The sequence below is a fragment of the Erythrolamprus reginae genome, chromosome 6 (genome assembly GCF_031021105.1).
Source record: "Erythrolamprus reginae isolate rEryReg1 chromosome 6, rEryReg1.hap1, whole genome shotgun sequence".
Lineage (NCBI taxonomy): Eukaryota > Metazoa > Chordata > Lepidosauria > Squamata > Dipsadidae > Erythrolamprus > Erythrolamprus reginae.
The window spans coordinates 87677918-87750006 of NC_091955.1; the positions used below are offsets into that span (position 1 = coordinate 87677918).

Here is a 72089-nt window from a genome sequence, read left to right on the forward strand (position 1 = left end):
AATGCGTGCAAGCCCATTAGGAAAATCCAAAATATTAAGGCTTAAAAAAACAAACAAACGGTGGGCAGACGAAGCTGAGGCAAACGGAGTGGGGGGAGGGACAGTGAGAGGTGGCAAGAGGTGGCAGTCCCAATGAAGGAAAGAGAAAAGAGCCTCTCTTGAGCTCCATGGGTCTTTCCCTCCTGTTTTTGCCCAGCCCATTCTGCTCATTTTCCCCACACCTTTCTCCTCTCTTGAGCTCCATGAGTCCCTCCCGTTTTTGCCCACCCCGTTCTGCTCATTATCCCCACACCTTTCCCCTCTCTTGAGCTCCATGAGTCCCTCCCGTTTTTTCCCACCCCGTTCTGTTCATTTTCCCCACACCTTTCTCCTCTCTTGAGCTCCATGAGTCCCTCCCGTTTTTTCCCACCCCGTTCTGTTCATTTTCCCCACACCTTTCTCCTCTCTTGAGCTCCATGAGTCCCTCCCGTTTTTTCCCACCCCATTCTGCTCATTTCCCCCACACCTTTCCCCTCTCTTGAGCTCCATGAGTCCCTCCCATTTTTTCCCACCCCATTCTGCTCATTTCCCCCACACCTTTCTCCTCTCTTGAGCTCCATGAGTCCCTCCCATTTTTTCCCACCCCGTTCTGTTCATTTTCCCCACACCTTTCTCCTCTCTTGAGCTCCATGAGTCCCTCCCGTTTTTTCCCACCCCGTTCTGTTCATTTTCCCCACACCTTTCTCCTCTCTTGAGCTCCATGAGTCCCTCCCGTTTTTTCCCACCCCATTCTGCTCCTTTCCCCCACACCTTTCCCCTCTCTTGAGCTCCATGAGTCCCTCCCATTTTTTCCCACCCCATTCTGCTCATTTCCCCCACACCTTTCTCCTCTCTTGAGCTCCATGAGTCCCTCCCATTTTTTCCCACCCCATTCTGCTCATTTCCCCCACACCTTTCCCCTCTCTTGAGCTCCATGAGTCCCTCCCATTTTTTCCCACCCCATTCTGCTCATTTCCCCCACACCTTTCCCCTCTCTTGAGCTCCATGAGTCCCTCCCATTTTTTCCCACCCCATTCTGCTCATTTCCCCCACACCTTTCTCCTCTCTTGAGCTCCATGAGTCCCTCCCATTTTTTCCCACCCCATTCTGCTCATTTCCCCCACACCTTTCTCCTCTCTTGAGCTCCATGAGTCCCTCCCATTTTTTCCCACCCCGTTCTGTTCATTTTCCCCACACCTTTCCCCTCTCTTGAGCTCCATGAGTCCCTCCCATTTTTTCCCACCCCATTCTGCTCATTTCCCCCACACCTTTCTCCTCTCTTGAGCTCCATGAGTCCCTCCTGTTTTTGCCCACCCCATTCTGCTCATTTCCCCCACACCTTTCCCCTCTCTTGAGCTCCATGAGTCCCTCCCGTTTTTGCCCACCCCATTCTGCTCATTTTCCCCACACCTTTCTCCTCTCTTGAGCTCCATGAGTCCCTCCCGTTTTTGCCCACCCCGTTCTGCTCATTTTCCCCACACCTTTCTCCTCTCTTGAGCTCCATGAGTCCCTCCTGTTTTTGCCCACCCCATTCTGCTCATTTTCCCCACACCTTTCTCCTCTATTAAGCTCCATGAGTCCCTCCCGTTTTTGCCCACCCCATTCTGCTCATTTCCCCCACAGCTTTCTCCTCTCTTGAGCTCCATGAGTCCCTCCTGTTTTTGCCCACCCCATTCTGCTCATTTCCCCCACACCTTTCTCCTCTCTTGAGCTCCATGAGTCTTTCCCTCCTGTTCTTGCCCACCCCATTCTGCTCATTTCCCCCACACCTTTCTCCTCTCTTGAGCTCCATGAGTCTTTCCATCCCATATTTGCCCACCCCATTCTGCTCATTTCTCCCACACCTTTCTCCCCTCTTGAGCTCCATGAGTCTTTTCCCCATGCAGTTTGGAAGGGGGGAGTTTGTCGCTGGGATTCAAAGCAGCCTCAGGGAAATCCCAGCACTTCGGGGCATCCCAGCAGCGGCTGCTCGGGTTCGTAAGGTGAAAATAGTTCGGAATAAGAGGCAAAAAAATCTTATACACTGGGTTCGTATCATGAAAAGTTCGTATGTGTTGTGATTCCGTCTGAGGCTCCTCAGGGAACGGCTGAACCTCTGCCGGCTCCCTGCTCAGAGGGGGAGGATGAGGAACAGGAGGAGGAGGAGGAGGCCCAGGCAGAAGGGGAGGAGGAATATCAGGCCGAGGGAGAGGGAGAACAGCCAGAATCCCCTGGGGTGGAGCTCTCCCCAGCAAGCAGCCTGGAGTCCTTAGATGAAAATGCTCAAGCCATCATCGATCACAGGCAGAGAAGAGCAGCACAACGAAGGGGACAATTAGCCAGGTACTTCCAGTCCTAAATAGGTAACATCTGGGTTTGGGTGTGGTTCTCCCCAGAAAGGCTGAAAAGGCAGACCCACCCTTCCTGTATTGTGGAGTATTATCTTTGGGAGTCCTGGGACCTGGCTGTGATCTTTGGCGTCTCTGATTCTGGCTTGTGGCCTTGAAGGCTGAAACCTTGGGGGAAAAGGCGTGGGGGCTTATTTTCTACAGTGGTGTGTGTGCCAGCAAGAAGTCTGCTGTATTGTCTGGCCGTCAGGACTTTGCTGTGAAGCCTCATAGCCTGCCTGTTGGGAAGAACAGGTTTTTCTCTGTGTTTATTTTTCAAACTATAAAGTGCTTTTGTTTTTACCAGCGTGTCTGGCTGCTTTTTCCAGTTGGTGTTGAAGTCTGGGGGCACCCAGACAGAACAGTATGAAGAGGGGTCCGTAAGACGAGGTATCACTGTATATAAAAAGGCTTCCATCCTATCCCGACAGAGCAATACTTCTTATCAGCTTGATGGCAGCGGTTAATGCTAAGTAAGTTCTCCTCATTTGTTCATTCGATTTTTACGGTCACTCATTTGCAGAATGACTGACTTTGGCGAAGTCTATTTCTGAAGAACACATTGAATTTTATAGCCCAACTAAAGTGGATGCATGAAAATGCTTTGGAATATAAACTAGCTGAGACAGAGCAACCGCCTTGTAGAAAGGATACTTCCATGTCTTTTAGCTTCCAGACGGAGTTTAGCTTGGAATAAATTTGCCCTTATAAATTCAAATTCAGATTGCATGTTGACAGTTCAGTGAATTTGTAAAGTCCAAGTCATCAGTTAACACGTTTTACGTTTTACTCAATGGATGATAGGAAGGATGAAAGAAATTTTTGTTGCCATGAAATATATTATTTTAATTTTTTTATTTTGTCCAATACACAATGAGGGTTTTAGTGGGTATATATCTATATACACATAGTAAAATACATGATGAAGGTTATAGAGGAGATACTCATAGTAAAATATATCTAAGAAATAATAGAAAAGAAGATATAGTAGTAGAACATATCAATGAAAGAATAGAAGAAGAGATATAAGAATAGAAGAAAGGTATAGGAGATATAGGAGAGCAATAGGACAGGGGACGGAAGGCACTCTAGTGCACTTGTACTCGCCCCTTACTGACCTCTTACGAAACTGGATAGGTCAACTGTGGATAATCTAAGGGTAAAGTGTTGGGGGTTTGGGGATGACACTACGGAGTCCGGTAATGAGTTCCACGCTTCGACCACTCGGTTCCTGAAGTCATATTTTTTACAGTCAAGTTTGGAGCGGTTAATATTAAGTTTAAATCTGTTGTGTGCTCTTGTGTTGTTGTGGTTGAAGTTGAAGTAGTCAACAAGAAATTGGTCGTTCCTAATATTGTGACCTGTGCTTTAAAAGAATCTTTTCTGGAATGCTCTAAATCATTCTAAATATTGATACATAGTAAAACACACCACAGTAATGTTGGCATCTGCATCAGTATTATTTTGTTCGTGATGGCAAATCAGACTTTGTGGTCCATAAAGATAGTTCTGCGCTTTGGTTCACACAACAGTTTGCATTTCCTGTGCTTCACAACGGTGATGAAATGTTGGCGTCTTAACTTTCCATGAACAGTATGATGATTATTATTTTCTTTCCACGTGGATTGCAATTATCTCCAGGACCGCCTTCTGCCGCACGAATCCCAGCGACCAATTAGGTCCCACAGAGTGGGCCTTCTCCGGGTCCCGTCAACTAAACAATGTCGTTTGGCGGGACCCAGGGGAAGAGCCTTCTCTGTGGCGGCCCTGGCCCTCTGGACCCAACTCCCCCCAGAGATTAGAATAGCCCCCACCCTTCTTGCCTTTCATAAGCTTCTTAAAACCCACCTCTGTCATCAGGCATGGGGGAATTGAAATATTCTTTCCCCCTAGGCTTCTACAATTTATGTATGGTACGTTTGTATGTATGATTGGTTTTAAAATAAGGGTTTTTAGCTTCTTTAGCATTGGATTGTCGCATGTTGTTTTTACCACTGTTGTTAGCCGCCCCGAGTCTACGGAGAGGGGCGGCATACAAATCCAATAAAATGAAATGAAATGAAAAAATTCCAGTTTAGTAGCTACCTGTATATATGCTGCAGTCCATAATTGCAAAGATCTTGTCTGCCTCTGACTATGAAAACCAGCAGGCCATTTTGCACAGAGTTGCGATAATGCCGATTGTTCAACAAAAACAACGTCCAGCTGAATGCAGGGAAGTGCTCTTCCACTGGAGAAGGAGGCAATTTGAACGTTGTCAGAGGCGGTTGAATTATTTGTTCATTAGCATGAGGTGCTGTCCTCCTTATTTCCCAGAGTGAGCTCTTTTGCCACATTAACTGAAGACTTTGCCTTGGAGAAGAGGCGCAGACGGGAGGCTGCTAACTGCACATAACAAGTTGCTAATCGTGGGGAAATCATAATGGCTTTTTCATGGTCCGTTGTCATTTAGTTATCTACATGCTAGGAGTACCCTCTATGTGCAAATGTCCCCATTAGCACCGGGGGTATAAAAGGCCAATCTGTTTATTTTGCAGCACGCAATTGCTGCAGAGGTAAAAGGGCTAAGTACACATTACAGGCTAATGTGCTTTGCGCTGTTCCAGTTCTGGTTTTTTAATCACCGAAACATCTTCAGCAGCAGGCAATTTAGGGTGGACATGTAGCAGAGGTGTGCTTAATGGCTTCCCGGTTTTGTCAATTTTGCCATTGCCGCTTGAATTTGTTTTTGTCCCCTAATACAGTGTTTCCCAACCTTGGCAACTTGAAGCTATTTGGACTTCAACTCCCAGAATTCCCCAGCCAGCGAATTCTGGGAGTTGAAGTCCAGATAGCTTCAAATTGCCAAGGTTGGGAAACACTGCCCTAATAGGATGGCAGAGGACATTTGAAATTCAGTTCATGAAATCCGATTGGGCTAATCAGATTCTAGCAAAATTTAAAGGGAAACATCCTGAAATTAAGTACCCTTTGCTAGTGGAATCAGTGGGAGGGAGAAATGATGGATTTCCTCTTTGCTGGAAATTTTTAGAAACCAGAGGAATTCTTTCAGGGCTAAATTTCAGAGATGAAATCCAACAGGTTCTGAAGAACCGATTGTGGAAATTTTGAGTAGTTCAGAGAACCGGCAAATACCACCTCTGGCTGGCCCCAGAGTAGAGTAGGAATGGAACTTGTGCAGTATCCTCCCCCACAGAGTGGGGAGGGAATAGAGATTGTGCAGTATCCTCCCCCCAGGAGTGGGAAGGGAATGGAACTTGTGCAGTATCCTCCCCCTGGAGTGGAGAGGGAATAGAGATTGTGCAGTATCCTCCCTCTAGGAATGGGGAGGGAATAGAGATTGTGCAGGATCCTTCCCCCAGGAGTGAGGTAGGAATTGAGATTGTGCAGTATCCTCCCCCCAAGAGTGGGGAGGGAATGGAGATGGTGCAGTATCCTCCCCCCAGGAATGGGGAGGGAATGGAGATTGTGCAGGGTCCTCCCCCATGGAGTGGGGTGGGAATGGAGTTTGTGCAGTATCCTCCCCCCAGGAATGGGGAGGGAATGGAGACTGTGCAGTATCCTTCCCCCTGGAGTGGGGTAGGAATGGAGTATGTGAAGTATCGTCCTCCCAGGATTGGGGAGGGAAGGGAGATTGTGCAGTGTCCTCCCCCTGGAGTGGGGAGGGAATGGAGATTGTGCAGTGTCCTTCCCCTGGAGTGGGGAAAGAATGGTTAGTCTGTAGTATCCTTCCCCTGCTAAGCCTACCAAGTCACACCCACCAAGCCACAACATGCCCACCAAGCCATGCCCACAGAACTGATGGTAAAAAAAATGATTTCACTACTGGCTAAATTCATTTAGATTCTTGATGTAAGCAACGTGGGCTAAGCACCCAATTCTAAGTAATTCTATGACCCTGTACAGGTACGGTAGTCTTCAACTTAGGACCTCAAGTTAGCCCGAAATTTTTGTTGCTTCAGCCATTTGGTAAACAGCCTTCCTGAAGAATGTACCTATTTATCTACTCGCATTTTCATGTTTTCGAACTGCTAGGTTGCCAATAGCTGGGGCAAGATTGGGAGTTCACCTGTCACTTGGCGCTCAGGTCTGGAATCTTTCTAGCATCTTAATCACTCCAACGTGTTAAGCACTGAGCCACCAAGATTCCTCAATTTATAATGGAGGGAGATACTATAAAGTTTTTACAAAGATACTATAAAGCAATTAAACACACACACACACCAGTAATGGGTTGCTGCCCTCACAGGGGTGGAGGAATGCAGTGGGGGTAGTAATTTTATGCACTATTTATTGAATACTTAATAGGTTTTTTTATTGTCCTTCCTTCTCTAGTACCTTAGTAGGATCCTTAATTACTTTTAAAATAGGAAATAATTAAATAGTATGTTTTTACCCATAAATGCTTTAATCATTATCTAGAACTGAACTTTTATAGCAATGAAAGAAAATTGAGCTACTTGCCTAATCTGTTATCCTACTGAACCTTGTGGGTTCAGTACAAAACCATAAAATGTTATCGTGCTCCTCAACAAATAATGCTGTCTATCATTTGATAACAGAAACTGTTATCAAAGGTAACCAAATGTAACCATTGTCAAGATAAGTTTTCAAATACCCTGTTTCCCCGAAAATAAGTCAACTGCGAAAGTAAGACATGGGAGAGGTTTTGAAGAATTGCCTAATATAAGGCATCCCTTGAAAGTAAGATGTAGCAGATGTTTCATTTCGCAGTATTCCCGAACAGAACATATATAACACTGCTGTCCATAAATTGCATTGCAAACGCTGCATCAATCAGACTTAAAATACATCCAATATGCATCCAACATGCAGTTGCGTGTTTGGATGCGTTTTTGCTGCAGCAGGATACAGGATACAATTCACTGGGAAAAAAATAAGACATCCCATGAAAATAAGACGTAGCACATCTTTGGGAACAAAAATTAATATAAGACGCTGTCTTATTTTTGGAGAAACACAGGTGCTTGGACTCTTTTTCAGTTAAGAGTCCAAGCACCTATTTGAAAACGTATCTTGACAATGGTTACATTTGGTTTGGTAACAGTTTCTTTATTCCTCCATTGTCTTATAACAAACCGATAATCCATAGAATAAGTACAACTGAAGGAAAAGAAATATAGAGATATAGAAATAAGACAATTTAAGAAGACTAACATACATTGCAATTAGAAAATGAAATGGGTGTAAATGAATAATCTGTAAATAACAAGTCCCAGCTGAATAGCTGGCATTGATGTTTCTTTCTGATACCAATGCAAACTATTGTATAAAGCATAATGCTTTATTTAGTAATGTTTTTCTTTCGCTTGTTTTGTTTGTATGTTTGTTTTTCCCCATTGTTTTGCTTTCAATGTAAATAACTAATAAAGATATTTTAAAAAGAAAAAAGAAAATTTATCTTGGTCGGCAAGCCATTCCCACTCAGTCACATGACCTTTAAACCACCCCCGGTCACATGATTGTCAAGCCACTCCTGCCTGGTCACATGACCATCAAGCCACTCCTACCCGGTCACATGACCATCAAGCCACAGCGCAAAGTAAGCCAAACCCACAGTGCAGCAGTAAAAATGTTGGCAGCCCATCACTGACACACACACACACAAACACCAGTTACAAGACAGAATGCCTATTCCACAGACCTAACCCTTCAAGGACTATAAACACTTAGTTCCTCTATTAGAAAATAGAAGGGATCACCTGCATGGACCATGGTTGCTTTATTAAAACACACAGATGGAAGAGTGGGCGATGACTTTACTGTTGAAAGTACCATATGTAGACAAACAGGGAGGCAGGCTTGAGGGTAACTCCAAGTTTGGAGACCAATGGAACATGGCGATAACCTGAAAGAAAACCAAGATGACAACAATTCAATTCAATTCAATTTATTAGATTTGTATGCCGCCCCTCTCCAAAGACTCCAGTATGTCAAGCAAGAAACAACAGTGGGAAATAAACTTACCCTCCACGTTGACTTAGTGAATAAGATGGATCAACAGTGACCCTAGCAACTAACTTTATTTTATTTATTTACATATTTGTCACACGAGTATAGAATTATAGTTTGTTATTTCATTATCCAACTAGGTAGCATCATCAGTCAGTGATGGACTGCACCCCGTACGATTGGGATTGGTAATCCATTAGGATTTTTTAATGGGTTCCGGAGGCTGGGCCGGCTGTGTGTACACCCGACATGATGGGTCGCGTGCATACCTCACTACTGGGGGAAAGGCCCATGTGCAGAAGTGAAATCTTGTGCATGGGCACAGGCTTAGGTGTAAGTGGAGCCTTCGCTGTTATCAGTGCTAGAAGGGAGTTGGCCAAGTAAAGTGTTCTGTTCTGTTCGGTTCGGTTCGGTTCGGTTCTATTCCCTTTCCCTTTCCCATTCTATTCTATCCCATTTCCATTTCCCATTTAATTTTTTTCATTTTTCATTTTATTATTATTATTATTATTATTATTATTATTATTATTATTATTATTATTAATTAGACTTGTATGCCGCCCTTCTACGAGGACATGATTCCCCTTCCCCTTCCCTATCCTATCCTATCCTATCCTATTCCATTCCCATTCAATTCCCAATTCTCTCTTCTCTTCTCTTCTCTTCTCTTCTATTCTATTCTATTCTATTCTATTGCATTCCCTTCTTTTCCCTTCTCTTCTATTGTATTGCATTCCCTTCCCTTCTCTTCTCTTCTCTTCTATTGTATTGCATTCCCTTCCCTTCTCTTCTCTTCTAGTCTATTCTATTCATTTCCTATTCTATTCTATTCTATTCTATTCTATTCTATTGCATTCCCTTCTCTTCTCTTCTCTTCCCTTCCATTCCATTCTATTCTATTCTATTCTATTCTATTCATTTCCTATTCTATTCTATTCTATTGCATTCCCTTCTCTTCTCTTCTCTTCTCTTCCCTTCCCTTCCCTTCCATTCCATTCTATCCATTTTCTATTCTATTCTAGTATATTCTAGTATATTCTATTCTAGTATATTCTAACCTATCGTATCCTATCCTATCCTATATGTTATCTTTAAATGCACACTGTGGCACATGCAAAAAGACACTTCCTCAGAAAGAACCACATATGTTTATAAAACTTTAACCAATTGTTCCTTTTTGTGTGGATTCAACAAGAACAGAGATCAATTTGATATAGATTTCCAGAAAATCCTCCTCTTTCTATTTTCTCTGACAAACTTCACGCAGACATACCCAAATATATATTTATCATTTATTTTAGGTGCTCTGTTATTGAGAAATAGATGTTTTCTCCTTCCGTAATAACACTTATAGATATTTTCTGACAGCTCACCAAGTTTGTCATCTCATTAGAGTCTGTCTAAATATTTCATGATGCTTCCATGCAGTGTGAAATATAGCTTAATATTTCTTTTGGATATTTTATGACGATGTGCATGCAATATTACACCCAGGAAAATATTTTGCAAATGGAATGTATACTTTTTGGCAAGTTTGTAATGACAGGAGAAATGAACTAGAGAACATGACTGATTTCCATCACCCAAACTTAAATTCATTTAAAACACTACCTTCCCTTATCTAAATCCGATTTAATTTAAATCCTCCAAGCAGGTCAGGGTATTTGTAAAGCAATCAGGATTCAGTCTAATTCAGAATTAGGCAGAGGCTTAAATGTGCAAATTAACAAGTGTGCACTGTGATTTGTATAGACATAAAGGCATTTGTTTATTTAGAAACATAGAAACATAGAAGACTGACGGCAGAAAAAGACCCCATGGTCCATCTAGTCTGCCCTTATACTATTTCCTGTATTTTTATCTTAGGATGGATATATGTTTATCCCAGGCATGTTTAAATTCAGTTACTGTGGATTTACCAACCACGTCTGCTGGGAGTTTGTTTCAAGCATCTACTACTATTTCAGTAAAATAATATTTTCTCACGTTGCTTCTGATCTTTACCCCAACTAACCTCAGATTTTGCCCCCTTTGCTCTTGTGTTCACTTTCCTATTACAAACACTTCCCTCCTGAACCTTATTTAACCCTTTAACATATTTAAAATATTTATTTATTTATTTATTGGATTTGTATGCCGCCCCTCTCCGCAGACTCGGGGCGGCTAACAACAATGATAAAAAAACAACATGTAACAATTCAATTTAATAAAACAACTAAAAACCCTTATTATAAAAATCAAACATACACACATAAATGTTTCGGTCATGTCTCCCTTTTGTCCTCCAGACTATAGAGATTGAGTTCATTAAGTCTTTCCTGATATGTTTTATGCTTAAAGACCTTCCACCATTCTTGTAGCCCATCATTGGACCCGTTCAATTTTATCAATATAGTTTTGTAGGTGAGGTCTCCAGAACTGAACACAGTATTCCAAATGTGGTCTCACCAGCGCTCTATATAGCGGGATCTCAATCTCCCTCTTCCTGCTTGTTATACCTCTAGCCATGCAGCCAAGCATTGTACTTGCTTTCCCTAATGCCTGGCCGCACTGTTCACCCATTATGTTTACAGATAAGTCCATTTGGTAAAACTGTCCAACACAGTTATTTCTCGTTTGCCCACAACAACCCTACGAGGTAGATTGGTCTGAGAGAGAGTGATTGGTCCAAGGTCACCCAGCTTCATGGCTGACTCAAGGCCTACGACTTTCTAGTCCAGTGTTGGCAAACGTTTTTGGCACCGAGTGCTGAAATGGGATCAAGTACGCACATGTGGGGTAGCACCGGAAACCGGAAGAGCAGTTCCCCAGCACACATTCATGCGCTGGGAAGCTGAGCTTCCTGCTTCTGACCTGAGCATGCATGCCTATCTCCTGGACTTCCAATTTCTGGTGCATCAGTGGCTGGCGGGCATGCATGTGCCAGAAACTGGAAGCTCAGTTGCCCTGCACAGCCATTATTATTATTATTATTATTATTATTATTATTATTATTATTATTATTATTTGTATGCTGCCGTATGTTTGCTGTTGAATGGGAATGAGTGATTTTCAAATGTTATTAGGGTTTTTAAATTTAATTAGCTAAATTAATTCGATTTTAGATGCTTACACTGTATATTGTATATCTCCGAGACCACCTTCTGCCGCACGAATCCCAGTGACCGATTAGGTCCCACAGAGTGGGCCTTCTCCGGGTCCCGTCAACTAAACAATGTCGGTTGGCAGGCCCCAGGGGAAGAGCCTTCTCTGTGGCAGCCCCGGCCCTCTGGAACCAACTCCCCCCGGAGATTAGAACTGCCCCTACTCTCCCTGCCTTCTGTAAAGCTCTTAAAACCCACCTTTGTCGTCAGGCATGGGGGAACTGAAACACCTCCCCCGGCCACATACAATTTATGTATGGTATGTTTGTGTGTGTGCTTGTTAATATAGTGGGGTTCTTTTTAAAACTATTTTAAATACTTAAATTTATTGAATTTATTTGGATTTGTACGATTGTTTATATTTTTTGTTGTAAGCCGCCCCGGGTTCGCGGAGAGGGGCGGCATACAAATCTAAATAATAAATAAATAAATAAATAAATAAATAAATAAATAAATAAATAAATAAATAAATAAATAAATAAATAATTGTATTTCTTGATAGGTTGTAAGCCACCCCGAGTCCTCTGAGGTGGGGGTGGCGGCATATAAATCCAATTAATAAATAAAAATAAAAATCAAGAAAGGCAGCCAAGGATAAGAAAAGGGAATCTGAGTTTAATCCCCTCCTTTTGTAAATTTAAAAATATTCAAATCGTGCTCAGTCCTTTTTACCGGTGACTTATCTTTGTTCTATAAGCTGTCAACTTTTCTCTTTTTTTATTATTATTATAGTTAAGGGCCTCAAAAGCTAGCGTGAAATATAGCTGAGCATTTCAATGGCTATTTCATCGAGCTGTGTATATAATGTTAAATTCAAAGTAATATTTTATAACCTGCATTTGAAAAAGGGAGATGTATTGCTTCTCTGCAGCTCCTGGAGGGATTCTTTCTAGATGAGTTGATGGCTGGGAACTGAAAACTAGTTCGACTTCAGAAGGCTCCACATTAGAACAATGTCTCTGTGTTAAATAGGGTTTGACATTTCCCTGTTCTCTAAATTCAGGGTATAGTTTCTTCCCTTGTGTTGTGTGGTTAGCTCTGGCCCAGCTCCTGTCCCAAGGAATGTGGAGGTGGATGTGGGAGAGACATCCACATGCCGCAGGCCTGTTTTGCTCCCAGTAGAATCTGCCGACAAAGTCTCCTCTGACCAAAGAAGCGTGAGTGACAGGGAAGAGGGGAGTTTGGCAGACAGCCCAGGAGGAGATCAGTCATCTGTATCATCCCTGGATTCTGAACAAGAATTAATGACACATCCACGCATGCGTTGAGTGATGCATAGGAGACAACAACTGAAGGATTATTACAAGAGAAAATGAGGCCACCTGTGGTTGGGTGAGGCTGCTGTAATTAGTGCTACAGATAAAAGTGCAGCCTGGTGTTTTAGCCTCATGGCAATTTATCTGATTCATTGTTTTGTCAAGATCGTGGCTTTTGCTCTTTGGGATTGTGTGTGTGGACTCTCTGGACTTTAGAATTGGACTCAATTTCCCAGTTATTGGGTGAGCAATTGGACTGCATTTAACCTGTGCCTTATGTGTACCAGAAAATCCTTTTGACATTTAAAAAGGGAGCTGTTTCTGTTTTTCTGTTTATAAAAACTTTTGGGGTTTCCTTTTATCGTGTGGTGTGTGTCTTCCTGAACTAATTACCTTGTAATTATGGGCAGTTGAGACATGACGGCAGAACACCTTGGTTATGATATGTATTATATCTCACCTACTGATGACGTAAAGACAGGAATAAGGTTTCTGCAAATATTATAACAGATGTCTGTAGAAATTCTCAGCCATTCAGGTCATGTTTGTCCCAAAGATGATTTTTCAGGAGGCAACTAGACTTTCTGGTTTTTTTCTTTGAAGATGTTTCGCTTCTCATCCAAGAAGCTTCTTCAGCCTCTTGAAAAAGCACCTTTGGGATTACAACAGATAATAATTAGGTATCAATACACGATCACTTAAGTGATCATTAGCTACAATAATCCATTATACTACAGTGTGGGTGATCATACCTCTGGGACTGTCTTCTTTTCTTTTTCATGTTTTGTTTTGTAAGATAGTGAAGACTACTCCATAGTGTAAAGCAATTGTTTTCTTTTGCTAGTTTGCAATATGCCTTGTTCTAATGTTTGTCCCATTTTTCCCTACTTGAGCTGATCTACAATCTCTGACTAATGAAATACAGTTTAGCCAACAAATGGCAAAAAAAGGACAAAACTCATTATAAAAAACTAAGAAAACACATTACCCAAACGATTTACTGAACCTTTATAGAACATAATTTATGAAGAGTATAAATATTAATTTGTTGGATGTACGTATATATGGATGCATATAGAAATGGAAAAGGCAATAGGTAGTAAAGAGATCCATAAAAATACATATACAAAAAAAATTGACCAGGAAGTTGATATACATAAAAGAAATAAGTATAAAATTTAAATGACAAATATATCTGAAAATATTTATAGTATATACAAACATTTGTGAATTGAGCTATAATCAAGATGGGATCAAGAATTCCTACCATTGTGTGTTTGTGTGTTATGTAATGCTTTTTGTGTACATAAAATAAAATAAAGAAAAAGAATAAACACCTTCGGGACAACCATGACCTGGATGACTGAGAATCTACCATAGGAAGTATAATGGTAGGACTTATTGTGCTGCCACGTTTTCTGCTACAGACAATAATTCTTCTCTGTTACATTGCCCCCTGTATTTTTTAAAAAAATATTTATTTATTTATTCATTTGGATTTGTATGCCTCCCCTCTCTGAGGACTCGGGGCAGCTCACAGCATATACAAAGACAATAATTATTTATTATATTTTAATAATCCAATTAATCCAATTAATAAGCATCCTAAATAATCCTAACATTAAAAACTTTCATTAACAATCATTCAATAAATCACACTAAAAACATTTGTTGGTCAGGGGGAAGATCTGATGTCCCCAGGCCTGGTGACAAAGATGAGTTTTTAAGCTCTTTCGGAAGACAAGGAGGGGGGGCAGTGCGAATCTCCAGAGGGAGCTAATTCCAGAGGGCTGGGGCCACTACAGAGAAGGCTCTTCCCCTAGGTCAGGCCAGCTGACATTGTTTGGTCGATGGGACCCTAAGGAGACCAACTCTGTGGGACCTCACTGGTCGCTGGGATTCATGAAGCAGAAGGCGGTCTCGGAGGTAGTCTAGTCCTATGGGCAAGCAACTGTTTGTTATCTCTCGTTAACCATAAAACAATGGTCTTACCTTTATTCATGCTCAAAAGTGGCAAAGTAAATTGGCCAAGGAAGTCATTGGCAATAACCGCCATCTGATCTTCTACTACAAAGCGTATTAAGGCAAGATCTGGAACTTGGACAGTAAAGGTGAAAGTCTCATTCCATCTAGGGTTCAAAGCTGAAATAAGCAAGGAAGGAAAATCTTGTTAATGATGTTAAATATGATGTATTACGATACAAAATAATTATAATTGGGTTAAAATCAATCCTGTTGCTGAAAGTTGCATACAAAAATGAGTATTAATAATAGCCATGCATTATACATACATAGAATTCATTAGAAATTTAATGAATAAATAATAATTATAAATATATTTGTAACAACCGTGTATTGTTGTTTGTATGTAAATTTATGTATTGTAAATAGCATGTATTAAATGCATGTGAATCATTTACCAAACAATTATGCCTCTATTAATAAAAAAAAATCTGAAGAACATTTGATATAATAGAAAAATAAGGTAATATACACAATATTGTAACCAACAGAATTTAGACAGTTCCATGCATTCTTAACTCTGATAGGCTTTACAGATCATTGAATTAACTCTTCAAATTTTCTATTTCATTCAACTTACCATTATTCTTTATGGCAGAAGTCTGCCGTTTTGTCATATCCACTGGAACACCATGAATTTCTATTTTGACTAAAGGATCAGCCTTGTTACTTTTGGAGAGGTTACTTGGAGGCAGCTGATAGCCACTAATAATCTGGAGAAAAGACATGTACGTTGGCATGCATCCTTATAGTAACGCTGGATCATAGCAGCGCACAACTAATTATCCAAGTGTTGCCAGACACAAGAAATCAGGAGACAGGATATAGTTCAAAAGAACTACAAGTTTATTCCATGCTACCTATATACAAGAATCTGATCTACTAAGGGTCCAGGCAAATTAGCATCAGAAAAGAAGGGGATGGATTTAGGTCTCTTATGGGGGCATAATTATCATCCCCAACTTTAATCACTAAATGAGGATGACCTATATAACACCTATGCTCGGTACACCCATATAATACCTATGCTCCACTGCTTCACTAGCTACCTATTAGTCTTGGACCTTGGCTTCGTCTCAGATTGGTCTAACACATGGCAACTTCAAATATCAACTAGCAAATGCTCTGTCCTCCACATCGGCAAAAAGAATCCGAACCTCGTATACAAACTGAATAAACAAAATCTCACAGTCAACCCCCACTCAGTAAAAGACCTTGGAATACTAATATCAAACGACTTAAGTGCCAAAGGCCACTGCAACAATAACGCCAAAAAGGCTTCTAGAATTTTTAACCTGATCCTACGTAGCTTCTGCTCCAGCAATCTCACACTACTCAACAGAGCTTACAAAACTTTCATCAGACCATCCTCGAATCTGTCTAAAACCCATATCACATCTTGGACATCAGCACCCTCAAAAATGTCCAATGATGCTTCCACAGAAGAGCCCTTCACTCCACCACTCCAAACAGAATACCCTACGAAACTAGACTTACAATCTTGGGTCTAGGAAACCTAGAACTACGACACCTTAAACATGATCTAAGTATTGTCCACAAGATCATATGCTGCAACATCCTGCCTATCAACGACTACTTCAACTTCAACAGCAATAACACGAGAGCATGCAACAGGTTCAAATTTAATATCAACCGCTCCAAACCTAACTGTAAAAAATATGACTTTAGCAATCAAGTTGTCGAAGCGTGGAACTCATTACCAGACTCCGTGGTGTCAACCCCCAACCCCAAACATTTTCCCCTTAGACTATCCACGATTGATGGAACCTCACCAGGTTCCTTAGAGGTCAGTAAGGGGCGAGCATAAGTGCACTAGTGTGCCTTCCGTCCCCTGTCCCATTGCCCCTCCTATATTTTATATATCTTTTCTTCCATTCATATATCTTTTCCTCTATTCTTCATTGACGTATTCTATTCTCATATCTTTTCTTCTATCCTTTCCCTGATATTTACTACTACATGTTTTTATTCCCTTTAACTTTCGATTTGTATTGGACAAAATAGATAAATAAATAAATTCAAGGTGTTGGCTATTACCTATAAAGCCTTACATGGCTTAGGGTCAGACTATCTATGGGACTGTCTCCTGTCGCATAACTTCCAGAGACCAATAAGGTCACACAGGTTTGGCCTACTTACCTGCATCCAAAACAACCTGTGTGAGGACCCCTGAGAGGAGCCTGGAACAGTGATTGGCTCCTACAGTACGGTCAGGTACGCAGAACCAGTAGAAAAAAAATGATATTTTTTTTCTTTTCCCTTCTGAGCTCTTGGTATGTTTTTCCTATTGCAGTAAATGAGGCTGAATGTGTATAATTTTAGAAGAGTTGTGCGTGAGTGTGTGTGTGTACATACACTTTAGATAGCAGACAATATATATTTTTGTGTGCCTGTATATGATATGTATGTACACACATGGCATATATACATAGAATTAAATAGTATATTTTGGATGTTTAGTAATAGTAAGGGAAATTGTATCTCTTTGAGGTGAGGAGAGGCCAGGCACCCTAACCCAAACCTTTGACGTGAGTGACATCAAGTTGGCCACCTTTAAGCCAGTCACATGACCTTTAAGCTACCCCTGGTCACATGATCATTAAGCCACTCCCACCTGATCACATGGCCAGCAAGCCACACCTACAAAATAACCATGCCCACAGTGGTATGGATGAACGGAGCCAGCCAGGAATGGGATTTGGGGGTTCTCTGAATTGCTGAGAATCTTAGCTAGAGGTTCTCCTGAACCCCTGTGAACCCCCAACAGCCCACACTTGCCATTCAAGAGAAGAAAATCTTGGGAAAGAGATATCAGATGTATTTCTGAAGGCAACATAGGCCAAGGATAATGAAGAACTAGCTTGATTGTGGAAGTATAACTTTCTCAGACTTTTCTAATCAAATGTTTTGATGGTAGCTCAGTTCATGATATCAAGGAATTGTTCCTTAGATAGGTGAAGTTTCCATGAACCTGCCTTACCTTTATTGTGAGGGTAATGGGATTATACCTATCGCCAACACTGAATGGGTCAAAAGCAGAGTCTTTTCTTCTCAAGAATTCGGGTTTCAAAACGTAACCAGAGCCTCCATTGTCCAAAAATTTTCCAATGAGTAAATCCATCTGCACACCAGGTGTTTGGAAATTTAAGGCCACTGCAGGGAAAAATAAAAATTAAATCGAAACATACTTCTCTTTTTAAAAATAATTTTTACATTTTTATTTCCAAAGTTAAAATACAAACCTTTGACAGAAAATAAGGAAGCAACAAAAAATATCAAAACTAAGAAAGACAATTGTGAATACAAAAAAAAAATATACACATACTGTATTTTTGGAGTATAAGACACACACACACCCTAAAAGAGGCTGAACATTCAGGTGCATCTTATACTTTGAATGTAGCTTTTTTTTAAGGCTCCACCCCACCCCAGCCCTACCTAGGTGCTACCCATCTTCCCAGCTCTTACCTTGCAGGCTCTTTCACTGTTTTGCTCTGCAAAGAATGTTTTCCAAGCCCTAAGCTTTTGCAAGGTTTTTTCATTGCTCTACTTGCTCCAAATAAGTTTCTTTCCAGCCCTAACCAGGTGCTAACAATGTTCCCAGCTCTTAACCACTTGCAAGCTTTTTCATTGTTTCTCTTTGTGAAGAATGTTTTCTAAGCCCTAAATCTTTGCAGTTCAAATATTTGCAGTTGATTCTTAATAATAATTGGGGGGAGGAGGTCTCGTGACTGCAGCACTGGGATATTTCCTTCTCCTGGGAAATGTCCCAAGTCCCATTGCCCGGAGGTTCTGGTCCTTTTGGACCAGACCGGATTTCTCCTGTAGGGAGAGTGATGCTTGGGATGCTGGCAGGGGCCTGGCAGGGGCCGGCATGCCCCACTGGATGAAGTGGCTTGTCTTGATAGCGTAGCTGCAGCAGTGTTTCAAAATGGTGTCTATAAGTGATGTATGTTACAAGCAGTGTGTCATCATTGAATTTCTCACTGCAGAGAAAGAAACTGTTGGGAACATTCACAAATGTTTGTGTACAGTTTATGGAGAATCTGCAGTCGACAGATGTACGGTTAGTCGTGGAAGACATTTTGAGGATGACGAAGAAGTGATTCGCAGAGTGAAGAAATGGCTTTATGTTCTGCCTGGCCATGGGCCACCCAAGAACTAAGTAATTAATCAAGCACACACATGCAAGCTTGTAAAAATAAAACAAGGGTGGTTCTTTATATTCAGAAAACTACAAACCATGGAGTTTCAGAGCAGTGTTAGTTTAAGAGTTCAATAGGTCAGAGTTAATTACTCCAGTCTTTCAGGATTACGCCAGCCAGAAATAACTCATACTTAAATGTCAGAATGTCCAGAAATCCACAGCAAACACGAAACCACAATTCAACAAACTTTCTTCAAAACTGAACGATAGACTCCCACACATACCTCTCCAACCCTCCCTTTTTCAATGTTACAGCAGCGTCATTAATTCTTATCACTTGTGACCTATAATCTGTTTCTCCATTTGCGCAGCTGCTTTTGTCTTCCCAGCATTCTCCTGACCCGAACATTCAGAATAGGATTGTTCATTAACTTTTCATTAACTCTGGCTGGAGATCTGACTGACTCCATTCCCCTCTCTGCCTCTCCAGTCCCTTCCTGCTTCATTTGTCTCTCTGCCTCTCCTTCTGGTTCACTGTCTGATTCGCCCTTCAGCCAGATGGGTCTTCTGTAATCAGATGGCTCCCACTCCTCTGTGTCAAAATTAACAGCCAAAGGAACTGGCCTGAAGCCAACCACAACACTTTGTGACCAGAACAAAGAGTGGTACCGACAGGGCATACATGCCCTTGTGTCTCGCTGGAGGAAAGCCATAGAACGGGACAGAGATTACTATGCCAGACCTGTTCTCGAATACAGCTCATCTGTCTGGAACCCATACCACATCTCAGACATCAACACTCTCGAAAACGTCCAAAGATATTTCACCAGAAGAGCCCTTCACTCCTCCACTCAAAACAGAATACCCTACGAAAATAGACTATCTATCCTGGGTATTGAAAGCTTAGAACTGTGGCGCCTAAAACACGATTTAAGTATTGCCCACAAGATCATATGCTGCAACGTCCTTCCAGTCAATGACTTCTTCAGCTTCAACCGCAACAACACAAGAGCACACAACAGATTCAAACTTAATAATAACCGCTCCAAACTTGTCTGTAAAAAATATGACTTTAACAATCGAGTTGTCGAAGCGTGGAACTCATTACCGGACTCAATAGTGTCAACTCCCAACCCCCAACACTTCTCCCTTAGACTCTCCACGATTGATCTCTCCAGGTTCCTAAGAGGCCAGTAAGGGGCGTGCATGTGCACTAGTGTGCCTTTCGTCCCCTGTCCAATTGTCTTTCCTTATCTCATATATCATATATATTCTCTCCTTATCTCTTATATCATATATACTCTCTCCCTCCCATCTACTTCTCTTTTTACTTTCTATCATTATATATATTACTTAACGTCTATTCTCTTCCATATGTATTGTATATTGGACAAAGAATAAATAAATAAATAAATAAACATGGGAAAATAGGGAGTATAGAATCAAGTGTCCATCCTATGATTGGGCTTGCAATTGATTATTTATTTTGGAGTGATCTTTCAAGATTCAATTTGTCCCCTTTATTTTTAGCCTAGAATATAAATTGTGGATTGGAAGGATTAGATTTCATGTTGAATCAGTCACTCCTTCTCTAGGTATCAGCATTTTATTCTGGTGCCTCTGCTGGTATTTCACAAACATCCAATTTTCTGCAAGACAGACTCCCCCAGTGCTGAGCAACATGCAATTAATGTTCTTTTCATGCTAGGAAAATGTGCACAATATACAGTGCATTTCATCAAAGCTTTTGGTGTCGTGGAGTTCATATCATAAAATAGAACAATTTATCCTTTGTTATACACTACAGCAAGACCATTAAGAGTGGAAATAAAGCCGTGATTGTTGAACGCAACAGGGAAGGTTGGCATTTACCTGTCACCCTCTTCTCAGGCAAGACTCCACCTGCTGCCCTGGATTAAAAAAAACAGGGACCTGATTCCACACAATAGGTTTATTGCTCTTGTGTGCCTGTGTGTTAACTCCTGGGAGCTGCCTGAACTTGGCAACATTTTGGAAGTTGTTTGTCCTTGTTTATTTCCTACAGTTTAAAGAGAATGACCTGCCTAGGGTCATCTTGATGGTTTCATGCAGAGGTCTTCAAACTTGGCAACTTTAAGACTTGTGGACTTCAACTCCCAGAATTCTCCAGCCAGCATAGCCGGCTGGAGAATTCTGGGAGTTGAAGTCCACAAGTATTAAAGTTGCCAAGTTTGAAGACCCCTGGTTTCATGCATTACATGGGACTAGAATTCACAATCTCCTAGTTTCTAGTTTGGTATCTCATTCGCTATATCAGACTGGTTCTCTTTACCTTTATGTGAAAGAAACAAAGACTTTTGTTTAGAAGATCTGCACTCTAGTATTACTACCTCAGAACTACTGTTGCAGAAAGTGAACAACAACATTTTAATTTTCTTACAAGAGTATATTTGCTATAATCAGAACAATCATATTTTTCTACAAACCTGGAAACCATGAAAGATGAAAGTGGATACTTCAAATTGCTTTCTCTGATACTGTGAATAGGGGGTGTTCTATGAGAGGGAGGGAGGGAGGGAGAGAGCATGTGTATCTCTCTCTCTCTCTCTGTAGGTATATATCCATATCTATTTACCTACCTACCTACCTACCTACCTACCTATCCATCCATCCATTCATCTAACCCTAACCCTATCCCTATCCCTGTTTCTAAGTAGAGTTGCTAACAAAACAATGACAATTTTCTTACAGGAAATTAATTATTGACCTAAGCAAAGCCTACCACCTTAGAAGGAGAGTCAAAGAAAATACAGTCCACGCTTTTGATTTGAGAATTAAAGCAGAAGGAAGTAACCTCACATTAGCAATCTCCCAGATCACTATTTCATCCCTGGGCATGTTCACAATGGGTAGACTTCCCCAGCCAACAGAGCCACTGCTAAGAATTTTGAGAGTCGAAGTCCATTCATCATAAAGTTGTCTACGTTGGTAAATATTATCATCATATTAACAAATCAGTAAAAATGGGGAACACAGGATAAATTTTTAATTCTATTTCCACCTTTTGGTTACTAGATTATGAGGTATTGAAGAGAAGGTCCCATAGGAATTGGACCTCCAAAACTGCCAACCTGTTTACAAAATAGAAAGTCAAGGGGAAAAAGGAATGGGGTGTAAGGGGGAGCTATAGGGGAGATATTTGGTTCTTTAAATTCAGGATGCAGAATTAACTTCACCACGGGGAAGGGGAAAATGTATGCTTGATACAAGTCAACATCACTTTAAGGTGGAACAAGCAGCAATGGGTGGAAACTAAACAAGGAGAGAAGCAACTTAGAACTAAGGAGAAATTTCCTGACAGTCAGAACGGTTGATCAGTGGAACAGCTTGCCTCCAGAAGTTGTGAATGTCCCAACACTGGAAGTTTTTAAGCAGATGTTGGATAACCATCTGTCTGAAGTAGTATAGAGTTTCCTGCCTAAGCAGGGGGTTGGACTAGAAGACCTCCAAGGTCCCTTCCAACTCTGTTGTTGTTGTTGCAGTTGCAGTTGCAGTTGTTATTGCTGTTGTTGTTATTATGATTATGATTATGATTATGATTATGATTATGATTATGATTATGATTATGATTATGATTATGATTATGATTATGATTATGATTATGATTATGATTATGATTATGATTATGATTATGATTATGATTATGATTATGATTATGATTATGATTATGATCATTATTATTATTATTATTATTATTATTATTATTATTATTATTATTATTATTATTATATCTGGTCTTGTCCCATCCACCTAGCATAGCAGATTTGGTTAAAAGCTCAGGAACCTACCCAGTTGGCTTCCGACATTCCAAAATTCTTGAGGATCGTAATTTGAAGAGTCCGTTCTTGTTCCCTTGGGGTAAATTCTTGTAAGGAAGCGGACTGTGTGTGACACGAAGTCAGGAGCTGCAAAAAATAATACAAAAAATGAATAAAGACATGTTCAAAATGTCACTGCAAAGAAATTCTCCTAACTTTTTTTTGGGTTACTGCTGCTGTTATTGGTTCACTGCTTCTTTTATTTCTTCTTTTATTATGCATATTTTTTACATTATTTCAAAGAAATGCTTCTCTCAAATGTTTTGACCTACTTTCTGGTTATTGCAAAGGGGTTCTGTTCTTGCCTCTTTTTTTGCAATGAGAAGCAATATGTAAACACTTTAAATAAAATAAATAAGTGTGGAAAAGGCCGCATACAATTTTAAAACAGCAAACAAGCTGGTAACGTTTTAAAAGGGAGATTGTTATGCTGGCAACGATTTCACACTATGTATGTCAGGCCTGGAAACTATCTTGGGCATTAGATCTTCAGGCCTGCCACATTTAGTGTTGTGGGAAACTGGGAGGGGGGATTGTGTGAGTGGGGAACTATAGTCAAAATAACATTCCTTTCTCCAAGAGTCAAGGTCACTCTACCCTGCAACTGGAAGGCTGTGACTGGGAGGCATCTCCAATTGAGACGGTGCATTGATTGGACCATGTGATGGACGGTGCATTGATTGGACCATGTGATGGTTACTCACAACAATTACATGGAAGTGTCCATGAAATCCCAGAGTTAAATTTGACACAATGTTGCTTCCTAAGTGGACAGTTTGATTTCACAGAAGTTTGATTTACTTGGAATTATATTGTGTTGTTTAAGTGTTGCCTTTATTTTTTTGAGCAGTGTATATAGAATCGTATTTTTCAGAGTATAAAATGCAGTGGAGTATAAGACACGCCTTAGTTTTTGGGGAGGAAAATAGGGGAGGAAATCTACCTATCATGTATTTATTTGGCTAGCGTCCTTAGCCTGGTCAGCTTCAGCACATTATTTTATTCCTTGGTTAGGGCTTTAAAAAAACTTACTCAGAGAGAGTAACAATGAAAGAGCCTGCAAGCCAGTAAGAGCTGAGAATATTGTTAACACCTCATTAGGGATGGGAAAAAAATTATTGAGAGCAAGTAGAGCAATGAAAAAAAAGTCTGCAAAGACTTAAGGCTGGAAAAACATTTTTTGGAAAGAATAACAGTGAAAGAGCCTGCAAGGTAAGAGCTGGATAGATCATTAGTGCCTAGTGAGAGCTGAGAAAAAACATTTTTTAAAAAGCTACATTCAGAGTATTTATTTATTATTTACTTATTAATCAGACCTATACCACCCTTCTCGAAGCGACTGCATATAAGACGCACCCAAATTTCCAGCCTCTTTTAAGGAGGAAAAAGGTGCATCTTATAAGCATAAAACTTATCAGGAAAGACTTCATGAACTCAATATGTAGAGTCTGGAGGACAGAAGGGAAAGGGGGGACATGATCGAAACATTTAAATATGTTAAAGGGTTAAATAAGGTTTAGGAGGGAAGTGTTTTTAATAGGAAAGTATACACAAGAACAAGGGGACACAATCTGAAGTTAGTTGGGGGAAAGATCAAGAGCAACATGAGAAAATATTATTTTACTGAAAGAGTAGTAGATCCTTGGAACAAACTTCCAGCAGACGTGGTAGATAAATCCACAGTAACTGAATTTAAACATGCCTGGGATAAACATATATCCATTGTAAGATAAAATACAGGAAATAGTATAAGGGCAGACTAGATGGACCATGAGGTCTTTTTCTGCCATCAATCTTCTATGTTTCCATGTTTATACTCCGAAAAATTGTGTGTGGGTGTGGGTGGGTATGTGGGTGGGTGGGTATGGGTGTAATTTATTGAAAATCTTCATAAATTAAAACATGGCATTTTTAGTTCCAAGGATATTTTGAAATCTATGCTGTCTCCAAAACAAATAGAGAAATATGCAGCTCGCTTAAACATTAGTCGATGGTGGAAACTCTACATTACCTCTCTTGCTGATGAGCTTCTGACCTTTCACCTCTCCGATGGAATTATTTTGGTAGCATTTCTGCTTCTCCTTGGAATCCTCAAAGCTGGCAAACCTCCGAGAAGCAGTGTAAATCACGAGTTCAGAAAGGAGCAGCGCTACATGGACTTTATGGCCCTAAGAACAGAGATTGACAAATGTTATGGCTCTCCAAAATGAAAGTAATAGGTTGCGTCAAGTTTAAGCACATCGGGACGACAAGATTGGGAAGACAGCGCAGTGCGAGGTAGACACATTCTTCAGTCTCCTCCCATTCAGTGTGAACAAAAGAAAGTGTGTAAAGCTCCATCTTTAGATTAAGATGGTCTCAGGATAAGACCTGGGCCTAGAAAGTTTAGAACTAAGACGCCTTAAACAAGATCTAAGTATTGCCCACAAGATCATATGCTGCAACGTCCTGCCTGTCGGCGACTACTTCAGCTTCAACCGCAACAACACAAGAGCACACAACAGATTTAAACTTAATATTAACCGCTCCAAACTTGACTGTAAAAAATATGACTTCAGTAATCGAGTTGTCGAAGCGTGGGACTCATTACTGGACTCCATAGTGTCATCCCCAGACCCCCAACACTTTACCCTTAGATTATCTATGGTTGACCTATCCAGATTCCTAAGAGGTCAGTAAGGGGCGAGTACAAGTGCACTAGAGGGCCTTCCATCCCCTGTCCTATTGCTCTCCTATATCTCCTATACCTTTCTTCTATTCCTAAATCTCTAGTTCTATTCTTTCATTGATATGTTCTATTACTATACCTTCTTTTCTATTATTTCTTAGATATATTTTACTATGAGTATCTCCTCTATAACTTTCATCATGTATTTTACTATGTGTATATAGATATATACCCACTAAAACCCTCATTGTGTATTGGACAAAATAAATAAATAAATAAAATAAATAATGGGATTATGGCACCAAAAATGTTCAGGACTGCACCTTGTGCCTCTGACATTTTTCTCTACAAAGAACATTTTGATAGAATTACCACCTTCTGCCGCACGAATCCCAGCAACCAATTAGGTCCCACAGAGTTGGCCTTCTCCGGATCCCGTTGACTAAACAATGTCGTCTGGTGGGTCCAGGGGAAGAGCCTTCTCTGTGGCGGCCCCGACCCTCTGGAACCAGCTCCCCCCGGAGATTAGAACTGCCCCCACCCTCCTTGCCTATTGTAAACTCCTTAAAACCCACCTTTGTCGCCAAGCATGGGGGAATTGAGATATCTCCCCCAGGCCTATACAATTTATGTATGGTATGTTTGTATGTATGTCTGCTTAATAATGGGGTTTTTAAAATGTTTTTTAAATTATTAGATTTGTTATAAATTGTTTTTTTGTGTTGTGAGCCGCCCCGAGTCTACGGAGAGGGGCGGCATACAAATCTAAATAATAATAATAATAATAATAATAATAATAATAATAATAATAATAATAATAATTCAGGATGGATTCTGGCAGACGTGTCTGTGACCAGAGATTATGTGTTTTCTTATTTTGAAAGAATCGGGATGTTGTTGTGGACAATTGACCCTTGGCTCACCTTATCTTTTTTACTTTGCTTCCGAACGAGTTGTTTCTTTATCGTGTGTCCAGTAATTTCACTTTCATCGTCTTCTGACTCCAAGGTATCCTCTGTTTCTTCTGTAAGGCCCTGGTATTTCTCCCCTCTCCTCTGAAGGGTGTCTTGGAGTGACCCAGCTTTCTTATTTTTGATCAGGATCTTGAATTTCAATTGCTATGAAAGGAAAAGGTGCGTTCATTAAGAATGGTAAGCTACAAAACTAAATGGCAAGGAGAATTAAGAGAAGTTTCTAATGTAATGAAAAGGAGGACTAAGAGTGATACGATAGCATTATAAAACAGATTGGATAACCATGTGTCTGAAGTGGTTATAGGGCAGTGATGGTGAACCTTTTTTTCCTCGGGTGCCAAAAGAGCGTGTGCACATCCTATCACACATGCGCAAATGCCCACATCCATAATTCAATGCCTGGGGAGGGTGAAAACAGCTTCCACTACTACCACCCCAGAGGCCCTCTGGAGGCCAGAAATGGTTTGTTTCTAGTGATGGGCGAACCCAACGGTGTTCGGGTTCGGCAAATTTGGCTGAATTTTACGCAAAATTCGGCCGAACCCGAACGGAACTCGAACTCGAACCTGAACAGGGAATCCCTCCCACGAAGAGGTTCTGGGGGCAGAGCTTTGACGTCACCGGCAGGTTGCTAAGGATGCCAAGGTGATCACTTCCTGGATTCCATGGAATCCAGGAAGTGATCACCTTGGCGTCCTTAGCAACCTGCCGGTGATGTCAAAGCTCCAAACGCCGAACAGGACCCCAAACTTTGCCCGAAGTTTGGAAAAAAATTGTGTTCGTGTTCGACATACTGAACACCACAAAATTCGGTACGGACCCGAATTGCGTGGGTTCAGTTCACCCATCACTACTTGTTCCCCAATTTCTGGTGGGCCCAGTAAGCTCATATTTCACCTTCCCCATGCTCCACATACTTCCCTGGAGCCAGGGGAGGGTAGAAACCCCCTCTCCTATCCCCCTGGAAGCTCTCAATTATTTTCTGATATGCCCCCCCTCCGCCCCAGGAAGATGTAAACATTTCACACACACACCACATCTCCATCAGAATGATTGTTTGCAATTGTCAGCATGCTTTCACTGAAAAACTCAAGCGGCTTTTCAGTGTGATTGGAGTGTAATGTTTTTGAGTAATGCCTTAATTTATTTGGCTTCATGCTGTACGCTGCCAATATTTTTAGACACAGTAAACATCTTTCCAAGTCTCCCACCATAGACAGAGTGAAGCCAAGCACTACTTATACTTTGTCATATTTTCTCATCTTAGCTTTTGGGAGACTTACGTTTGTCTCATTATCTCCGTCTCTCTCCTCCTTTCTTTTCATCCCTGTTAAATATTTTTTCCATGGTGTCTCTTAACGGTTTGTTATATGCACTTCATATCTCCTACACTTTGCTCTGGGCTATTGTTTGGTGCAAAATAATTCTACTCCCTGCAGCCAAGAAAAGCATGTCCCTGGCATTTTCCCAAGCCACCCCCCAGGGAGCCCCACCCCACTATTTGAGAAACACTCCATTAAGCAAGGAAAATTACTTAGTGGCTTAGTACAGCATGTGAATTTGGTCTGTGTAAGCTGGCACCATGATAGGGATTGTACATTCTCCAAACACATTTTTCAAACTTCGGTAGCCATTCAAATGCCAGCATTCAAGTCAGGAATGGCTCTGATATCTCAATTGAATCTGTCCCAAGGCAGCCAAGCAAATGTAGATATCGTGGCTCTGCACCGATCCATACAATGCCTGACATGGGATTCATATGTCAATAAACATAAACAATGCGGTTGCAACACCAATAATCACAACTGTCATATAATCGCTGGCACAATGCATCCCAGTCCCTTAGCTATCAAATCATGTATGTGATCTCTATTACAAAAGTCTGCAGACATCTATCTCTCAGCAAGTGGTGACAACTAGTTGGCTTAGATCTCAGAAAAGCTAAGCAGATTTGAACTTGGTGTTTATAGATGAAATCACCAGGACATTCAGGGGCTGTGTACGAGATTGGCAAATTGACCAAAGATTCTGGGAGGAAACAATAACAAGCTACTTCAAAATGGTTGTCTTAAAACAATGATTTGTCCATTTAGAGAGACTCTTCAATTTACAATTGATTCATGTTAATCAACTAAACATGAGCCAGCAATGTGCAGCAGCGGCCAAAAAGCCAACACTATCCTAAGCCGCATCAACAGGGGGATACACTCCAAGACCAGGGAAGTATTAATACACTCTACTACGCCCTGGTCAGACCACATCTGGAGTATTGCATCCAGTTCTGGTCACCACACTTCAAAAGAGACATTGAAACTCTGGAGAAAGTGCAGAAAAGAGCAACCAAAATGATTAGGGGACTTGAAACCAAGACTTACGAAGAGAGATTGCGGGAACTGGGCATGGATAGCCTAGAGAAAAGGAGGGGCAGAGCGGACATGATAGCAGTCTACACGTATACGAGGGGTTGCCACAGAGAGGAGGGGGCCACTCTATTCTCCAGAGCACCAGAGGGCCGGACGAGGAACAATGGCTGGAAGCTGACCAAGGAGAGATTCAACCTAGAAGTAAGGAAGAACTTCCTGATGGTCAGAGCAATCAACTAGTGGAACAATCTGCCTGCGGAGGTTGTGAACCCCCCAACTCTGGACACTTTCAAGAGGAGATTGGACTGCCATTTGGCTGGGGTGCTTTAGGATTCCTGCTCAGGCAGGGGGTTGGACTTGATGACCTGCATGGTCCCTTTCAACTCTAACAATAAATAAAATAAAAATTAACAAGCATTCGTTTAAGTGAGCATTTGAAGTCAAAATGCCATGGAAAAAATGACTTTTGACCATCCAAAGATGAAATCAAAATTCAAGTTCTTGGCAACTGTCACGTGTTTGCAACAGTTGCAAATCCTGGTTAACTTTCCAGCCAGCTTCCACCAACTAAAGTTACAGGGGAAATCAGATTCCCTTAATAACCACGTGATTTATTTAATAACTGTAATGATTTGCTTCCCAACTGTCATAAAAAAAGATTGTAAAATCAGGTGTGATTCTATTAACAAACATCTTGCTTAGCAACAGGGATGTTGGTCCCAATTGTGGTCACAACTCAAGGACTGCCATAGTCTTAGTATCATCCTTAACCTGAACAAATCTTTTTTCATGGATGATTTTAAGAAGAGACTGGACAGCATTTGTCTGAAAGGGTAGAGATTTCCTGCTTGAGGAGAGAGTTGGGTTAGAAGACCCTTCCAATTGTATTAGTCCAGTCCTGTCCAGTCCAGTCCAGTCAAATCTAGTCTTCTGTTCTGTTTATCATTTTCCTACTCTTCTCTACTCATCATTTCCTACTCTGCTCTACTCTACTCTTCATTTCCTACTCTAGTCTACTCTACTCATCATTTCCTACTCTATTCTATTCATCATTTCCTACACTACTCTACTCTACTCATTATTTTCTACTCTATTCTACTCTACTCTTCATTTCCTACTCCAGTCTACTCTACTCATCATTTCCCACTCTACTCTATTCATCATTTCCTACACTACTCTACTCATTATTTTCTAATCTATTCTACTCTACTCTACTCTACTCATCATTTCCTACTCTACTCTGTTCATCATTTCTTACACTACTCTACTCTACTCATTATTTTCTAATCTATTCTACTCTACTGTACTCTACTCTAGTCTGCTCTACTCTACTCTACTCTACTCTTCATTTCCTACTCTAGTCTACTCTACTCTTCATTTCCTACTCTACTCTATTCATCATTTCCTACACTACTCTACTCTACTCTATTCATCATTTCCTACACTACTCTACTCTACTCTACTCTACTCATTATTTTCTAATCTATTCTACTCTATTCTACTCTTCTCTTAATTAAGATTTGCATTTACTGGAAGCAAAATGAGCATTACCATCTCTTCCCAGCAAAATTTGTTCCAAATACAATTTTTATGAAGGAAAAACAAACCATAGCAGATCTATCCATTTTTTTATCCATAAAATTTTGCTTCCCCCCCACCCACCCAAGGAAGAAAGAGCACATGATTTTACCTCTGGGGAGGGTAATACTGTTGGCACAGCATTGTCAATGGTTGTAGTACACAAGCTATCACGGAGAATGTCGAGGAGATGAGCTGCCATCCTTTCCTGCTGTGGAGGGCTGCAATGATTCTCCAGTGACAAAATGATGGGATAATCTGAAGCCTGAAAATAGGTTGAAGAGGTTATATGACATGGTATAAATTAATCACAATAGAAACATAGAAACATAGAAGACTGACGGCAGAAAAAGACCTCATGGTCCATCTAGTCTGCCCTTATACTATTTCCTGTATTTTATCTTAGGATGGATATATGTTTATCCCAGGCATGTTTAAATTCAGTGACTGTGGATTTACCAACCACGTCTGCTGGAAGTTTGTTCCAAGGATCTACTACTCTTTCAGTGAAATAATATTTCCTCACGTTGCTTTTGATCTTTCCCTCAACTAACTTCAGATTGTGTCCCCTTGTTCTTGTGTTCACTTTCCTATTAAAAACACTTCCCTCCTGAACTTTATTTAACCCTTTAACATATTTAAATGTTTTGATCATGTCCCCCCTTTTCCTTCTGCCCTCCAGACTATACAGATTGAGTTCATTAAGTCTTTCCTGATACAATTTATGCTTACGACCTTCCACCATTCTTGTAGCCTGTCTTTGGACCCGTTATTTAGGGACCTACAAAGACTATGCCCAACAAAGTTTGCATACACTTCCTAGTTTTAACTTTTTAGCAATGGTCCCCAAACTTGGCAACTTTAAGACTTGTGGACTTTAACTGCCAGAATTCTGGGAGTTAAAGTCCACAGGTCTTAAATTTGCCAGGTTTGAAGAACTGTGCTCTTTAGTAGTGTTGGGCGAACCGAACGTGCAAAGTTCGGGTTCGTGCCCAACTTTGCAGTGTTCGACATGCCGAACCCGAACGAAAACTTTTTTAAAAGTTCAGGTAAAGTTTGGGTTCAGCATTCGGTCGAACACCGCGAAACGCCACTGCCCAGGAGGAGAGTGGGGAATCCCATCGTGGGATTTCCCATCTCCTTTTGCTTGGATTTTCTTTGTTTTTCCTTGAAGACATTTTACTTCTCATTTAAGAAGCTTCTTCGGTTTTCCTTACTAATACAGTAGTACCTCTACTTAAGAACTTACCGTAAATTGTCCTGTGACCAGGTTCTTAAGTAGAAAAGTTTGTAAGTAGAAGCAATTTTTCCCATAAGAATCAATGTAAAAGCAAACAATGCATCCAAACCCATTAGGAAAGAAATAAAAGCTCGGAATTTGGGTGGGAAGAGGAGGAGGAAGACGAGGAGGAGGACAGTCGCTGCCGAAGGAAGAAGGTAAGGGGAGGGGAATCAAAAAATTCAAAACTTTAAGGCTTAAAAAAAAGAGGGACTCTGAGCCACGCGCCTCCCATACACCTGGCATGAGACTGCCTCCCATAAACCATCACTGAAAAGCTCCTCTAGCAGCCCAAGATGGGCGGGATTAAAGGGGAATGGTAGGAAATTAGCCAGGCCTTCGTGCTGCTCTCAAATTTCCTGGGAAATTTTTCCGGGCTCAAGTTCTTAAGTAGAAAATTCTTGTAAGACGGGCTACAAGAATGGTGGAAGGTCTTAAGCATAAAACGTATCAGGAAAGACTTAATGAACTCAATCTGTATAGTCTGGAGGACAGAAGGAAAAGGGGGGACATGATCGAAACATTTAAATATGTTAAAGGGTTAAATAAGGTCCAGGAGGGAAGTGTTTTTAATAGGAAAGTGAACACAAGAACAAGGGGACACAATCTGAAGTTAGTTGGGGGAAAGATCAAAAGCAACGTGAGGAAATATTATTTCACTGAAAGAGTAGTAGATCCTTGGAACAAACTTCCAGCAGACGTGGTTGGTAAATCCACAGTAACTGAATTTAAACATGCCTGGGATAAACATATATCCATCCTAAGAAAAAACACAGGAAATAGTATAAGGGCAGACTAGATGGACCATGAGGTCTTTTTCTGCCGTCAGACTTCTATGTTTCTATGTTTCTATGAAAATGGTTCTTAAGAGGCAAAAAGATCTTGAACACCCGATTCGTATCTAGAAAAGTTCTTACGTAGAGGCTTTCTTAAGTAGGGGTACCACTGTAATAATAACAGATTTGGAAGGGACCTTGGAGGTCTTCTAGTCCAAACCCTTTCTTAGGCAGGAAACCCTACACCACTTCTTGAATGAGAAGTGAAACATCTTCAAGGAAAAACAAAGAAAGTCCTCTTAACTTTCGCAACAACTTTTGAGACAACCATGACTTGGTTGACAGAGAATCTCCATTTAGAATTAAACAGACAATCAAGGACTTCATATTGCATTGCAGGCTGGAATATATAAAAGCTCATTGAGATTATGGCTATGAGAATGGCACAATTTAGTTAGGTGCTCCTAAATTGAGTCCAACTGGCAGCAATTGTCCCTATAAATGCCTGCCACTTTGGCTTGATGTTGAAAACTATCATTAGTTCTTACAAGGAAATTCTTAATTTTGTCTATCCATTTTTATCTTCTTTACTTATTTGTTCTGTCGGGCTCTCTGGTAGAATCCTCCCAAAAATTCACAGGTACAAATTTCAGACACACACACGTTTGAAAATTCAAAACAATGTTCTTTATAATGAAAATTCACTTAAACCAAGCCCTCTTTTGGTATAGCAAAGAGCACTCATCTCCAACAAACTGGTAATTTATACAAGTCCCTTATCAGTTTTGTGATACTTAGCTTGCAGCTGTGAGGCAATTCACAGTCCTTCTTTCACAAAGTGAAACACACTTTGCTCTGGTTTAGTTTCAAGGCGGGGTAAAATCAGCCCACAAAAAGTCAAAGTCAGTAAAGCAGTCACGAAACACAACGATCAGATAATCCTCCACAATGGCCAAACCCACAGGCTGCTATTTATAGCAGCCTCATTAATTACCACAGCCTCACCCAACCACAGGTGGCCTCATTTTCTTTGATAATAATCTCTCAATTGTTGTTGCCTATGCATCGCTCTCCGCATGCGTGGCTGTATCATTAACTCTTGTTCTGAATCCAAGGAGGAGCTAGATAATTGATCTCCTTCTGAGCTGTCTGCTATACTCTCCTCCTCCCTGTCACTCATGTCTTCTTGGTCAGAGGAGCCTTCATCATCAGATTCCACCGGGGGCAAAACAGGCCTGCAGCATGTGGATGTCTCCCCCACATCCACAGTCCTTGGGGCAGGAGCTGGGCCAGAGCTAACCACAACACTTATTGCAGTTTAGACATGTAGAGATGTTTTAGCCCATCCCTCACAGGTCGGAATCATGTGAATTTCTCTTAAACTCACCATCATCTCAAGAAAACAGCTTTTCCTTAGTTCAGGGTCAATTGACTGATTCTTCCTGCTATTCATGGTACTCATCTCCAAATCCATAAATTGAAAGCATCAATCCTGTTTTCTCCTGCACTTTCTAAATATTTCACTGCCATTCATCACCACTGAAAAGACCCTTACTTTATTTATGGTGCTCTCGCTTGTCATAACAGTGTCCTTATCCTTCATCAGCTTGTCCACATCTATCATGGCTTCCCTCCCAAGGATTAATCTCTTTACTACTTTAACACTACTACCCTTCTTTATCTATAAAGATAAAGACATAAAAGTATCTACCGCCTTCCTGTCTTTCGCAGTCAGTCACAACTTCACAAAAGGTACAGATGGTCTTGTGGATATCTTATACAGCAATTTTTCCCATAGGAATCAATGTAAAAGGAAATAATGTGTGTGATTGGAAAAACCACAGGGAGGTGGAGGTCCTGTTTCCTCCCAGGAGATTCCTAGAGAGGCCCCGACAGAGGCTTCTCCCTGCCTTTTCCAGCCCTGTTTCCTCCCAGGAGATTCCTAGAGAGGCCCCACGGAGGCTTCTCCCTGCCTTTTCCAGCCCTGTTTCCTCTCAGGAGATTCCTAGAGAGGCCCCACGGAGGCTTCTCCCCACCTTTTCTGGCCCTGTTTCCTCCCAGGAGATTCCTAGAGAGGCCCCACGGAGGCTTCTCCCCACCTTTTCCGGCTCCGTTTCCTCCCAGGAGCTTCCTAGAGAAGGGGGAGAAGGGATGGTTCTGTGTGAGTCGCTGGCAAGTGCACACACACAGCTCCACTTGCACACAGCTCCATGCCAGTCTGCGAAGCCTGAAAGGTTGGGGAACTGTAATTTATAGGATAGGAAGCCATCCATACTCTTCCATCTTTATGAATTATGGACAGTTGCTTCTTGCTTTGATCAACTACAGGCACCACCTACCTCAAACGCATGTTTCTCTATAACGTTGATGACATTCTTGAAGGTAATTTTGCTCGTCAGGGTATGTCCATGATAAACCACTGGCTCATTATTAGGTCCATCCCAGCAGTCAATCTCCACGCAGCGGCATCCTCTTCTAAGGGAACTTTTAAAAGAAAAAAAATGTGTTTGGAGGGTTTTCAGCAACACAACAAAACCAAACATCCCATTTCAGCATCGGGTTCAGTAGAACTCATTGAGGAGATGTCTGTATTGGTAGGTAGGTAGGTAGGTAGGTAGATAGATAGATTATTTTATTTATTTATTTTATTCATTTATTTTTCAAACATGTATATGATAGTAGTAATATGTAATATGTAACAACATGTAGATATTTGATAATGTTTTAAAATATAATTCACATCATATTAATTATACAATTAACATTAACATATCTGTAACAAAAATAACCCCCCAAAACAAAGAAATTTACAGTTACAAGATCGGAACAGTATTCTAAAACCAACAATCAGTGACAGGGAGATATTAACCAATAATATAACAACCCAATACGTGAAATATTCAGACAGGTCAGAAATAAATCAAATTAAAATAGATTAAAATCGACCTACTTATTAAAAGTATGACTTACTGTATTTATCACATTGATTTCAGTGGGGGAAAATTATTAATTAGTCTAGCTTCAACTTAATAAATTAAAAGAATAGTTAAGAAAGTTTTAGGTATTCAATTAAGTACACTATTTCAAATAATAGCATTAGATATTGTGGTATACTCCATAAATGTTTGCACAACTACATAAATCAAGGTTCTGTCTTGGTTAGAATAGAACAGGACAATGGTAGCTCGCGTGATTAGGTCCCTGGGATGGAGATTAGTGAGCCCATGTTTGAGATCCAAGAGCTGTTGTGGGGCAGGGTTGAGCTCTTGTCCTTCACTACAGCTCCTGTCGGGGTCATGAAAGGATCCCTCAGTTGGGTGTCCCACCCATGCAACAGTGATGTCACCAGCTACTCCTTTCAATCTATATAGAGCACTCGTGAGACCACATTTGGAATACTGTGTTCAGTTCTGGAGACCTCACCTACAAAAAGATATTGACAAAATTGAACGGGATGCAAAAGATGGGATGCAAGAATGGTGGAAGGTCTTAACATAAAACTGATCAGGAAAGACTTAATTAACTCAATCTGTATAGGCTGGAGGACAGAAGGAAAAGGGGGACATGATCGAAACATTTAAATATGTTAAAGGGTTAAATAAGGTCCAGGAGGGAACTGTTTTTAATAGGAAAGTGAACACAAGAACAAGGGGACACAATCTGAAGTTAGTTGGGGGAAAGATCAAAAGCAACATGAGAAAATATTATTTTACTGAAAGAGTAGTAGATCCTTGGAACAAACTTCCAGCAGACGTGGTAGATAAATCCACAGTAACTGAATTTAAACATGCCTGGGATAAACATATATCCATCCTAAGATAAAATACAGAAAATAGTATAAGGGCAGACTAGATGGACCGTGAGGTCTTTTTCTGCCGTCAGACTTTTATGTTTCTATGTTTCTATAACATGAATGCAAGCCAAGATCAGAATAGAGAAAACAAAGAGTTGAATAAATCAGATAATCCTTTTGATAAGAACATAACAGCCATGCTGAATCAGGCCAAAGCCCATCGAGTCCAGCATTCTGTGGCCCACCAATTGTCCATGGGGATCTTGAGCAGAAAGAGAAGGCAAGACCCTCCATTTCCTTTTACCCCCAACAAATGATACCCAAGGAAATCCTGCCTGCCTCAACCACTATAGAGATGGCACTTGGACATCCGTTCCAATAACCACCAATACACTTGGCATCCATGAATCTGTCTAATCCTGCCTTGAAGCTATCCAGGCTGACAGCTATCATGACCTCTGCTGGAAGTGAATTCCATAAACCAACAACCCTCTGGGTGAAGAAATATTTCCCCCTCATCCTAGTATTGTGTGATAGAGAGCATTCTAATTTGGAATTGGGAGTTTTTCTGTAGCAATCCTTTTTAACTGGCTTTCTTTTACACATCCATCCCCCATCCCTTCTCTCTTCCTCTCCCAAAAGTAGTACTTACTTGGCATAGCCCCACAGATGACTTGGCCCTATTAGCTGATCCTGGATAAGGTATGTGTTGTGTGAAGACGATATGAAGTAATCGCAGAGCGGGAGGTTCATATCTTGATAAATGGTTTTGTGCTCCATTTTGAATATACCGCACTCTTCTGACAACATGTATCGTATAAAGCCTTCGATGGTCATTTCCTTCTGGCTTCTCGCTAAAGGTTGTGATGGAAATTAAAACAAACAAGCTCAGGGTTTTTTTCAGATTCGTGTTCCAACTGAAACTAAACAGGTGAGAAATAGTTCACATATCATTCACCAGATCTTAAACTGCACATTGAGACTTACAGTCACTCATGCCCTTATCACCTCGAGGTTCGATTACTGCAATGCTCTCTACCTTTGAAAAGTGTTCAGAAACTCCAGATCATGCAGAACGCAGCCGCGAGAGCCATCGTGGGGCTTCCCAGATTCGCCCACGTATCTACAACACTCCGTGGCCTGCATTGGCTGCCGATCAGTTTCTGGTCACAATTCAAAGTGTTGGTCATGACCTTTAAAGCCCTACATGGCATTGGACCAGAGTACCTCCAGAACCGCCTGCTACCACACGAATCCCAGCGGCCAATAAGGTCCCACAGAGTTGGCCTTCTCCGGGTCCTGTCGACTAAACAATGTCATCTGGCCGGCCCCAGGGGAAGAGCCTTCTCTGTGGCGGCCCCGGCCCTCTGGAATCAACTCCCCCCAGAGATTAGAACTGCTCCCACCCTCGTCTTCCGTAAACTACTTAAGACCCACCTATACCGCCAGGCATGGAGGATTTGAGACATCTTTCCCCCAGGCTTATTATAATTTATGTTTGGTATGTATGTGCTGTTTGGTTTTTAATTATGATAGGGTTTTTAGTTTTTTAATATTAGATTTGTGCCATTATAATATTGTTTTTATCGTTGTTGTGAGCTGCCCCGAGTCTTCGGAGAGGGGCGGCATACAAATCTAATAAATCTAATAATAATAATAATTATTATTATTATTGTTGTTGTTGTTGTTGTTGTTGTTGTTGTTGTCTGTTTTATGACATTAGACCCTAGGTAAGTCTTCACCAATCAGGAGACCTACAGAAATTCTAGTTAGTTTTACCAAATATGGACACAGAAACAAGCATGGTTCTTTCATAGTCTTGTCGTGGTGCTGTAAAACAAAACTTGGACCAAGCGGGAAGAAACATGAGATGTTTCAACTCATTCACGGATTCTGCCTTAATTAAGATAAATGATGCTGGGATTTCTTTAGACAGGTTTCCATTTACCCTTGAAGAGCATTCAAGAGACTTTTCTGAAGTCTGTGTGTTTTTTGCTTCTTGACTGGGCTTAACAAAGACTAGTTGCCACAGGGAAGTGGAGGACCAAAAGAGACAACATGGATCATCTCTTTGATCCGTGTGACTTTTTGCCATTTTTCAGTGATGTCCATAAATATCACTGAGTAGTTTCCTTGTTTCTTTTTTTCTCCCCTTTAAATCTGAATGTTGTATGCCAACAGTGTAATAACTTTATAATTATTTTGACAGTTAATAAGTGACTAATAAATTATTAACTGAATTAGTGTTCCAGATAGGAAGTGTTTAGTTTCTATGATATATATTTTTTAATTGGATAAAATCGCATTGCTTTTGTCTAAAGCTCTTTCTGCCAAATCTGAAAATGAACTTGCTCTTCTTATTATTAATAATATTTTTAGGATTATGCATGTTTAAAAAATTATTCAGGAGTGGTTCCAATTGCACGGAGGCAAAAACATAGCATCTCTTTTGGACAGGTAAACCTGTAAACAGATAGCTGCTTTAATGAGCCCCATTAAAGATGTGGTTATCTTAAAGGTTAATTTAATGAAAAAAAACCAATGAATTTAATGAGTTTCATCAAAAACATGATTTTTAAGAGAGTCAAAAGCTAGTATTTTTTTTAAGGTTTTCTAGAATTCATCACCCAAAAGTAGCATCTCCTCAAAATCATTTTCAAAGCATTAACAAATTCTCTTTTTTTAATGTATAGTTTTACTGATCTTGGTTCTTTTTATCCTTTTCTTCAAGCAATGTCTTTCCATTTTCCAACCTAGATTATTATTTTTTATCTGTTTGTTGTGCTCAATGTTTTTTTTAATTTTCTATACTTTTCACTTCCAACTCCTTGAACCAGCTTATTATTTCCTCCCCCCCTCCCTGAGATACATTTCAAAATGTATCCCCTTTTTATTCTTCTCTCTCTGAAAATAAATTGTGCCTGCAAGTGACAGATTGGCTTGTAACACCACAAGACATAGTCTCAACACCATGGTCCACATCCATTATGAGAAAGCTTATCTTCGTCGCTCCCCTGCTTTTTAAAACTTTTTTATTGATTGCTACACAATTGGGCTACAAAATGATATTGGAAGCCAGGATTGTCTTTTAAACCCAAGTGCCCTCTTATTTTCAGGACTCCTTATTGCTTCCAGTTCCTTTTGATTCATGTCTGTTGAAGTTTCTTTGGCTGTGAACCATTGAGCCAATGCTTTTTTGCAAAACGCTTAGAATATTCTGGATACTCGATTGAGTTTGCAATGATAAAAGTGTAGGTTGCATGGAATATTGACTTATTTGGGGCTACAATCCAGGCTTCCGCCCATTACACCAATTGCAGAGATTTATTTTATCTATAAATAAAGTTCAGACACCGAGGAAAGCAGAATCGCTACAAACTCTATTACTCAGCAGGATGGTCTCAGCTTGCAAGTCATGCTGAAGGTTCAGAATTGGGCTGGATGTAGCTGAGAGCTCAGAAGCCGCAAGAGAGAGTACAGTACATACTTTGATATGAAAACTGGCCTTCCCTGCTATATATTAACAGAGTAAGACAGCAAAGAAGAGCACTGCTCAAGCAAAGTATCTTTTATATCAAGGTTATTAGGACTGTGCCTAATTCCTAATTGCTTCCCTAATTTGTTCAGGAATTTGCCACAAGTCCAAGCTATGTTTCAGAATCTGCTGGAAATGCAAACGTAACATTTTGTCTATAGCTCTTTAAAACACCTTTATCTTTTTCTGGGGGGTCAACTAAACAATGGCGTTTGGCGGGACCCAGGGGAAGAGCCTTCTCTGTGGTGGCCCCGACCCTCTGGAACCAGCTCCCCCCAGAGATTAGAATTGCCCCCACCCTCCTTGCCTTTCATAACCTCCTTAAAACCCACCTTTGTTGTCAGGCATGGGGGAACTGAGATATTCCATCCCCCTCTCAGGCCTATACAATTTATGCATGGTATGTTTGTATGTATGTTTGGTTTTTAATAAGGGGTTTTAGTCATTTTTAATATTAGATTTGTTTCATGTTTTATTGTTGTTGTTAGCTGCCCCGAGTCTGCGGAGAGGGGCAGCATACAAATCTAATTAATAAATAAATAAGAAATAAATAAATAAGAAATTCCAAAATTCACCCTTTGCTTCCTCCTGCTTGCTGGCGCCGCTGGGATGCTCCACCTCAGGACTTCCATTTCTGGCCGAAGCACCTGTCATTCTGCTGGGGGAAGCAAAAGGGAATCCCTGCAGCAGAATGACAGGCGCTTCAGCCAGCAACGGAAGTTCAGAGGCGGAGCATCTCAGTGGCGCCAGCAAGCGGGGGGAAGCAAAGAGGGATCCCTGCGGTAGAATGACAGGTGCTTTGGATGGATGGCAAGCAAGAAATGCAGGGATTCCCAGCGGGGGGAAGCAAAGGGGGATCTCTGCAGTAGAATTACAGGTGATTCAGCCAGCAACGGAAGTCCAGAGGTGGAGCATCTCAGTGGCGCCAGCAAGCGGGGGGAAGCAAAGAGGGATCCCTGCAGCTGAATGACAGGCGCTTTGGATGGACGGCAAGCACAAAATGCAGGGATTCCCAGCGGGGGGAAGCAAAGGGGGATCCCTGCAGTAGAATTACAGGTGATTCAGCCAGCAACGGAAGTTCAGAGGTGGAGCATCTCAGTGGCGCCAGCAAGCGGGGGGAAGCAAAGGGGGATCCCTGCAGCTGAATGACAGGCGCTTTGGATGGACGGCAAGCAAGAAATGCAGGGATTCCCAGTAGGGGGAAGCAAAGGGGGATCCCTGCAGTAGAATTACAGGTGATTCAGCCAGCAACGGAAGTTCAGAGGCGGAGCATCTCAGTGGCGCCAGCAAGCGGGGGGAAGCAAAGGGGGATCCCTGCGGTAGAATGACAGGTGCTTTGGATGGACGGCAAGCAAAAAATGCAGGGATTCCCAGCGGGGGGAAGCAAAGGGGGATCCCTGCAGTAGAATTACAGGTGATTCAGCCAGCAACGGAAGTTCAGAGGTGGAGCATCTCAGTGGTGCCAGCAAGCGGGGGGAAGCAAAGGGGGATCCCTGCAGCTGAATGACAGGCACTTTGGATGGACGGCAAGCACGAAATGCAGGGATTCCCAACGGGGAGTTCCTGCAGAATGACAGGCGCTTCAGATGGACGGCAAGCACGAAATGCAGGGATTCCCAACGGGGAGTTCCTGCAGAATGACAGGCAAGCACGAAATGCAGGGATTCCCAACGGGGAGTTCCTGCAGAATGACAGGCGCTTCAGATGGACGGCAAGCACGAAATGCAGGGATTCCCAACGGGGAGTTCCTGCAGAATGACAGGCAAGCACGAAATGCAGGGATTCCCAACGAGGAGTTCCTGCAGAATGACAGGCGCTTCAGATGGACGGCAAGCACGAAATGCAGGGATTCCCAACGGGGAGTTCCTGCAGAATGACAGGCGCTTCGGATGGACGGCAAGCACGAAATGCAGGGATTCCCAACGGGGAGTTCCTGCAGAATGACAGGCGCTTCAGATGGACGGCAAGCACGAAATGCAGGGATTCCCAACGGGGAGTTCCTGCAGAATGACAGGCGCTTCGGATGGACGGCAAGCACGAAATGCAGGGATTCCCAACGGGGAGTTCCTGCAGAATGACAGGCGCTTCAGATGGACGGCAAGCACGAAATGCAGGGATTCCCAACGGGGAGTTCCTGCAGAATGACAGGCGCTTCAGATGGACGGCAAGCACGAAATGCAGGGATTCCCAACGGGGAGTTCCTGCAGATTGACAGGCGCTTCAGATGGACGGCATGAAATGCAGGGATTCCCAGCGGGGGGAAGCAAAGGGGGATTCCTGCAGCAGATGACAGGCGCTTCGGCCAGCAATGGAAATCCAGAGGCAGAGCATCCCAGAGGCGCCAGCAAGCGGGGGGGAGCCAAAGGAAATCCCTACAGCAGAATGACAGGCGCTTCGGCCGGCAACAGAAGTCCCGAGGCGGAGCATCCCAGCAGTGCCAGTTCATGTTCATAAGCAGAAAATGGTTCGTGAGAAGAGATTAAAAAATCCTAAACACCCGGTTCGTATCTTGAAAAGTTAGTCAGTAGAGGCGTTCGTAAGTAGAGGTACCACTGTAGTTCATTTCTAGGTTAGATAACATCATTGTTTTAGAAACCAAAGGCAATGGAGGAGGCCTTCCACACAAACTACACCTTGAACAGACGGAAGCACAAAAGAGGGAGAGAATGAGGTAGGATGTTTTCTGCTGTTTTTTAAACAGCATTCACTGAACAATAGGACAGATGAAAAACAGCCAGAAGGACAATAGATAAAAACCCATCCCGCAACTATTTCTCTTGCTTTTGGCCCCGGTGATCAGAAAGCTTCTACAGACAAAGAGATTGTGTTATCTTTGTCACACAGTCGCCCCTGCATTTGCGCAACATATATAGTTTGATTTATCTAATACCCATTTCATTTTTAGGTAGCCTAGCATGCTTTAAAAAATATATTTCAATTTCAAGGCTATCCAACTCCATAGCAACCCTGGGTGGCCTACAGATAAAACAATTAAAAGAAAGCGTATCAAGGTGGGGTGTGTGGAAAACAAATGACCAGAAGACCGAATCAAAAAACACAAAGACCAAAAGTTATGGTACTTCAAAGAGATACACCAGTGTTTCCCAACCGGTGTGCCGTCAGGTGTGCCGCGAAGAAAGCAGCTCAGCTTCTGGTCTCGAAACTTTTTGCAAAGAGCAAAAAGTTGTGAGAACGGAAGCTGAGCTTCCTTCTTAGCGCCTTCCACATTTTCCGGCAACTGCAGCGCCCCGCCCGGCTGGAGCTTCCCTGGCGGCTGCAGCAGGTGAGCTTTGGGGCCTGGTGGGAGGGTAGCGGCAGTGGAAGGGTGGTGTGCAGCAGGAGGGTGATGGTGGCGGCAGTGGCAGCCCCAGCGGGTAATAGCCCCCCTCTCCCCCCCTCTCTCCCTCTCTCTTTCTCTCAGCAGCCGCAGCGGGTAGTAGCCCTGGGGCAGCGGCAGAGTGGTCAGCTGTGAGGCGGAGCTCCAGAACAGCTGTCAGTGCCTCCGTTCCGGAGCTCCGCCTCACAGCTGATGACCTTTCCGCCGCCCCACGGCTACTACCCGCTGCGGCTGCTGAGAGAAAGAGAGGGGGAGAGAGGGGGGAGAGAAAGAGATAGCAAGAGAGGGAGAGAGAGAAAGAGAGAGGGAGAGGGAGAAAGAGAGAGGGAGAGAGGGGGAGAGAAAGAGATAGCAAGAGAGGGAGAGAAAGAGAGAGAAAGAGATAGCAAGAGAGGGAGAGAAAGAGAGAGAAAGTGATAGCAAGAGAGAGAGAGAGAAAGAGAGAGGGGGGAGAAAGAGACAGCAAGAGAGACAGAGAGAGAAAGACAGAGAAAGAGAGACATAGCAAGAGAGACAGAGAAAGAGAGAGAGAGAGACAGCAAGAGGCAGAGAGAGAGAGACATAGCAAAAGAGGCAGAGAGAGAGAGAGACATAGCAAGAGAGGCAGAGAGAAAGAAAGAGACATAGCAAGAGAGGCAGAGAGAGAGAGAGAGAAAGAGAGACAAAGCAAGAGAGACAGAGAGAGAAAGAGAGACATAGCAAGAGAGGCAGAGAGAGAGAGAGAAAGAGAGACAAAGCAAGAGAGACAGAGAGAAAGAGAGACATAGCAAGAGAGAGAGAGAAAGAGAGACATAGCAAGAGAGGCAGAGAGAGAGAGAAAGAAAGAGATAGCAAGAGAGACAGAGAAAGAGAGAGAAAGAGAGAGAATGAAAGAGAGATAGCAAGAGAGGCAGAGAGAGAGCAAGGGAGAGAGAAAGACATAGAAGGAGGGAAGGAGGGAGAGAGAAAGAGAGCAAAAAAGAGGAAGAAAAAAAGAGGGATGGAGAGAAAGAAGGGAAGGAAGGAAGAGAGAGAAAGAGGGAGGGAGAAATAGAGCGAAATGGAGGAAGAGATTTTTTTTGTCCAAACTTTTCTTTAGCCCCACCCCCACCCCCCACCCCGTTCATTGTTCCCCAGGATTTTGAAAATATGAATAATGTGCCGCGGCTCAAAAAAGGTTGGGAAACACTGAGATACACAACCACTTCCTAGTCCTCAGCCATAAAGAACAACCAGGACTTTAGCAATTTGCTGAAAGTAAAAATACAAATACAAATATACAAATCTCTGGGAAACATTAACACCGAGGATGGTATGAATCTGGATTATGTTAGAATTAATTCAAGTCTAACCTGTGAACCCAGTAATAGCCATTTTAGGAGAACGAACCTAGTTAGATCATTTTGCATTAGGGTTACTTTCCATGAGCTAAGCAGCTATATAAACTGGATTACTAGATAGAGAAATAAAGATTAAGTCTTGTTGCAGGTCAGCTAGTACAATGGTATGTACTTTGGGAAACAGGAGGAAGATCCACAGGCTACACAATGATCAGATAAAAGGCAGATAAGCCTACAGAATAAATGGAGAGGGTGATAAATGTCTCAGAATTGGCTAGTTCTAGTTTTTTGGACTGTAAAAGCGAGTTGTTATTATTATTATTATTAGAAACATAGAAACATAGAAGACTGAAGGCAGAAAAAGACCTCATGGTCCATCTAGTCTGCCCTTATACTATTAATAATAATAATAATAATAATAATAATAATAATAATAATAATAATAATTAGATTTGTATGCCACCCCTGGGTGGGTCACAACAGTAGAAACATAGAAACATAGAAGTCTGACGGCAGAAAAAGACCTCCTGGTCCATCTAATCTGCCCTTATACTATTTTCTGTATTTTATCTTAGGATGGATATATGTTTATCCCAGGCATGTTTAAATTCAGTTACTGTGGATTTATCTACCACGTCTGCTGGAAGTTTGTTCCAAGGATCTACTACTCTTTTAGTAAAATAATATTTTCTCATGTTGCTTTTGATCTTTCCCCCAACTAACTTCAGATTGTGTCCCCTTGTTCTTGTGTTCACTTTCCTATTAAAAACACTTCCCTCCAGGACCTTATTTAACCCTTTAATATATTTAAATGTTTCGATCATGTCCCCCCTTTTCCTTCTGTACTCCAGACTATACAGATTGAGTTCATGAAGTCTTTCCTGATACGTTTTATGCTTAAGACCTTCCACCATTCTTGTAGCCCGTCTTTGGACCCGTTCAATTTTGTTAATATCTTTTTGTAGGTGAGGTCTCCAGAACTGAACACAGTACTCCAAATGTGGTCTCACCAGCGCTCTATATAAGGGGATGAATGAATGAATGAATGAATGAATGAACGAAGAATGAACGAATGAACGAATGAACGAATAAATAAATAATAAAAATTTAAATTTTTTTTTAAAAATTTAAAAAAATTAAAAAAGATAAATTAACCAGTGGAGCAGCTTACCTCTAGAAGTTGTGAATGCTCCAACACTGGAAGATGTTGGATAAACATTTGTAGGGTGTAGGGTTTCCTGCCTAAGCAGGGGTTTGACCTACAAGATCTGCAAGGTCCCTTCCAACTCTTCCTTCCAATTATATGTTATTATATCACAGTAGCTGCCCCCCTTTCCCCACAGCTTATGTCTCCTACTAAAAATGGTTACTCTGAAAAGGTGGCACCAGACGTTTTTGATCTCAGCTCAGGGAACACTGGAAATATCAACACCGTTGTCAATTAAAGGTGTTAGACTTCAGAAACTAGATTCACACATTGCTCTAAGCAAAGTGATTTGAATAAGCATGGATCACTGAAGAAAATAGAGTTGTTTGGGTTTAAACAAGATCGTAAATCACAATTATTAGATTCCTACAGTAATAAGACTAAAAGAGAGAAGCACATGGTTTGACACATTACAGGCACCCAATTTAATCTCAGCAACCTGCCAGCCTCAAAAAATAGATATTTTTCTCTCAGGTCCTTTTTTCCCTTAATAGTATAATATCTGTTAAAAATCCCCAAACCAGCTGCATTCCGTAGCCTCCAGTCCATTCCTGGACTGATAAAGAAACTTCACTTCATTTAAATCTAATGGTGTCAGTTCCTGCCATTGATTTCCTCAGGAAGAAAGTCTTTTCAAAGAAAAGTTGAAGTGAGGCCACATTTCTCTATCTTTCCTTCAATCCTGAAAGCAGAAGTAATGAGATTGCTCTGTGAGCAATCTTGAAACCCATTCACTTGATTTTCCACTCTTGGTAATAGATGCTTGAAAAAGAAAGTCAGGTAAAAGTATTTTGGTAAATAATAATAACAGTAATTTTCAATTATGGCTGCCTGATCTGATGAATTCAGATAATCAGTAGGTTACAACAAAGAGGTAGAATTATTTGCCCTCTTTGCTATCTCTTAGTGGTTATCCAGATTTTTTTGAAGTCCAGATCTGATTGCCAACATGCAAGGGAAATAATCTTACTCCCTAAAAGCCCTTCCATTTTCTTTGCCTTCTTTGGTACTTCCCACATTTAATTCTAAGCAACATAAGGCATTCTGGACATTTCTTTGTTGTTGTCCTAATCCTGGTATTATTGTTAGTGTTATCAATATGAAGGTAAGAAAGAATCGCATCGTTATTCCTTGACTCATGACATTTTTTAAAGAATAGAATATAGTATAATTCTTTAGAATGGAATGGGATGGAATAGGATGGAATGGAATGGGATGGAATGGAATGGAATGGAATGGAATAGAATAGAATAGAATAGAATAGAATAGAATGGTGCAAATCCCCTCAGTGTACGTAAAAGAAAATATACATTTGTCAAGAATCATGAGGCACAACACTTAATGATTGTCATAGGGGTCAAATAAGCAATCAGGAAACAATCAATATTAATAAAAATCTTAAGGATACAAGGACCAAGTTACAGTCATACAGACATAAGTGGGAGGAGATGGGTGATAGGAATGATGAGAAAAAAACTAGTAGTAATAGTAGTGCAGACTTAGTAAATAGTTTGACAGTGTTGAGTGAATTATTTGTCTAGCAGAGTGATGGTGTTTCGGAAAAACCTGTTCTTGTGTCCAGTTGTTCTGGTGTGCAGTGTTCTGTTGTGTCGTTTTGAGGATAGGAGTTGAAACAGTTTGTGTCCAGGATGCAAGGGGTCAGTAAATATTTCCACAGCCCTCTTTTTGACTGGTGCAGTATACAGATCCTCAATGGAAGGCAGGTTGGCAGCAATTATTATTATTATTATTATTATTATTATTATTATTATTATTATTATTTATTAGATTTGTATGCCGCCCCTCTCTGAAGACTCGGGGCGGCTCACAATTGTTTTTTCTGCAGTTCTGATTATCCTCTGAAGGCTGTGTCGGTCTTGTTGGGTTGCAGAACCGAACCAGTCAGTTATAGAGTTGCAGAAGTCAGACTCAATAATTCTCTTTAGAACGTAGTGACAGTTTGAAGTTAAAAGCTACCTGAAAAGGGGGACTTATGATCTGGATCCAACATTCTGACCATTGTACTCCTACCTCATGAAAACACTGGGTTGCTCCACAACAAGCCAATACTTATAGGCACTTGCAGTGTCTCACAATTATCTCATTACCTTTCGTGACATTTCTGCTGCAAACTAGAATTTCTTCTGGCCAAACCATACCATAGCAAACAGTAAACAATAGCATATTTAACAACTATGGGGATTTCATTTATGATTGTGCTGTTTGCACTTAATGATTGCTGATTTCATTTAATGGCCACTTCAAAAATGTCATATGTTTAAGGACCTTTACAGTTTATGACCATAATGGGCAGACTCCATTGCAGTCATAACTTGAGAACTATCTGCATTGCTAAGGGCAGCAAATCCTATAGTAGTAAATGTTATGGTGTACCAAGCTTTACTTTACTGGTTCCAAGATATGTGAAACCTGGTGCACCAGTTGCGGCCCTATTTGGACCGGGAGTCACTGCTCACAGTCACTCATGCCCTCATCACCTCGAGGCTCGACTACTGTAATGCTCCCTACATGGGGCTACCTTTGAAAAGTGTTCGGAAACTTCAGATCGTGCAGAATGCAGCTGCGAGAGCCATCATGGGCTTTCATAAATATGCCCATGTCACACCAACACTCCGCAGTCTGCATTGGTTTCCGATCAGTTTCCGGTCACAATTCAAAGTGTTGGTTATGACCTATAAAGCCCTTCATGGCACTGGACCAGAATATCTCCGGGACCGCCTTCTGCCGCACGAATCCCAGCGACCAGTTAGGTCCCACAGAGTTGGCCTTCTCCAGGTCCCGTCAACTAAACAATGTCGTTTGGCGGGACCCAGGGGAAGAGCCTTCTCTGTGGCGGCCCCGACCCTTTGGAACCAACTCCCCCCAGATATCAGAGTTGCCCCCACCCTCCTAGCCTTTCGTAAGCTCCTTAAGACCCACCTCTGTCGTCAGGCATGGGGGAATTGACATGTTCCCTCCCCCTAGGCTTATAGAATTTATGCATGGTACGCTAGTGTGTATGATTGGTTTTAATTTGTGGTGTTTTTTAAAAAAAAATTAATTTAAATATTGGATTTGTCTTACATTGTATTGCTATTGCTGTGAGCCGCCCCAAGTCTGCGGAGAGGGGCGGCATACAAATCTGATTAAACTAATAAAAACTAAAACTTCCCTAATTTGTTCAGGAATCTGCCAAAAGTCCAAGCTATGTTTCAGAATCTGCTGGAAATGCAAATATAACATTTGTCTGTAGCTCTTTAAAACACATTTGTCTTTTCCTGGGGGGGTCAACTAGACAATGTCGTTTGGCGGGACCCAGGGGAAGAGCCTTCTCTGTGGCGGCCCCGACCCTTTGGAACCAACTCCCCCCAGATATCAGAGTTGCCCCCACCCTCCTTGCCTTTCGTAAGCTCCTTAAAACCCACCTCTGTCGTCAGGCATGGGGGAATTGAGACTTGGGGCTACCTTTGAAGAATGTTCGGAAACTTCCGATCGTGCAGAATGCAGCTGTGAGAGCTATCATGGGCTTTCCCAAATATGCCCATGTTACTCCAACACTCAGCAGTCTGCATTGGTTGCCAATCAGTTTCCGGTCACAATTCAAAGTGTTGGTTATGACCTATAAAGCCCTTCATGGCACCGGACCAGATTATCTCCGGGACCGCCTTCTGCTGCATGAATTCCAGCAACCAGTTAAGTCCCACAGAGTGGGCCTTCTCCGGGTCCTCTCAACTAAACAATGTTGCTTGGCAGGACCCAGGGAAAGAGCCTTCTCTGTGGTGGCCCCGGCCCTCTGGAACCAACTCCCCCCAGAGATTAGAATTGCCCCCACCCTCCTTGCCTTTCGTAAGCTGCTTAAAACCCACCTCTGCCACCAGGCATGGGGGAATTGAGATACTCTTTCCCCCTAGGCCTTTACAATTTTATGCATGGTATATCTGTACGTATGTTTGGTTTTTATAATAATGGGTTTTTAACTGTTTTTAGTATTGGATTACTATTATATGCTGTTTTATTACTGTTGTTAGCCGCCCCGAGTCTGAGGAGAGGGGTGACATACAAATCCAATAAATAAATAAATAAAATTCCCACAAGAGGCACAGCAAACAGGTAATGGTTGGGAGTTATGGGGGTATAACCCCACATATTTGAAATGTACCATATTCGATTGCTTAAGGCTGCACAATATTACTTACTTTAAGAGTGCTTGCAACTGCTAGCAGGAGTAGCACTTTCAAAGCTGATAAAATTTCAAAACCTGAGTGTGCTGAAGCAAACAGTAAATTATGCCCAACACTGTTTTGAGAGGTGGGGGGAAGGTGTTGAAATTAATCTTATTTAGGATTTTTGCACATCTGGAGTCAGCAATTTAAGCCTTCTACGAGGATTTCTCTTTTGTGTGTTGCTGTTATCTAGGTCAGGGATTTTCAAAGTTTTTCAGGCAATTGAACTCCTTACTTTTCAAACAACAGCAACAAAACAAAAATTCCCACAGCCCCTCTTTTTCAAGTTGCAAAGCTCTCACAATAAGAAATCAGCAACAAAAGAAACAAGTGCCTGTTGGTAGTGAGAATTGCTACCCAAGGAAGCCCGTGTCTATCTAAAACCATCCATTTGGCCTTCCTCCAAGGAAAGGAAATAAGATGGGGATTTTGTTTATTTATTTTATTGAGTGCATGGCATCTACAGAGGTCCTGGAGGCATCTGTAATATGGCAAATGATTTAGCTTTACTAGATAAATGGTCAAAGCAATGGAAACTGCAGTTTAATGTTTCCAAGTGTAAATTAATGCACTTGGGGAAAAGGAATCCTCAATCTGAGTATTGTATTGGCAGTTCTGTGCTAGCAAAAACTTCAGAAGAGAAGGATTTAGGGGTAGTGATTTCTGACAGTCTCAAAATGGGTGAACAGTGCAGTCAGATGGTAGGGAAAGCAAATAGAATGATTGGCTGCATAGCTAGAGGTATAACAAGCAGGAAGAGGGAGATTGTGATCCTGCTATATAGAGCGCTGGTGAGACCACATTTGGAATGTACTGTGTTCAGTTCTGGAGACCTCACCTACAAAAAGATATTGACAAAATTGAACGGGTCCAAAGACGGGCTACAAGAATGGTGGAAGGTCTTAACATAAAACTGATCAGGAAAGACTTAATGAACTCAATCTGTATAGTTTGGAGGACAGAAGTGAAAGGGGGGACATGTTCGAAACATTTAAATATGTTAAAGAGTTAAATAAGGTTCAGGAGGGAAGTGTTTTTAATAGGAAAGTGAACCCAAGAACAAGGGGGCACAATCTGAGGTTAGTTGGGGGAAGGATTAGAAGTAACATGAGAAAATATTATTTTACTGAAAGAGTAGTAGATCCTTGGAACAAACTTCCAGCAGACGTGGTTGGTAAAGTCACAGTAACTGAATTTAAACATGCCTGGGATAAACATATATCCATCCTGTTCTGACGACGTGTCTCAACCGTCCATAATTACAGGGTAATTAGTCCAGGAAGACACACACCACACGCTAAAAGGAAAACCCAAACGTTTTTATAAAGAGAAAAACAGAAACAGATCCCTTTTTAAATGTCAAAGTGATTTTCTGGTACACACAAGGCACAGGTTAAATTCAGTCCAATTGCTTACCCAATAACTGGGAAACTGAGTCCAATTCTAAAGTCCAGAGAGTCCACACACACAATCCTGAACAGCAAAAACCACGATCTTGACGAAACAATGAATCAGATAAACTGCCATGAGGCTAACACACCAGGCTGCACTTTTATCTGTAGCACTAATTACAGCAGCCCCACCCAACCACAGGTGGCCTCATTTTCTCTTGTAATAATCCTTCAGTTGTTGTCTCCTATGCATCACTCTACACATGCGTGGATGTGTCATTAATTCTTGTTCAGAATCCAGGGATGATGCAGATGACTGATCTCCTCCTGGGCTGTCTGCCAAACTCCCCTCTTCCCTGTCACTCACGCTTCCTTGGTCAGAGGAGACTTCATTGGCAGATTCTACTGGGAGCAAAACAGGCCTGTGGCATGTGGATGTCTCCCCCACATCCACCTCCACATTCCTTGGGGCAGGAGCTGGGCCAGAGCTAACCACAACACATCCTAAGATAAAATATAGGAAATAGTATAAGGGCAGACTAGATGGACCATGAGGTCTTTTTCTGCTGTCAACCTTCTATGTTTCTATGTTTTTACGTCATGCAATCACTGATACACAAATATCAGTTTAAATAAAACATCATCAAATGAATATATATAAATATTTTTACTAACGGTTCTATAGAACCGGTGCAAACCAAGAAGAACCCACCTCTGCTGTGGAGTTAGAGAGAATAACAAGGGAAACAAACAAGGTTGAAGGCCATCGCTTTCCAAGTAAGCTACTTAATTTTTTTTCAAATGGACAGAATGCATTTTTCATTGTTTATCATTAGCAGAGAAAGCCCAATAAAGCTAGAGTTAAGCAGAGCCACTTTCAAGCCTTAAAGGTCATAGAGATCTCAAGCCGACTGTTAAGCACATCCTCCCACCAAAATCAATGAATGTAAGAAATCCAATTGCTGCCTAAGCTCCCAATTAGGAATTGAATTGGAAACAGCTCTATAAACCATGCATCACTTTTTTTTATTTACCTAAGCTCTCTAACTCGACTATATTTTCACATGGGTATTTGTAGAAAACAATCCTATTGATGAAAAACTCAACATTTCCCATTGCAACAGTTGAGTTTTCTGACCTACTTTCATTCCCACTGAAAAACATGTGGCCAAGTAACAATTTTCAGGAACACACTCCGAGTGTAATTGTGATATACCTCATAATCAGCTGAATCGTATTATTCAGCAGGTATAAATCATGACATTTAGTGGAGCTGATTGCTGCCTCCTACCTGTAGCAGGTACATTTAAAAAAACATAATATAGCTGCTAAATCGGGAATGTGAGAATGGCCAAGAATGCTACTTCTAACAGGGAATCCACCAAAACTAAAATTTTAAATGTAAAATTAAATGTCACCTGGCAGGGCCTAGGGGAAGGGCCTTCTCTGTGGCTGCCCCGGCCCTTTGGAATGAGCTGCCCCCGAGATTCATACTGCCGTCACTCTCCCTGTCTTCCACGAAGCTTTGAAGACCCATCTCTGCCGGCAACCTTGGGGCCATTGAAACTTGGCATCTTGCACCACCCAATGAATGAATGTTGGATGTCTGATGTGTGAATCTGTTTATTTAATTTTAATTGTGGCTTTTTAGTATAGTATTTTAATGTAGATTTATAACATGTTGTAAGGTGCCCTGAGTCTCAGGAGAAGGACAGCATAGAAATCAGATAGATAGATAGATAGATAGATAGATAGATAGATAGATAGATAGATAGATAGATAGATAGATGATAGATAGATAGATAGATAGATAGAGATAGATAGAGAGAGATAGATAGATAGATAGATAGATAGATAGATAGATAGATAGATAGATAGATAGATAGATAGATTTCATTGTAAAAACTTGACTGTAAAAAAATATGACTTCAGTAACCGAGTTGTCGAGGCGTGGAACTCATTACCGGACTCCATAGTGTCATCCCCAAACCCCCAACACTTTACCCTTAGATTATCCATGGTTGACCTATCCAGATTCCTAAGAGGTCAGTAAGGGGTGAGTACAAGTGCACTAGAGTGCCGTCCCCTGTCCTATTGCTCTCCTGTATCTCCTATACCTTTCTTCTATTCCTATATCTCTTCTTCTATTCTTTCTTAGATATATATTTACTATGAGTATATCCTCTATAACCTTCATCATGTATTTTACTATGTGTATACCCACTAAAACCCTCACTGTGTATTGGACAAAATAAATAAATAAATAAATGATAGGTAGGTAGGTAGGTAGATAGATAGATAGATAGATAGATAGATAGATAGATAGATAGATAGATAGATAGATGATAGATGATAGATGATAGATAGATAGATAGATAGATAGATAGATAGATAGATAGATAGATAGATAGATGATAGATAGATAGATAGATAGATAGATAGATAGATAGATAGATAGATGATAGATAGATAGATAGATAGATAGATAGATAGATAGATAGATAGATGATAGAATGGATGAGACAATGCACTGCCTCATCCTTCTTGTTGATTTTTTAAAAATATGTTGCAATATGTCTAAATCTATAGAATATCTGATGTTTTAGCCAAATTGTGAAATGTGTGCTTTTAATAAGCTATATACTAATTATTGGGTATAATATTGAGAAATTATGCAGAATGAGAAGAACTATTTAGGCAAAGTATGAAAATAGAGTCATGAAAAGGGTTAGTCCCAAGGCTAAATCTAAACCTAAGCCTCAGCATAGCCTAAGCCAGTGATGGCGAACCTTTTTTTCCTCGGGTACCAAAAGAGCGTTTGTGTGTGGTATTGCACAAGTGCGAGTGCCCACACCCATAATTCAATGCCTGGGGAGGGTGAAAACACCCCCCAAGCCCTCTGGAAGCTGGAAATTGCCTGTTTCTCAACTTCTGGTGGGCCCAGTAGGCTTATGTTTCACCCTGCCCAGGCCCCAAAGGCTTCCCTGGAGCTGGGGAAGGATAAAAACACCCTCCCCATCCCCCCTAGAGGCTCTCTGGAAGCGAAAAAGGCCCTCCCAGAGCCTCTGTGCTAGCCAAAAATCAGCTGGGCGGCACACACATGCATGTTGGAGCTGAGCTAGGGCAACAGCTCATGTGCCAGAAGCTATTGCTCCATGTGCCACCCGTGGTACCCAAACCATAGATTCACCATCACTAGTGCAGTCAGACGGGGACACGATTGAAGGATTGACTAAATGGTGGCAAAATGAGATACAAGTAGAGGTACAAGAGATGGAAAATATAGTAGAAAATATAAGGAAAATTAAAAATACAAGAATCAGGGAAATGAGAAGGAAAATATTACATAAGTGGCATGGGTGTCAAGATAAAGGAGTGTTTATGCATATGTTCTGGGAATGCCCGATAGCATAGTTCCCTCTAAGCTGAGCAGTGAGCAATGGCTCACTTAAAAATCATCATCAACTCAGAGTTTTTCAAACCTGCCCAGAAGCCGAGAGGGAAAGAGTGCTGCCCAGTCCCGAAGGGACTGCCGCTCAGGCACTATTTATTTATTTATTATTATTTTATTATTTGGATTTGTATGCCGCCCCTCTCCGAAGATTCGGGGAGGCTCACAACAAGTGAAAAACAATCCAATACATACACTATACTTTTCCGCCCACCCCCCAAAAAAATTAGAGGGAACACTGCCCGATAGTGCAGGAATTTTGGCAAAAAGTGAAAGAGGATATCAATAGAATGCTAAATATACAATGGACAATCACTAAGGAAATGGCAGTATTAGTTAAAAGCAATGTGATGGGAGAATTTAGAGAAATAAAAAAAGCAGCAATAGAAAGCGCTCAGGCAGTAATAGTTTTGGGTTGGAAGGATGCGACAAAATGGACAATGCAAAATTGGTATAGTTACATGGTGGACCATATTCAATTTGAAATTATGGATAAAAGGATAAATTCGGAAAATGAAATTGAGTTGGGACAACTGATGGGACGGTGGGACAAGGTAAGACGATATATGACGAGCAGAATCCGAGACCAAGCTACAAGAAATAAATTGGAATCACTCTATAATATGTAAATAGATATATTGCTCTTGGGTCAAGTGGACTATACAAGAACACCCCCGATTTGGTGGTGGGGAATGAGTGTGTGTCTGGGTGGTGGGCACATTTCACTATGCACTGTTTTATGTTGTGCGTAATATAAATTTGTTAAAAATTAATTTAAAAAATTATTTAAAAAAAAAGATTCACCATCACTGACATATGGAATGACCTATATCAGGGGTGTGAAACTCAAGGCCTGGACACCAGTTCCAGGTCATATTTCCTGCAGTCGAGTTTAGAGCAGTTTATTTTAAGTTTGTATCTGTTGTGTGCTCATGTGTTGTTGTGGTTGAAGCTGAAGTAGTTGTTGACAGGAAGGACATTAGGTGATTTTGTGGGCTATGCTTAGGTTGTGTTTAAGATGACTTAGTTGTAAGCTTCCTAAACCTAGGATTGTAAGTCTAGTTGTGAGTGGAAGAGTGGAGGGCTCTTCTAGTAAAGTATCTCTGGACATTTTCTAGAGCAGGGGTCCCCAACCACCGGGCCGCGGACCAGTACCGGGCTGCGGGGCATGTTGCACCGGTCCGTGGAGTCAGCAGCTGCCGGCCCTCATGCCGCCACCCCCTCCCTCCAGCACTTCGCCTCCCGCCGGGCAAGAGGCCTTGGGAGGCAGGTTCTGCCGGCCACAGGATGATGGACGGGACAGAGGGGCGGGAAGGACCGAGAGGCTCAAGCCTCTTTTGGCTTCTGCCGCGGGGCGCTTTTGCATTTTTGGCTGGGGGGAGGCAGGAGGGCCAGCCTGACCCCCTGTCTCCAGCGTTTAGCCCCCGCTGGGCAAGAGGGCTTGGGAGGCAGGTTCTGCCGGCCACAGGGCGATGGCGGGAAAGAGGGGCGGGGAGGACCAGCACCCCCATGCTTAATCCCTCCCCCAACTACACCCCTTTCCGCCCCCACCGGGCCATAGAAGAATTGTCTTGCTGAAACTGGTCCCTGGTGGAAAAAACGTTGGGGACCACTGTTCTAGAGTGTTTATGTCCAAAACGCGGTATAGCTACCAGACAGATGAGCTGTGTTCAACGACTAGTCTGGCGAAAGTTTTTTATGCTCTGGTTAGTAGTGTGAGATTAATAATAATAATAATAATAATAATAATTTATTCGATTTGTATGCCGCCCCTCTTCGAAGACTCGGGGCGGATATTACCGGAATAGAAGCTAGGAAGGATTAGGTTACAAAGTATAATAAGAATTAGCAATAAATGAGGAATTAACTGGAGGCCAGTTCGTATTTTTATTTCATTATTAGCACTTGTGTATACATTGATGCAAACATACAAATTTCCCAAGAGAGTACAGGAATCGGTTAATTTAGACAATTACACAAACACAATTCCATAAGATTGCATACAGCTTTATAAATTTTTTTTTATAGAAAACAGCACTGTGAACATTTTGTGTATAAATACATTTCTAAAAATAATCATCACATAATATGAAAATCTAAGCTTTAAGAAAAAAAATGTGCAGGTAATTTTCAACTTAGAACCATTCATTTAGTTGTCTTTAGAAGTTACAACACTGAAAAAAGTGACTTAATGTGGCAGGAAAGCTTGTAAAATGAGGCAAAATTCATTTAACAACCTTTTCACTTAGCCACAGAAATTTTGGGCTGCTGTGGTCATAAATCAAAGAGTAGCTGTATTATTAGCCTGACCCGACATTAAAAATAAAACATTTTTTAAAAAAATTCAAGGATTATATAACTTTAACTTATTTTTGTTTCTTCCAACACTTTACCAATTGACACTATTGCAATCTGAACTATAAAGTTAGGAGTCTAGGCTATTGCAGAAAAACATATTTCAAATGATTTATCACATAACTGATGTTCCTGTGGTCACATTTCATATCTAAGTGAAACATTTACTAAGATAAAGCATGCATGCAATATACTACGATGTATATAAACCAGTGTTTTGCTTTAAAGTACAGAAAATGACAAAAAAGTAATGCTGAACATTATGCGTTAAAAAAAAAGATCAAATTAGTTGCAATGCTTTTCCTCATTGTATACACAGAAGAATCATTTTTCAACAGAGAATTATAAAGCACATTTAGAAACTGGGCTACTATTCATCTTCTCATGACGCGATTAATTAGCATAGAAGCAGGTTAATAAATGAATGCATCATATTATATATTGCATAATAAACGAATACAATTTAAATTCATAAAAGCATACAAAACATATTGCTTTAAAGGTTATACATAAATTTTAAATGGTTACACATCATTTAAAAGGTGGCGGCTATACAAAAATGACAATTCTGATCTTCTATTAAACACAAATATGGTACAGAAGATACATCGGCGACAGCAGTCCAGGACTAATGATTTTTTCCAGCCAAAAAGTATGGTTTTTTTTAAAAAAAAGAGGTATGGCAATTTGTTTGCACTGTTTCTCTTTTCAACTTTCATTCTTTCCTTAGAAGTCCCGTGAACTAAATCTTAACTTTAGAACTTTGGGGTACCTTCGTTAATAGGTTCATATCGGTTAATGAGTGACACAGCCCTTCCTTCGTTTGCATGAAGCTCAAATTGCTCTTTTCTGAGAAATTCAGCTACACTTGCCGATGATAGAACTTTTTTGTTTGCTGAGTAACTGTTGAAAAGTTCAACCAGTTCCGGTCTGTGCAGAAGCGTTCGGTAGATTGCTCTGAAATCTTCCATGGTAATAACTCCAGACTTCTGTTTGTCATTTTTCTACCAAAAGAAAAGAAAAGAAAGATTAGGCAAAACCTGGTTCCAAAACAGTAACTGTGGGAGGGACCCTTGGAATCTTAGTAGACGATCTCTTATACATGAGCCAACAGTGTGTGGGAACAGCCAAAAAACCCCTAATACCTCTACCTAAGAACGCCTCTACTTACGAACTTTTCTAGATAAGAACCAGATGTTTAAGATTTTTTTGCCTCTTCTCAAGAACCATTTTCCACTTACAAACCCGAGTCTCTGAAACTGTAACTGGAAAAGGCAGGGAGAAGCCTCCATGGGGCCTCTGTAGGAATCTCCTGGGAGGAAACAGGCCTGCAAAAGGCAGGGAGAAGCCTCCGTGGGGCCTCTCTAGGAATCTTCTGGGAATGTGCACAACAACATGTGAAATTGATTGTCAATCAGTGTTGCTTCCTAAGTGGACAGTTTGATTTCACAGTAGTTTGATTTACTTGGAGTTATATTGTGTTGTTTAAGTGTTCCCTTTATTTTTTTGAGCAGTGTATATGAACAATGTCATATCTATGTATATTACAAATATGTACTTGACAAAATCAATCAATCAATCAATCAACAGTTTGATTTCACAGTAGTTTGATTTACTTGGAGTTATATTGTGTTGTTTAAGTGTTCCCTTTATTTTTTTGAGCAGTGTATATGAACAATGTCATATCTATGTATATTACAAATATGTACTTGACAAAATCAATCAATCAATCAATCAATCAATCAATCAATCAATCAATCAATCAATCAATCAATCAATCAATGAGAGAAGGAACCTGGAATTGAGGAGAAACTTCCTAACAGTGAGGACAGCTAACCAATGGAACAGCTTGCCTTCAGACATTGTGGGTACTTGATCACTGGAGATTTTTAAGAAGATACAGGACAGTCGCTTGTCTGAAATGAAATAGGATCTCCTGCTTGAACAAGGGGTTGGACTATAAGACCTCTAAGGTCCCTTCCAGGTCTATTCTGATTCTGATTCTAAGATTCTGAAGACATCTAAATAGCATGCTTAGGACAGTATAAATAATGAAATAAAGGAGTGAACTCTGGGAAAGGGGTGTCTTTTATTTAAAGATAAGCCATTACAGGTAGTCCTTGAGTTACAACAGTTCATGTAATAACCGTTCAGAGCAGGGGTGGGTTCCACTTACCTTCACCGCAGGTTCACATCACGGCGTTTAGACTTATATACCACTTTATAGTGTGTTACAGCACTCTCCAAGTGGTTTACGGAGGTGGCATATTGCCCCCAACGATCTGGGTCCTCATTTACCCACTTTGGAAGGATGGAAGGCTGAGTCAACCTTGAGCTGGTGAGATTTGAACTGCCAAACTGCAGCTAGCAGTCAGCTGAAGTAGCCTGCAGTACTGCAATCTAACCACTGCACCCCCTCGACTCGTAACAAGAGAATTACCTATCACTAATCAGAATCACTTTGGTCTAGTGCAGGGGTAGGCAAAGTTGGCTCTTCTATGACTTATAGACTTCAACTCCCAGAATTACTGAGCCAATCATCCTAGCTCAGGAATTCTGGGAGTTGAAGTCCACATGTCATAGAAGAGTCAACTTTGCCTGCCTGTGGTCTAGTGGTTCAGGCACCAGCCTAGAAACCAGGAGACTGTGAATTCTAGGCCTACCTTAAGTTATGAAAGCCAGTTGGGTGACTTTGGGCCAGTCATTCTTTCTCACCCCAAATCATCTTGTGGGGTTGTTGTTTTGGAGAAAATAGTAGCAGGAAGGATATTTTCCCTGTTTTGAATTATTTCTAAAAACAATAAAGGTGGGATAAAGAAAAGATCTAAAAACATGCTTTTCCATATTAAAAGAAAATTTTAACATTTGTCCATTCAACACCTGAGAAAAATGACTTTGATCATACTTGTACATTAACCCAACATTTTTTTTAAAAAAAATATTTTCTTACCTTAAAAACTTTTTTCACATGAACATAATCGTAAGAGACTTCAAATTTATTGAGCAGCTTTAAAGTTTTATCTATGTTGATCTTGCCCTCTCTAAATTCATCGAAAATCATGTCCATGAACCATGTATAGAAAAGTGAGTTAAGGCGAACGCTCGACAACATCGACAATCTTAATCCAGAATGTATCAATAACATTGACAATCTTCATTCAAAAAATACATAAGAGAGAATGCTGTGACTTTTAATATTAAGATTTCTACGGCCAAATGCACTTAAATTACTTACATTCTTCTATCTCATGGGTATTACAGGTTTTGACTTTGACACCCCTGAGCTATTTCTTTTATTTAAAAAGCCTTTATTGAAAATTCATAAAAACAAACAGAGGTACATACAAAAAGTAGAGAGATATCTTAATCTCTCTTCCCTTGCTTATTTTTACTTTATATGCAATTTTACATATTATGCGGTTTTTCATATCGATATTTTTCTTGCTCTTCTAACCTAACTCTATGTTCATATATAAATAAATGAATCAAAAAGACTTAAATACATGATTTATTTTAAGAAAAGGAAGGAAGGAAAATAAAATAAAAAGGAAACATAATCAGCAGTTTAATACCTTCCTAATCAATTTGAAAAAGTTTGCCAGATCTTTAAAAACTCTGGGATTTACCTGATTATGTTATATATATTTTTGCAAGTTTGACACCAATGAAACAAGGTAAAGCTCTCCAAATAGTTGTCTTGATGTGCAATGCTCTATAGCGTTGTTTTGAGATTAGGAGTTGAAACAGTTTATGTCCAGGATGTGAGGGGTCAGTAAATATTTTCACAGCCCTCTTTTTGATTTGTGCCAGTATACAAATGTATATTTATACAGAGAAAATGGTGTTTCCCTATAGTGCAGGACCCAGCTTTGCCCTTCTTAATATCCTACCCATTAAAAAAAGCCCTCCAACAGCAAACTTATGATTATTCATTCATTTATTCCTTTTGTATCATGCTGGGATCTAAGTTTATAAGTTATGAAAAACATTAAAGCACCCACAGTAAATATTAAAAGTCAGAGCAAAAACAATTAAAAGGACATAAAAATTGTAAATGGGCAGAAATAAGATAAATAAAAGATAAGATAACCAAAACTAACTCGTTGGAGCACTTTGGGAGGAGCTCTCAGCATCCTGCAAAAATGCCATCGGGGAACGCGCCAGTCTGATCTCTATTAAAAGATTATTCCAGAAGGCCACTGCTGACCTGGATTCCTTTTACTTCCTAATTAGGTCAACTGGAACATTATGTTTATCCAAATGAGGGTTTCAAAGTCCATGCAATATTAAATTGCTCCCCTAGAAAAGCAGGAAAGATTAAGAGCTTCCAATATACATGGATACGTGAATCCAGGAGACACTGTATTTTTCAGAACAGGAATGTAAGACACACCTTAGTTTGGGGGAGGGAAATAGGGGGGGAATCTGCCTACCAGATATTCATCCTTAGTCTGGTCAGCTTCAGCACATCATTTTATCCCCTGGTTAGGGCTCGGGGAAAAAAACCCTTTTTTCACAGGGCGTAGCAATAAAAACTTGCAGGACCACCTTCTGCCATATGAGTCACAGCGACCAGTTATGTCCTACAAAGATGGCCTTCTCCAGGACCCGTCAACCAGACAATGTCACTTGGTGGGGCCTAGGGGAAGAGCCTTCTCTGTGGTGGCCCTGACCCTCTGGAATCAGCTCCTCCCAGAGATTCGCATTGCCCCCACCCTCCTTGCATTCCGCAAGTCTTAAGACTGGTTTATGCTGCCAAGCTTGGGGCAATTAGATCTTGGCCCCCTTGCCGATGAATGTTATGTATGGCTGAGTCTGAATGTGTATGATTGATTTTTTAAATATTGGGGGACTTTAGGCTAGTTATTTAGTTTAATTAATTGGATTTTATGGTTTTTATTATATGTTGTAAGCCACTACGAGTCTTCAGAGAGGGGAAGCAAATAAATACAAACAAACAAATAAAATAAAATAAAATAAAATTAAAACAAAACAAAACAAAACAAAACAAACAAAACAAAACAATAAATAAAATAATATAAAATAAGTCTGCTCTTGTGGTTAGCTCTGGCCCAGCTCCTGCCCCAAGGACTGTGGGTGTGGGGGAGACATCCACATGCTGCAGGCCTGTTTTGCCCCCGGTGGAATCTGCTGATGAAGGCTCCTCTGACCAAGAAGACATGAGTGACAGGGAGGAGGAGAGTGTGGCAGACAGCTCAGAAGGAGATCAATTATCTGGCTCCTCCTTGGATTCAGAACAAGAGTTAATGATATAGCCACGCATGCGGAGAGCGATGCATAGGCAACAACAACTGAGAGATTATTATCAAAGAAAATGAGGCCACCTGTGGTTGGGTGGGGCTGTGGTGATTAGTGAGGCTGCTATAAATAGCAGTCTGTGGGTTTGGCCATTGTGGAGGATTATCTGATCGTTGTGTTTCGTGACTGCTTTACTGACTTTGACCTTTTGTGTGCTGATTTTTCCCTGCTTTGAAACTAAACCAGAGCAAAGTGTGTGTCACTTTGTGAAAGAAGAAGGACTGTGAATTGACTCACAGCTGCAAGCTAAGTATCACAGAACTGATAAGGGACTTGTACAAATTACCAGTTTGTTTGGAGACCAGTGCTCTTTGCTATACCAAAAGAGGGCTTAGGTTAAGTGAATTTTCCTTATAAAGAACATTGTTTTGAATTTTCAAACGTGTGTGTGTCTGAAATTTGTACCTGTGAATTTTTGGGAGGAGTCTACCAGAGAGCCCGACAGAACAGTTACCAAGAGCCCTGGCTCCAGGCTCTTTCTTCCTGACAGTAGAAACTATTGACCAGTGGAACAGCTTGCTTCCAGAAGCTGTGGATGCTCCAACACTGGAAGTTTTAAAGAAGAGATTGGACAACCATTTGTCTGAAGTGGTGTAGGATTTCCTACCTAAGAAGGGGGTTGGACTAGAAGACCTTCAAGGTCCCTTCCAACTCTGTTATTCTGGTTCATCTTCTAGTGTTTCCCAACCTTCGCAATGACAGATGTGCAGCCTTCAATTCCCAAAATTCCCTACTCCTCATGCTCTTCACTGAGAATTATAAACTTTACCCAAGGTTGAGAAACATTGGACTAAATTCAGTTTGCTCCAGTTTAGCACCGTTAAGGCAGGTGGACTTTAACTTCCATAATTCCCCAGCCAGCATGCCGGCCAGGGAATTCTGGTAGTTGAAGTCCACAAGTCTTAAAGTTGCCAAGTTTGGGGACCCCCCTGGGATAGATACATGCTTACTTATTCCGGGCACCTGTTGCTATATAAACCACATTATTTTTATTCCTGTTCACTTTTCTTCCTAATCATTGCACAAAGTCACTTACAGATTTCCCAGATCCTCACATCCACGACAGTTAGAAAACAAGAGAAAACCCTACTGCCCTTAACACTGCTGCTATCAATAACTCTCATGAATAGAGAATTTTCCAAGAATACTTTGAATAGAACAACAGACTCGGAACCATCTGGATTAGTCCTTTCTATATAATTGCCATCTTCTATATATTTGAAAGCTAAACTTATCAAAAGCCATCATTTTACCTCTGGGCAATTCCAGAGTTTAACCATCACAGAATAACAAAGATTTGGAATGCACTTGGGGAAAAGGAATCCTCAATCTGAGTATTGCATTGGCAGTTTTGTGTTAGCAAAAACTTCAGAAGAGAAGGATTCAGGGGTAGTGATTTCTGACAGTGTCAAAATGGGTGAGTAGGGAAAGCAAGTAGGATGCTTGGCTGCATAGCTAGAGGTATAACAAGCAGGAAGAGGGAGATTGTGATCCCCTTATATAGAGCGCTGGTGAGACCACATTTGGAATACTGTGTTCAGTTCTGGAGACCTCACCCACAAAAAGATATTGACAAAATTGAATGGGACCAAAGACCGGCTACAAGAACGGTGGAAGGTCTTAAGCATAAAACGTATCAGGAAAGACTTAATGAACTTAATCTGTATAGTCTGGAGGACAGAAGGAAAAGGGGGGACAAATGGGAGACCCCAAACCAAGTGGCTTTTGGCAACTTTATTAATACTTGTGGATTTCAACTTCCAGAGTTCCTCAGCCCAGCTTTGCCAGCTAAGAAAGCTAAGCTTACTGAAAGCCATCATTTTACCTTCAGGCAATTCCAGAGTTTAACCATCACAGAATAACAAGAGTTAGAAGGGGCCTTGGTGGTCATCTAGTCCAGCCCCCTGCTCAAGCAGAACACCCTAAAAGTAGAGGTCTCCAACCTTGGTAACTTGTAAGACTTGTCGACTTCAACTCCCAGAGTTGCTGGCTAAGAAAGCTAAGCTTATTGAAAGCCATCATTTCAAACTCTGGGGAATTCCAGAGTTTAACCATCGAGTTAGAAGGGACCTTGAAGGCCATCTATTTTAAACCCTGCTCAAGCAGGAGACTCTAAACCAAGGGCTCTCCAACCTTGCGACTTTAAGACTCGTCGGCTTCAAGCAAGCTTTGCTGGCTAAGAAATTCTGGAAGTCCAAGTCCCTAAGTTTTAAAGTTGTCAAGGTTGGAGGAGATCGGTGCCCTGAACCAGTGTTTCCGAACCTTGGCAACTTGAAGAGATCTGGACTTCAACTCCCAGAATTCCCCAGCCAGCATGGGAGTTGAAGTCCAGATCTCTTCAAGTTGCCAAGGTTGGGAAACACTGCCCTAAACCATTTCTGACAGGTGGCAGTCCGGTTTCTTCTCGGCGCGTCCTTGCTCAACATGATGACGCCCACAAATAAACCCAGGAATTTCCTGCCGATCCGACCGAGGGTCAAAAAACGTTGGGGAAACAATGCGGTCCATGCTCAACTGGAGGGGGCACCGTTGGGGAAGCGCGCCCACCACCACCATCCCAGGGCTGCCCTCTCTCCCCCCCCTCCCCTCCATCCGAGCTAAGGATATTTATTCTCCATGGTGCCGCCGTTGCCTCCTCCGCATGGCCCGAGCGCCTGTTCCTTACTGCGATGGTCTCAGCAGCTCCCAGCGCGCCACGCCGCTTCGCCCGCGCGCGGTTCTTCCCCGCGGGCTCTTCTTTGCCTGCTGCCCGCTTGGATGCGGCCAGTCGAAAGCCCGGAGGGAGGCGAGCCTCTGTGGCGCCCGCGGGACCCTCCGAGACGTCACAACGGACGGGCGAGGGGCTTGCCTCCCTGGCTTTTTTTTCCCCCCAAGGGCCGCCCGCGGGGATAAAGATGGATGTCCCGTGCGCCCTCCCCCCCCCTTTCCTTTCTCTCCTCCGCTGGGCTTCAGCTTTCTGGCCAGAAGAAATCTTGAAAGCATGCATGCACGCATCATCCCGTGAGATCGATAAGATGGAGGACCTGCAACGGAGGTTTCTAATCAGAACTGCGGAAAAAACAATTGTCTTCCATTGAGGACCTGTATACTGCATGAGTCAAAAAGATGGCGGTGAAAGTATTTACTGACCCCCTCGCATCCTGGACACAAGTTGTTTCAACTGCTACCCTCAAAACGTCCCTACAGAGCACTGCACACCAAGACAACTAGACACAAGACCAGTTCCCCCCCCTGAAAGCCATCACTCTGCTAAACAAATAATTCCCTCAACACTGTCAGACTTTTTACTAAGTCTGCACTTCTATTTCTATGAGTTTTTTCTCATCATTCCTATCATTCTTTTCCTCCCACTTAGGACTGTATGACTGTAACTTGTTGCTTGTATCCTCAAGAGTCAAGAATTATGTGGTACAACACTTAATGATGGTCATAGGGGTCAAATAAGCAATGAAGAAACGATCAATATTAATAAAAATCTTAGGATATGAGCAACTTAGTATGCTTGTGTTGTATATATTTTAAATGATGGGGTTTTTTTTAATACTTTCTTTTAATATTAGATTTGTTACATTGTATATTGTTATTATTATTGTTGTGAGCCGCCCCGAGTCTGCGGAGAGGGGCGGCATACAAATCTAATAAATATTATTATTGTTGTTGTTGTTGTTCTTGTTGTAGGTCATCGAGTCCAACCCCCACACTCAACCAGGAATCCCTACACCATTTCAGACAGATGGCTATCCAATCTCCTCTTGAAAGTCCCAAGTGTTGGAGGTCTCACAACCTCCGCAGGCAAACTGTTCCACTGGTCGATCACTCTCATTATCTATTTCCAGGTTGAATCTCTCCTTGGTCATTTTCCATACATAATTCCTTGTCTGGCTTTCTGGTGCCTTGGAAAACAGCCTGACTGCCTCCTCTGCATGGCAGCCCCTCAAGTATTGGAACACTGCTCTCATGTCTCCCCCGGTCCTTCTCTTCACCAGATTGGCCATGCCCAGTTCCTGCAACCACTCTTCATATGTCATAGACTCCAATCCCCAAATCATCCTGGTTGCTCTCCTCTGCACTTTCTCTAGAATTTTATTACCTTTTTGTAGTGTGGAGATCAAAATTGGATGCAGTAATCCAGGTTTGGTCTAAATAAAGCTTTACAGAGTGGTATTAGTATCTCCCTAGTCCTAGATTGTATCCCTCTATTAATGCAATTTAGGATTGTGTTGGCAGTTCTGGCTGCCGCTGCACACTATTGGCTCATGTTTAGCTGGTTGTCTACTAAGACTCCAAGATCCCTCTTGCTGTCACTCCTGTTAAGTGTGGTTTCGCCCAGTTTGTAGTATATTTTTGGTTTTTCTTACCTAAGTGTGTTCTGTCGGGCTCTCTGGTAGACTCCTCCCAAAAATTCACAGGTACAAATTTCAGACACACACACGTTTGAAAATTCAAAACAATGTTCTTTATAAGGAAAATTCACTTAACCTAAGCCTTCTTTTGGTATAGCAAAGAGCACTGGTCTCCAAACAAACTGGTAATTGGTACAAGTCCCTTATCAGTTCTGAGATACTTAGCTTGCAGCTGTGAGGTAATTCACAGTCCTTCTTCTTTCACAAAGTGAAACACACTTTGCTCTGGTTTACTTTCAAAGCAGGGAAAAAGCAACACACCAAGTTCGAAGTCAGCAAGGCTGGCATGAAACACAACGATCAGATAATCCTCCACAATAGCCAAACCCACACGCTGCTCTTTATAGCAGCCTCACTAATTACCACAGCCCCACCCAACCACAGGTGGCCTCATTTTCTTTGATAATAATCTCTCAGTTGTTGCCTATGCATCGCTCTCCGTATGCGTGGCTGTATCATTAACTCTTGTTCCGAATCCAAGGAGGAGAGAGATAATTGATCTCCTTCTGAGCTTTCTGCCACACTCTCCTCCTCCCTGTCACTCATGTCTTCTTGGTCAGAGGAGCCTTCATCAGATTCCACCGGGAGCAAAACAGGCCTGCGGCATGTGGGTGTCTCCCCCACATCCACAGTCCTTGGGGCAGGAGCTGGGCCAGAGCTAACCACAACAAAGTATAGGAGTTTAATTTCTTAGCATTGAATTTATTTTTATTAGATAGCGCCCAGTATTCAAGTCTGTCAAGATCCATCTGGGTTTTGAGCCTATCCTCTGGTGTGTTAGCTATTCCTACCTCAAGGAATTTGAATGATACCCAAAAATTCCTCAAGTGGTTTACTAATTATGTCTACAAAGTCACTGATAATATCTCACATGTATTAGACCAGGGGTAGGCAAAGTTTGCTCTTCTATGACTTCTGGACTTCAACTCCCAGAATTCCTGAGCCAATCATGCAAGCTCAGGAATTCTGGGAGTTGAAGTCCACACGTCATAGAAGAGCCAACTTTGCCTACCCCTGTATTAGACTATCTTAATACACAATAGAACGATAAAGTCTGTGTCCCCAAAGTCACAAGCACCCGAGTGAAGTTCTGGTGTGACTGTCACAGACTTGGCAATACAAGTACCAAATTAAAATCTTTTGACCTGATGGAGATAATTAGGAAAAATTGAATATGAATCCATTAAAAAAACTAATCCAAAACATTGAAGCATGATGTCCAGAGTATTGTTTGAAGTCAAACTGCCTCATTTCAATGTCAAAAAGTTCCCCATCCAGGTACAAAATTCTCTCTCTCTCTCTCTCTCTCTCTCTCTCTATCTATCTATCTATCTATCATCTGTCTAACTGTCTGTCTATCTATAATCTGTCTGTCTGTCTGTCTGTCTGTCTGTCTGTCTGTCTGTCTATCTATCTATCTATCATCTGTCTGTCTATTTATCATCTATCTGTCTGTCTATCATCTTTCTGTCTGTCTGTCTGTCTGTCTGTCTATCATCTGTCTGTCTGTCTGTCTGTCTGTCTGTCTGTCTATCTATCTATCTATCTATCTATCTATCCCTCATCTGTCTGTCTATCTATCTATCTATCATCTTTCTATCTGTCTATCTATCTATCATCTTTCTATCTGTCTGTCTGTCTGTCTGTCTATCATCTGTCTGTCTATCTATCATCTATCTATCTATCTATCATCTGTCTATCTGTCTGTCTATCTATCGATCTATCATCTGTCTGTCTGTCTGTCTGTCTGTCTGTCTGACTGTCTGTCTGTCTGTCTGTCTGTCTGTCTGTCTATCTATCTATCTATCTATCTATCTATCTATCTATCTATCTATCTATCTATCTATCTCCCGATATTAAAAACATTAATTAGATGTACATTCTTCTCAATTTATTGAATTAAATGCATATAAGTTATGCAAACATTTTGAAGAGGCACAAATCTTTGAAAAGCTTTCAAATGACAGTAGCACATCCAGGTTATAGTCATTCCTCTTCAGGGCTTCCCATAATTTTTGCTCTGCATTGTAGAAAACTCAGATGCAGCCACCAAGGAAAGTTGATGGTTCCATTCCCCTTGATGTCATGGAGTGACAAAACAATTGTTTTCTCTGGCATTTCTCCAGGTCACAGTGTGTGACAGTCTCAACAGATCCTAGGAATTGATATCATTTTTGTGTACAGAACTAAACAGTTTTCTCATCTATATTCATTTGCAGTCAGTGTAAATGTTTTCAAGAAAGAAAACAGTGGCACCAGTAAAGGAGACGACTCCAGGGTCCTCCGATGCTAAAAACAAGGGTAATATATTCCTCTCTTTTTTTTGGATATAGTTGTTTTTTCCCTGGGACCGCCTTCTGCCGCACGAATCCCAGCGACCGGTTAGGTCCCACAGAGTTGGCCTTCTCCGGGTCTCGTCAACTAAACAATGTCGTTTGGCGGGACCCAGGGGAAGAGCCTTCTCTGTGGCGGCCCCGACCCTTTGGAACCAACTCCCCCCAGATATCAGAGTTGCCCCCACCCTCCTTGCCTTTTGTAAAATTCTTAAGACCCATCTCTGTCGTCAGGCATGGGGGAACTGACACATCTCCCCCGGGCCTATACAGTTTATACATGGAATGTTTGTGTGTGTGTGTCCGCTTTCAATAATGGGGTTTTTAGTGTTTTTTAAATTATTAGATTTGTTTTTTACATTGTTCTTGTTATTGTTGTGAGCCGCCCTGAGTCTACGGAGAGGGGCAGCATACAAATCTAATAAATAGATAGATAGATAGATAGATAGATAGATAGATAGATAGATAGATAGATAGATAAATAAATTAGTTAGAGAGAGATGTAAAGCATTGTGAAGTGGTATATAATAACAACAGAGTTGGAAGGGACCTTGGAGGTCTTCTAGTCCAACCGTCTGCTTAGGCAGGAAACCCTACATTACTTCAGACAGATGGTTATCCAACATCTTCTTTAAAATGTCCAGTGTTGGAGCATTTACAACTTCTGGAAGCAAGTTGTTCCACTAATTAATTGTTCTAACTGTCAGGAAATTTCTCCTTAGTTCTAAGTTGCTTCTCTCCTTGTTCTGCTTCCACCCATTGCTTCTTTTTCTACCTTCAGGTGACTTGGAGAATAGGTTGACTCCTTCTTCTTTGTGGCAATACCTGAGATATTGGAACACTGCTATCATGTCTCCCCTTGTCCTTCTTCTCATCAAACTAGCCATGCCCAATTCCTGCAAGAGTTCTTCATATGTTTTAGCCTCTAGTCCCCTAATCATTTTTGTTGCTCTTCTCTACCCTTTTTCTAGAGTGTCAACATCCTTTTTGCATCGTGGTGACCAAAACTGAATGCAGTATATAGGTCTAAGTGCTGTTGCTATTGCTGTTGTGAGCTTTCACAGAAACAAAAAAAATCCATTAATTTCTGCAACAGGCATCTCATATTTATTTTCCCCCCAAAAATTTCAGTTCCCACTGCTACCGTTGAAACAGGCCCATCAAAAACTGAGCCAGCAGCAAAAGAGGGCACAGCTCAACCACTTACAGATGCTAAAGCAACATCAGAACAACCTGCAGCCGGTCCAACCTCGGAGACAAAGGAACCTGGAAAAGATGGTAAAACCAAATAAGTGATTGATTATCAAAATGTGACTACCTCACCTTCTGTAACACAAAGTGCCACATTATAATTTCAAATATGGCAGGGCAATTTATGAAATGAGTAAGAATTCTGTAATTATTTATTCTGCCGCATAAATCCCAACGACCGATCAGGTCCCACAGAGTTGGCCTTCTCCAGGTCCCGTCAACCAGACAATGTTGTTTGGCAGGGCCTAGGGGAAGAGCCTTCTCTGTGGTGGCCCTGCCCTCTGGGATCAACTCCCTCCAGAGATTTGTACTGCCCCCACCCTCCTTGCCTTCTGCAAAATCTTTAAGACCCATCTATGTCGCCAGGCATGGGGCAGCTAGTATATGCCTCCCCCTCTGTTCTGACCATTAATGTTATGTGTGGGTATGATTGATTAAATAGACTCTTTTTTAAATTAATGGGTTTTTAGCTATATTTTTAACTATTAGATTTGTAGACTTATTGTTTGCATTGTATGTTGTGAGCCGCCCCGGGTCCCTGGAGAGGGGCGGCACACAAGTCAAACAAACAAACAAACAAACAAACAAACAAACAAACAAGCACATACATACATATATACACACACTGAAATGTGAATCAATTCTTTACAAATTCATTTGTCCACATCAATTACAAGCTAAAGTTGACCAGTAATAAACGTTGGACAATTTGTACATCATGCTTTTATATACTTAGTCAGATATGTAAATATATATGTTTTTTCACCCCCCAAGTCCCAGGTCCACCACCATCTTCAGATGCTAAAACTACTGCAAAAGAACCCGTGGACCTAACAAAGGAACCCGAAAAACAAGGTAAAACTAGAAGAATGGTAAATTGTTGTGATGTGAACATTCTATTTGGCCAAACTTTTTTTTACTACCAATCTTTTGTTAGTAAAAACTATTTTTTAAAATTTTACCGGGTCTACAGCAGTGTTTCTCAGCTATTTTCAGTTATGCCCCCCCCAAAAGAAATAAACATTTTGTGCCCTCCCCAACTCTCCACCAGGAAGATTGTTTGCAATATTCAGCATTTTTGCTGAAAAAAATCAAGTAGTTTAAGAGTGATTGGGGTGTAATGTGTTTAAGTGATGCATTAATTTATTTGGCTTCATGCTGTCCGCTGCCAACATTTTTAGACATAGTAAACATACCAGTCTTTCCTCGTCTCCCACCGCAGTCACCGTGAAGTCAAGAGCTACATAGGCTTCATCATACTTCCTCGTCTTAGCTTTCAAGAGACTTACATTTGTCTCATTGTCTCTATCTCCCTTCTTCTTTCTTTTCATCCCTGTTAAATATTTTTCCATGGTATCTCTTAAAGGTTTGTGATATGCACTTCGTATCTCCTACTCTGTGCTGTGTGCTGTTGTTCACTGCAAAAAATCCCGACTCCCTGGGGTAAAAAAAGCACATTCCCACAGGAGCCCACCCCACTATTTGAGAAACACTGATCTAAGGTATTAGCAAAATATCATCTGTAAAGGAACTTGTAAATGGTCTTTTGGGCCTGCCACACAACAAATGGTCAAATTAATTGTATTAATACCAATAAGCAGTGTGGGTTCCAGACAGATGAGCTGTATTCAAGAATTAGTCTAGCAAATGTTTTGTATGCTCTGGTTCGCAGTGTAATATTACCAGAAAAGAAGCCACCAAGAGTAGGTTTAATGCCTTTTTGTCAGTGTT

At 41.3% G+C, this 72089-nt stretch overlaps 2 protein-coding genes across 2 annotated transcripts in view; one reads left to right on the forward strand and one right to left on the reverse strand.

Annotated features, from left to right (window-relative positions):
• Nucleotides 1-8164: 8164 nt before the first annotated feature.
• LOC139169148 (1-phosphatidylinositol 4,5-bisphosphate phosphodiesterase zeta-1-like) lies at nucleotides 8165-60164 on the reverse strand. Its single transcript, XM_070754975.1, has 12 exons — nucleotides 60003-60164; nucleotides 57825-58056; nucleotides 36887-37088; nucleotides 34781-34925; nucleotides 30499-30651; nucleotides 26395-26589; nucleotides 24815-24971; nucleotides 22774-22890; nucleotides 17780-17952; nucleotides 15359-15491; nucleotides 14749-14898; nucleotides 8165-8253 (listed from the first exon to the last, which is right to left on the reverse strand). The coding sequence occupies exons 1-12, from the start codon at nucleotides 60162-60164 to the stop codon at nucleotides 8165-8167; spliced, it is 1908 nt and encodes a 635-aa protein (XP_070611076.1).
• Nucleotides 60165-69002: 8838 nt separating this feature from the next.
• Nucleotides 69003-72089, forward strand: part of LOC139169149 (uncharacterized) — a 13788-nt gene continuing 10701 nt past the window's right edge. The window contains exons 1-3 of the mRNA XM_070754976.1: nucleotides 69003-69075; nucleotides 70239-70385; nucleotides 71133-71213. Coding sequence (XP_070611077.1) covers nucleotides 69003-69075; nucleotides 70239-70385; nucleotides 71133-71213 — 301 coding nt within the window. The remainder of the gene's footprint in view (nucleotides 69076-70238; nucleotides 70386-71132; nucleotides 71214-72089) is intronic.

What these genes read in the sequence shown, in the direction of transcription:
- LOC139169148 (XM_070754975.1), bottom strand. Translation starts at nt 60,164, where the DNA reads ATGTTGTCGAGCGTTCGCCTTAACTCACTTTTCTATACATGGTTCATG. An exon ending in ATATGAACCTATTAACGAAG is followed by an intron (nt 37,089 to 57,824) that starts GTACCCCAAAGT and finishes CACAACCTTTAG; the next exon opens with CGAGAAGCCAGAAGGAAATG. An exon ending in CATCTGTGGGGCTATGCCAA is followed by an intron (nt 34,926 to 36,886) that starts GTAAGTACTACT and finishes TTCTTTTAAAAG; the next exon opens with TTCCCTTAGAAGAGGATGCC.